The 72,089-nt window shown below is 37.0% G+C and overlaps 1 protein-coding gene across 2 annotated transcripts; it reads left to right on the top strand.

Annotated features, from left to right (window-relative positions):
• The first annotated feature begins 17,306 nt into the window (after window positions 1-17,306).
• Window positions 17,307-58,430, top strand: LOC139117172 (lysosomal-associated transmembrane protein 5-like). 2 transcript variants are annotated; one of them, XM_070680061.1, is made up of 8 exons: window positions 17,307-17,450; window positions 39,604-39,667; window positions 42,378-42,463; window positions 43,817-43,909; window positions 48,833-48,892; window positions 52,119-52,196; window positions 55,756-57,080; window positions 57,432-58,430. In XM_070680061.1, exons 2-7 carry the CDS (start codon window positions 39,637-39,639, stop codon window positions 55,867-55,869), a joined length of 462 nt encoding a protein of 153 aa, XP_070536162.1. In that variant the 5' UTR covers window positions 17,307-17,450; window positions 39,604-39,636; the 3' UTR covers window positions 55,870-57,080; window positions 57,432-58,430. The 2 variants fall into 2 exon arrangements, with proteins under 2 accessions (XP_070536162.1, XP_070536161.1); XM_070680060.1 differs by lacking the exon at window positions 17,307-17,450 and adding an exon at window positions 24,030-24,182.
• The last annotated feature ends 13,659 nt before the right edge of the window (window positions 58,431-72,089 follow it).

Here is a 72,089-nt window from a genome sequence, read left to right as displayed (position 1 = left end):
CTCTGGAAATTTTCAACTCTTTAAAAATTGAAAACAATATTTTCTCCTACTGATATCGATAGGCAAACAATTATTCATGTCGTGTTAACAACTCCCCTCGGCGACTTTGCCAAAAATTCGCGAGTTTCTTTAAAATCTGGAAAGTCCATTTCATTCCTAAAATTTCTACCCATCCTGTTAAGATGGCTGCATAAAGAAACTGTTCTTTCGCTGCGTCGCTGTTTCGTTGTAAATTGTATCCTGGATTCAACATGTAATTCAATAATTATTGCACGAATCTGGACTCTCAAATTGTTTACAGAACCTGTTTTGTATACCTATTGTTGGGGCTCATTTTGATGCTCAGGGAGTAGGTAAAATTTTCACCGAAGACCAGAATAGACATGTAATATCACGAACACCAGACCTGTAGGATTTAGATTACAAGATTCAAATTCCGGTTAATGCGATTTTTCTCAAATGCGACTTGAGTCACAAGAAATCTTATCACACATGTAGGTCCAATGGTGTTTCGTTCGTAGGGTCATATCGTTGTTCCGTAATCAACTACGCCATCGTCTGCCAGATTTAGCCCCCCGATAAACTTTGTTAAATGGGACGCTGCAATTTATGAGAAATCGAGAAAACACAGACTTCTAAGATCTATTAAACAGTGATAAAGCAGCAATTCTAGTACCTCTATCGAGCACTTATCTCTGTCAATCTGAATAAATGTTGTCAAAACAACAAAGGTATGACATTCCCTTAATATCACTCAATAATTCATGAAAGTTATTAGGAATACATGGAACTCAACCAATCACGTACCTTCACTGTTAATACTGGAAATCCATTGGGACAGTTGAAAACATCTATCGAAATTAAAGAGCTTGAACATTTCAAGGTCCTTTTAAGTCTTAATGTATTTTATGAGATTTACAAGATATGTGTTCGTTGGAAGGGTCGGTTGCGGCAAAACCTTTATTTTGAACATGTGCAGAGGGAAATTAAAGATACGCCATTTAATGTAAATTTAAGTCGACAAGTCGACTGCACACTCGTCTTCTTGTGGTTTTGCCATTGACGTAAGACAGTGAACGATAAGAACACAGCATTGCGAAAAGAAACCTGTAAAACGCCTCTGAACAAAGCGATGACTTTAATTTATTGATTTTATATTCTACTTCAATTTTCGAACCCTCTAAGGCTTTTAATTTCTTGAAAAGGCTGTGTATGTATGCCTTCAAGGATTCTGTGGTGAACTTAACATGGACGATGTATCTGTAAGTTATGGTAAATTTATGTACAGCGGAATGAATCTCCGTTCTTCGTCCAAATTTTTCAAGTACCATGAGTAGTTACTGTAGATTGACTTTGAACAGAATCACAAGTGTCGCAATTCTAGTAGTGTTCGCCGAGGGGTTTGCTGGGGCTCTGGTTCAGCTCGTAATAGGAGTTTGTTGCCGCCGCAACAAGGGCTGGTACAGAGCTGAAGGGAAAACATGGCGTGCACATGGCCTATACTTGAAAACTACTGCTGCGTGAAAGAGTTGTTACAGCTTCATTTTCACCACCACTGTGACTGATGATTTTTGACACATTCTCTGAAGCTACAAACACCAGTCCCGTCACTTCTATGTGACGGGTTCCCTGTGTAAATTGAAGTTGGTGATGGCTTTTATGTGCAAACGGGGCTCTTGCCGTGCTATCTCTTCAGCTCTCTGCTATCCTCAGATCATCCATATTTACACACAACTGAGATACGCATTGTATTCCAAAGACAAATTATTTCCTGATGAAAAAAAATTCTTGTAGTTACTGTCGGTGCTTTTTGTTACCACTCGAAGGTATCGCGAAATCACCAATTATATCATATGATATCAGTATATTGATTGCGCAAATACTGCAATCTGTTTGATCGAGACGTGCACGGTTTGAACAGAGATGAGCTCTCAGCCAGAAAAAATATCATTTTTTCGACGTTTCACGCCAGAATTTCATTTAATATTATTATAATAGCAATAAACCAGCTCAGCACAGGGTATACAACTCGAGTTTGACCAGTTCACTCCATATATGGTCTCGCTATAGCATGAGTCGGATTGGAGTTTCAGTAGAAGGACACCGCTGTCTGAAGATTCTTGCGGTGAGTAAGTGACTCCCTCTAGAGCAGTTCTAATACTTCGTAGCCTTTCATCCGTAGTTTGAACCTTGGAAGGTTTGTTTCCTCCAAATCAGCCTCAAGAAAGACACCGTGAGCGTGACCGTGTGCTTCTCTTACTTAACGACTTTTACTGATGGATTTGCAGTGAAATTTACTCCGTTGATTTGAATGCATTGCCTTTCTCCAGCCTCAGCTATCTGCCAGCACTACATTTTCCGTGCAATTATGTCGGAACGTGGCATCCAAAACAGATCGCAGTATGAGTATAACGCGATTGTGGTCAGTACCTACTATAGTAGTTTGCTTGCATATGCCCAACGTCACAAATTAAGGCCACAGTGACTCGTTCTCGTGATAGTCGCCTAGAGGGATAAAACTACCTCCCAGAGGGGTTAACATTGATGAGTAAACTACAAATTCTGTCGACATGTACCCAATTTAAATTCATGGTCCCCACCTTTACCGTTTGTTGATGCCCGCGGTTATATTATCAGATAAAAAGAACTATCACGACTGTAACGGACCAGTAAAGATTTCAATTAAGATTGCAACTACATGTACGTAGGAAAGGTGAACTAAAAGGAATGGATTTCATTATCACGAGATCCACATCTTAATAGTCACTATGTATGTATGTATGTATGTATGTATGTATGTATGTATGTATGTATGTATGTATGTATGTATGTATGTATGTATGTATCTATCTATCTCTATGTATCTATCTATCTATCTATCTATCTATCTATCTATCTATCTATCTATCTATCTATCTATCTATCTATCTATCTATCTATCTATCTATCTATCTATCTATCTATCTATCTATCGATGTGTGTCATATGTTTCGTCTAAATTATTTCTATGTTATTTCCGTAGATCTATGTTTGCCAGTCTTTCTCTGTCTGTCTGTCTGTCTGTCTGTCTGTCTGTCTGTCTGTCTGTCTGTCGCTCTCTCTCATATAATAGTACACTGAAACTCATGTTTCTTTTCAACAGTACACTCGCAATGTGCGCTAGGTAATCAGCGCATATGAGTTTTCATGATTCTGAGATAATCAAGAGACGAGATAATTTCTAAATTTCTGTCGGCGTATACGTACTTTGGAACCGCTTGGGACACTTCGTGAGGTTTTCTGTTAAAAATTTCAATTAGCCGTACCTGTTGATGAATGTTCCAATATTTTTATCTCAATAAATATTTCTTGTTGTACTCCGAAAAACATGTCGAAAATTTAGTTTTTCACTCTGTCAACAATGTCAACCTGCGTGACTGTGTGTTCTATCAATCGTTGTTGTTGAGAACTGAACTTTACACCGGACTACAAATGTGCACATATTGTGCTTACAAGGGTCATGTACGGCGCGCCAAATGTTTCAAAAATATTTATCGTCATAGAGTAAAAATAAACTGTCAAATTTTCTTTCTAAAAACAAGTCTTAAACGTGTATGAATAATAAAGAAAAAAGTTCTTTCGTCCATATCATTGCATTTTATTAATGTACCTTTTCATAAAAATAGCATTCATTTGAAAATACGTGTCATTAAATATTTGAATGTGCCTGTACAGATAAAGATGACGTGCAACCGTCTTTCTTGATTGAAATAAAAATTCGATGGAATTACGGAAGAAAATAAACGAGGAAAGTACTATTGCAAAAAAAGGGCAGAATGTTATGTAATGCTTAATTGTAAAATATTCTTTAAACCGTAATGAGAAGATAAACTTTTCAAAAATTTGGAAATACCACACTCCCATACTTATTGACGTACACATACACGTGTATTTGATATAAAGGTGCAATGAATGCTGATTATAAGGGAAAAAAGAAAAAAAATCAAGCACACACAAAAAATATTGAAATGATTAAAAACAAAACCACAAATAGTACTTGCACTACTACCAAAAAACAAAACGAACCACCATCAGGTCTGACTAAAAAAAGAAAGAGAATCACAATTGAAAAGTCGACCGAGATCGCGCCGGCGTTGAGGCTGTAAAGAAACCAAAACGAGGTCAGCTTGGAAAAAAACCCAAAGCGAGGTTACAAAAAAAAAAAAAAAAAAAAAAAAGAGGTTACCAAAAAAAAAAAAAAAACTCAGTAGAAAAAAAGAGGTCCGTTCGAGAAAAGAAAACAGAGTGGGACACCCCACAGAAAAAGCCCAACATGAAAATTGAATAATTGTCAACGTCATGATTGTTACAGTTTAATGCCAGAGGGTTTGGGATCATCACACTCGGATGTTGGACATGATATTTGGGGTATTTCAGCGATAACTCTCAGCTTCTAGTCTTCAATATCATCTCATGGACGTCCAAGTTACCGACACGTCCCATTCTATATTAAACAGTTACCAGTTTTGGTTAAAAGTGGACAAAACACTCGTGGTGGTTCGTCGGCTGCCAGCGGTCCCCTCGCTCCAATGTACACTCGAGGTGGTAAGCCAGCGGCCGGCGGTCCCGTCGCTAGTACAGTAGGCCTACAGGCCGGCAACCACGATCCCCTCACTGTAAAGTGTAGGGCCGCCTCTCCAGACCATAGACAGTCTGTGCCCAAACCCCAACAAAACGATGGCTTGCCGCTAGCCCACGGGTACGTGTGGTTCGATACACAGCGGCCGCCTTGTGGGTATGCATAGTAAAATTGCATACCACGCAGCACGCTGCGGCCTAGTTCTGCATGGCAGGACTGTGTGTTACCGGCGTGACACGGCCTCCCGTATAACGCCGATAACACGTACACAGCCCTGCCATGCAAAGCTAGCAGCGGCCGCTATGTATCGAACCACACACGTATCCGTGGGTTTAGCCTCTAAACGGAGTGTGGCAAAGGCAAAAATACTCGGGCTGAAACACTCCGTTTAAATTCGAGGCAACGTTTTCACTAGTACCTGTAGAACGCAAACGCGCCCGACTTGACAAACACTGATCAAGCAGCCGCTATTTCTCTGTATACTGTAGCTCAACACAACCAGCAAAGGGAGTGGTAGGGCTACGGAACCGCAGCAAGGCCGGGCTGTGAGTTACCGGATACAGCCAGCCGTATAACACCGGCGTTATGCCAGGCCGTATAACGCCGGTAACTCACAGCCCTGCCCTGCCACCAAGAGCTATGTATAGGCTACTGAACAAATATCGTACTCCATATATTGGACTGTGAGGATATAAAGATTTCTGCAATGGGGATCGACATGTCGTGTATGTGCCTGTCTAGCCCTGCGAGTATAGTGAGAGTGTCTGGCGTTGCGAAGGCCGGACACTCTCGCCATACTCGTAGTCTTAAGGTAAGGCTTGTACAGTTGCGTCGCTTGTCTTGTCGAACACGGAAAGCGATGGACGTTCTCTCAACACGCGGCAGATTTCTTCAAAACTATTCATTTTATCATGATTTGGGTGATCTTTGAGGATAGACGAGGAATTAGCAAACAACGAGGTGGTTTATTATCATGGTATTTGAACCCGATATATCGAACCATACCTATAAAACTATGTAGAAATCATGTAGGCCAAACGGCGATGACAGTGCGGCTTGTATAACCCTATTTGTAACAATCAACCCTATTTGTAACAAAATTTAATTTTAAAAAAAATTCAAAAAAACTTTGCCGTATATGTTGAAATATTAATAAAATATGCATGTTTGTATGTTTGAGGGCAATTTTCTTTTTTTTTTCCTTGTCAAAACTCATTTTTCCGAAACTGCTTTTGTTACAAATTGGGTTGATTGTTACAAATAGGGGTGACATGTGTCAACCCTATTTGTAACAATCAACCCTATTTGTAACAAAACCTAAATTTCAAAGAAACTTGGCCGTATTTGATGAAATCTTGATGAAATATACATATTAGTATGTTCGGGGGCAATTTTCTTTGTTTTCCTTGTTGAAACTCATTTTTCCGAAAATGCTCGTGAGATTAAATTTCGTTGTGCAGGTTCCTAGGGATAAGAGCCCTACTCGTAAGATATAATCAAGTCGTGCAGATACATGCCAAAGGTTTGTTTTGGGGCAATTTTCACCATTTTCGGTCAAAAATGTTAAAAATCTTGTTTTCTGACCGAAATCATACTAAACCTATATTGGGTTAACTTTTGTTACAAATTGGGTTGATTGTTACAAATAGGGTTGACGTGTCAACCCTATTTGTAACAATCAACCCTATTTGTAACAAAATTTAACCAACTTGAAAGTAATTTTAATTTTCAAAAAAACTTGGCCGTATTTGATGAAATCTTGATGACATATACATATTAGTATGTTTGGGGGCAAATTTTATTTTTTCCTTGTCGAAACTCATTTTCCCCGAAAATGCTCGTTAGATTAACTTTCGTTGTGCAGGTTGCCTAGTATAAGAGGCCTACTCGTAAGATATAATCGAGTTGTGCAGATAGCTTTGTTTTGGGGCAATTGTCCCCAATTTCAGTCGAAAATGTTAAAAATCTTGTTTTCTGACCGAAATCATACTAAACCTATATGGGGTTAACTTTTGTTACAAATTGGTTGATTGTTACAAATAGGGTTGATGTGTCAACCGTATTTGTAACAATCAACCCTATTCGTAACAAAATTTAACCAACTTGAAAGTAGTTTTAATTTTCAAAAAAACTTGGCCGTATTTGATGAAATCTTGATGACATATACATATTAGTATGTTTGGGGGCAAATTTTATTTTTTCCTTGTCGAAACTCTCATTTTTCCCGAAAATGCTCGTTAGATTAACTTTCGTTGTGCAGGTTGCCTAGTATAAGAGGCCTACTCGTAAGATATAATCGAGTTGTGCAGATAGGTTTGTTTGGGGCAATTTTCCCCAATTTCGGTCGAAAATGTTAAAAATCTTGTTTTCTGACCGAAATCATACTAAACCTATATGGGGTTAACTTTTGTTACAAATTGGGTTGATTGTTACAAATAGGGTTGACGTGTCAACCCTATTTGTAACAATAACCCTATTTGTAACAAAATTTAACCAACTTGAAAGTAATTTTAATTTTCAAAAAATGGCCGTATTTGATGAAATCTTGATGACATATACATATTAGTATGTTTGGGGCAAATTTTATTTTTTCCTTGTCGAAACTCATTTTCCCCGAAAATGCTCGTTAGATTAACTTTCGTTGTGCAGGTTGCCTAGTATAAGAGGCCTACTCGTAAGATATAATCGAGTTGTGCAGATAGCTTTGTTTTGGGGCAATTTTCCCCAATTTCGGTCGAAAATGTTAAAAATCTTGTTTTCTGACCGAAATCATACTAAACCTATATGGGGTTAACTTTTGTTACAAATTGGATTGATTGTTACAAATAGGGTTGACGTGTCAACCCTATTTGTAACAATCAACCCTATTTGTAACAAATTTAACCAACTTGAAAGTAGTTTTAATTTTCAAAAAAACTTGGCCGTATTTGATGAAATCATACTAAACCTATATGGGGTTAACTTTTGTTACAAATTGGGTTGATTGTTACAAATAGGGTTGACGTGTCAACCCTATTTGTAACAATCAACCCTATTTGTAACAAAATTTAACCAACTTGAAAGTAGTTTTAATTTTCTACAAAACTTGGCCGTATTTGATGAAATCTTGATGAAATATGCGTATTTAGGTCTATATTTTGGGGAAATATGTTGTTTTTCCAAAAAATATGTTTTTTTAAATTGCGAGGTGGTTTGTTTTGAAATTTGGTATACAGGTTTCTGGAGATAATTCCTTCAAGATGTATTGAATTGTGCTGATCTATGCACGACTCTTTTTTGGCAATTTCGCCATTTTTGCTAAAAAAAAACAGGTCAAAAATCTTCTTAGAATCTACTCGTCCGATTGCTTTGACATTTTGTATGAAGGTTCCTTGTGGTGACGTTTTACCTAATTTTCAGATAATTCATCACAGATACGGCCTTGGCATTTGTTTGGATTCATTTGAACCCTCAATGCCGCTGCTTTAATTTATACACTTGTTTTTATTGTAGGCTCTTGTTGGTTGTTTTGGCAAAAGGGTTTTTAATCCTTCCCACTTTTCAAGTTCTTCCAAATATTTTGACGGGCTTTCTTTTTTATCCTTTGTTTGATATGTGTTGAGCCCAAATGTTGTTGTGAAGATCAAGTCATTTTATGTTGTGAATGTTGGTTTGTTTGTTTTTTCTATTTACGTTTTTGAGTATGGTTTCTGTTTGGTTTATGTTGCCGTGCATTCTCTGTCTATTAATTTGCTTGTGAAGAATTCTACTTTTTTCTTGAAATCGATTGGGTATTGCATGTAGGCGAGTATCTAAGAATTTCGCCTTTGATGGGTCCCTTAAAAGTTGTTTTTGGGTGATCCTCTGAGCAGGCATTGGAACGTTCCGGTTGGTTTTGCATTTGTTTTAATATCAAGAATGATTTCTTAGTTTTGCTTTGAGCCCTGAAATATTTCAACGTCGGAAAATGTTGTTTTTTTAGGTATTTCTCAACTGTAAATTTAAATGTTGAATGCATTTCCTTTATTCTAGGGCTCCAGTCAGTTTGTTTTCGTGTTTCGATAAAGATGCAAATGTCATCTCTAAATCCTTTTCAAAAGTGAATCACATTCTGGTTTTCGGAGATGATTTCCAATTCCAGTCTATGAAATGCGATAAGATTTTATTCCAATGATATTTTAAAAAGTACTAAACTGAATTTGATGAAACCTTGTATTTCGAGTGGACAGGGCGTAACTTAGACCTGATTTCTTTTACAGTGTGTGACATGGTTAATTACGGGTAATTTGCATAGTTTATGATTTTATGAATCTGGTTATATTTTCAGAATGTCTGCATCAAAGTCGCTTGAGATATTGCACGTATTATGGTCAAAGTAATTTTTCTCGTACATTTCATGTAGTAGATTTTTGATACCCTGATTGTGTCTTGCGTGTCATCTTTTAGAGTTTAGTGTACTATTAGGTGTTTCGAAATTGTCTTTTAAGTTGTATGTATGTATTCAGTCAGTTAAGAAGTTTTTTAAATGCTCTAGGTCTGTGTCAAATGAACCGTTCAGTACGATCCTTAAATGGGTTAAATTTGCGACGGAGTTAGCAGCGAGACGTGTGCTTAAATACAATTATTATTATTATTTTTATTATTAGTGTTGTTGTTGTTGTTGTTGTTGTTGTTGTTGTCATCAAGTCTACCACCATGGCATATTTCGTATCATAAACCTCAAGAGTTAGACTATCATCAACGATGTTATTATCTGCATCGGCCGCACCACTTCTTAGATTCGGAGATTTTCGTTCTGAATACTCTTCAGAATCAAGTTTTCATCTCTACTTTTTATGTTCATAGAGATCACGATAACATTCAATAAAATTATGATTACTCAGATCGAGAAGTATCTGTCCCTCGAATTCTAAAACAATGCACTTGATTATATTTTTTGTGATATTCTGAACTACTCGGTTATTTGGGTGACCGATACTATAAGGTAAAACACCAGATCAAAGTATCTGGAACATAAACGACTCCACTCTCTATCTATGGACACCGTATGTGTAGTGTCTCACCTATCCGTGCCTGGCTTGGATTATGAGTATCTACATGATGGGTCCTTTCTGCCTTAATTCCATATGGTTTTCGGCTGCTGAAGCTTGATAAAATTATCGATTTTACGGCATTGCCATTGCTGTACGGCATTATTATTGAGTAATACAGAGAAAAATACGACTGAAGGAGGAAAAATTTCGAACTCCAGGGCGACGTGATTGAAGGTTTTTAAAATTTAAAGTTTGATGATGATTTAAGTTACCGTGAAGCATCCTTTACAGAGGCCGACCAAAGTCTCGGTGGCCTGCAGATGGATAGGATAGGCAAAAGAAAAAAGTTGTCCTGTTCCGATAACCCGACCTACCCTATTTTTTTGCCTGCGACCCTAAACTTTTTAGCGCAACGTAAACACGGAAGTAACAAAAGACAGAAACCCCCGTAAAATCACGTGTTCGTCACCTGATATTTGATTTTTGCTTGGGACGTCGACGTCTTTTATGTATTTAGTCCTTTAATATGTATGATATGGGGTAGATACGCTTTTTCTGGAAATGTTGTGGTAAGTATTAGATCGCCCTGAACCCCTGAAAAGTGCATATTTAAAAAAAATATTGGGAAAAAAACCCAGCCGACCTACCTGCCCTATTTTGAAACCATGTTATTGGAAGAGCAATTTTTTTTGGTTTTAAGTGTTACAAATAGCGTTAACTTTTGATACAAATAGGGTTAGTATGACTTCTGTCAGAAAAGAAGATTTGTTTTGCATTTTTGACCAAAATTAGTGACTGATGCCCCCCCACCAAATTTTGGCATGTATCTGAAAAACATGATTACCTCTTAGATGGAGGCCTTTATCCCTAAAAACCTGCACGCCGAAATTTTATCTAATGAGTAGTTTAAGAAAAAATGAGTTTCGACAAGAAAAAAATAAAGAAAATTGCCCCCCGGATATACCATTATGTATATTTCATCAAGGTTTCATCAAATACGGCCAAGTTTTTTTGAAAATTAGGTTTTGTTACAAATTGGTTAAACTTTGTTACAAATAGGGTTGATTGTTACAAATAGGGTTGATTGTTACAAATAGGGTTGACACGTCAACCCTATTTGTAACAATCAACCCAATTTGTAACAAAATTTAACCCAATATAGGTTTAGTATGATTTGGTAGGAAAACAAGATTTTTAACATTTTTGACCGAAATTGGTGAAAATTGCCCGAAACAAACTTTTGGCATGTATCTGCACGACTTGATTATATCTTACGAGAAGGGCTCTTATCCCTAGGAACCTGCACAACGAAATTTTATCTCACGAGCATTTTCGGAAAAATGAGTTTCAACAAGGAAAACAAAGAAAATTGCCTCCGAACATACTAATATGTATATTTCATCAAGATTTCATCAAATACGGCGGGGTTTTTTTTGAAAATTAGGTTTTGTTAAAAGTTGGTTAAATTTTGTTACAAATAGGGTTGATTGTTACAAATAGGGTTGACACGTCAACCCTATTTGTAACAATCAACCCAATTAGTAACAAAAGTTAACCCCATATAGGTTAGTATGATTTCGGTCAGAAAACAAGATTTTTAACATTTTGACCGAAAATGGTGAAAATTGCCCTGAAACAAACCTTTGGCATGTACCTGCACAACTCGATTATATCTTACGAGTAGGCCTCTTATACTAGGCAACCTGCACAACGAAAGTTAATCTGACGAGCATTTTCGGAAAAAATGAGTTTCGACAAGGAAAAAATAAAATTTGCCCCCAAACATACTAATATGTATATGTCATCAAGATTTCATCAAATACGGCCAAGTTTTTTGTAAAATTAAAACTACTTTCAAGTTGGTTAAATTTTGTTACAAATAGGGTTGATTGTTACAAATAGGGTTGACACGTCAACCCTATTTGTAACAATCAACCCAATTTGTAACAAAAGTTAACACCCATATAGGTTTAGTATGATTTCGGTTAGAAAACAAGATTCTTAACATTTTCGACCGAAATTGGGGAAAATTGCCCAAAACAAACCTATCTGCACAACTCGATTATATCTTACGAGTAGGCCTCTTATACTAGGCAACCTGCACAACGAAAGTTAATCTAACGAGCATTTTCGGGGAAAATGAGTTTCGACAAGGAAAAAAATAGAATTTGCCCCCAAACATACTAATATGTATATGTCATCAAGATTTCATCAAATACGGCCAATTTTTTTTGAAAATTAAAATTACTTTCAAATTGGTTAAATTTTGTTACAAATAGGGTTGATTGTTACAAATAGGGTTGACACGTCAACCCTATTTGTAACAATCAACCCAATTTGTAACAAAAGTTAACCCCATATAGGTTTAGTATGATTTCGGTCAGAAAACAAGATTCTTAACGTTTTCGACCGAAATTGGGGAAAATTGCCCCAAACAACCTATCTGCACAACTCGATTAATAAGTACGAGTAGACCTCTTATACTAGGCAACCTGCACAACGAAAGTTAATCTAACGAGCATTTTCGGGGAAAATGAGTTTCGACAAGGAAAAAAATAAAATTCGCCCCCAAACATACTAATATGTATATGTCATCAAGATTTCATCAAATATGGCCAAGTTTTTTTGAAAATTAAAATTACTTTCAAGTTGGTTAAATTTTGTTACAAATAGGGTTGATTGTTACAAATAGGGTTGACACGTCAACCCTATTTGTAACAATCAACCCAATTTGTAACAAAAGTTAACCCCATATAGGTTTAGTATGATTTTGGTCAGAAAACAAGATTTTTAACATTTTTGACCGAAAATGGTGAAAATTGCCCAAAAACAAACCTTTGGCATGTATCTGCACGACTTGATTATATCTTACGATAGGGCTCTTATCCCTAGGAACCTGCACAACGAAATTTTATCTCACGAGCATTTTCGGAAAAATGAGTTTCAACAAGGAAAACAAAGAAAATTGCCCCCGAACATACTAATATTTATATTTCATCAAGATTTCATCAAATACGGCCAAGTTTCTTTGAAATTTAGGTTTTGTTACAAATAGGGTTGATTGTTACAAATAGGGTTGACACATGTCACCCCTATTTGTAACAATCAACCCAATTTGTAACAAAAGCAGTTTCGGAAAAATGAGTTTTGACAAGGAAAAAAAAAGAAAATTGCCCTCAAACATACAAATATGCATATTTTATTAATATTTCAACATATACGGCAAAGTTTTTTTGAAAATTAAATTTTGTTACAAATAGGGTTGATTGTTACAAATAGGGGTAATACACGGCTCGGTGGAAGGCCTGCAGTGGGCTCCCTGCCATACTGCGCCTACGGCATCGATATGTTCGCAGTGTTGCTATGAAGGGTCATGGGTTGTACGTCTCGCTCGTGATCTGACCTGTGGACTGCACTGCCTGAAATTGGCTCAGTTAACTTGACTCTCTGGAACTATTCACTGTTAACTTGGACGTTCTTTAGGTGATATTGCCCACTTCATTTCATCAAGTATGGTTTCAAGTAGAGCAGGGCCCAGCCAAACAGAGCTAGGTTTCAAGATGTCACGTTATCACTGAAATGCTCGATTAATATTTCGTCAAACATTGGAGTATGTGGTGATCGGATTCCCCGCTGTTGGGGATTCATCGATCGAAGGAAACGTGAACCATGAGTTTTTTGAATAAAATAATTGTAATTTCGGGCTTGTTTTTTTTCTGTGGCGAGTGCTTTTTTTTTCTTTTTTTTTTTTTTTTTTTTTTTTTTTTTTTTTTTTTTTTTTTTTTTTTGCTGTGGCGAGTCCTCATTTATTTTTTTCTTTCCACAGGCCTACGCGTTTTTTTTTGTATCTCTGTTCATGGCATTTTTTTATTTTTTTCGTTTTTATTTTATTTTATTTTATTTTTTTGTAGATGAGATCCACTTTTGTCTAGAGCCATCACTGCCGAATTTTTCTCTGAGTTTCTCTCTTTACAGTCAAAGCGGCTGGTGATTCATATTATATTTTTGATTATCTATAATACGTTTATTATGAGACGTAGTGCTTTTTAATTTTCTGAAGTACATAAATAATTTTATGTGTGCATGGCTTTTTTTGTCTGATTCTTTTACAATTATTTTCTGTATGTGGTTCACGTTTTTAGTTTTGTACTATTTTTTCCGAGTGGTAGTAGTGATTTTTAGTGATTTTCTTGTGAATTTTTGGACGTATCACTGTATAACATATTTTTCTTTTTTCATTTTGTAAAATCAGCACTCATCATTGCACCTTTTTCGCGAACTATTATACGTGTATGTATGTCGATAAGTATGGATGTATGACTTTTTCAAATCGTTGAAAATTGTTTATTTCCTAATTACGCTAAAAAGATTTTTTCTCAAGTTAAAATGAAGTATTAAATGGCATTTCTGTCTTTTATTTTTTAATTATACTTTTCTTACTTATTTCCTTCCTAATGAGACCGAATTTTTATTTCAATTGAGAAAAACAGTTTATTTTTGCTCTGAATCGATAAATATTTTTGAAACATTTGGCGCGCCGTAGTAATGATGCTGAACGTTTCGACTTAAAGACAAGAAGAAAATGAAATTTGTATAACAAAAATAATGAAAATATTTCATAAGTTACAACAGTTACTGTATCTTTTCGTTTTGTAGATACACTTATCAAAATATAGTCATACAATCATGTAGAGGAAAACCTATTTCGCCCATAGATATACTTTTAACACGATCGGAAGTAAATTTGGATGACTGGATTGCCATAATTTCTCAAGAATTTGAGAAATTTGTTAAATGTTACACCATATTTGTGAACCATCTTTAAAATTGTGTCCACAATTTGCGGTGTTGCGCAAATGTTGCAATATTGTTCAATACATATTTAGCAATATTTATATTTGAATGAAAATGTGTGAACTTGCCTATTTTTTACCTTCTCGTGTCTATTTATAGACAGAGAAGGTATTAGAGTTGAAAACCAGTATGCTGGTGTCAACTACTTCCGTCTGTCAATACTTCCGTCTGTCAAGATCCGTTGACGTTATGCCATTGTGATGGGTCATATCATAAACTGGTGGGGGTGTTCATGGTTCAGGTTGAGGTGTAGGAGAACGATTTTGAGCTGTGACAAAAATCAAAAGGGACTTAGCGGCATAGCCACAGTGTTACATGTAAGCCTTTCTCCAAGGTTCTTAGTTGACTACGATCTATTACAGACTACTGAGCTGACGTTAGGGGTACTCACTTTGTGTTTGCTCACCCTGTGTGCGCTAGTGTTTGGTACTGAGTTGCGTGGATATGCCCTCATGGCCTCACGTGATATGGGCCTGTTGCATAATCTGCAGATGATCATATGCCTCTGAGTCTGAAAACGGTCATTGTGTAAGCCTGTCGGCATTTTCCTTGCATTTTTTCTCATTTAATTTTGCAAAATATCGGCGAGTACCTAATATTTCAAGAAACCTCTTTCTTCCCAATCGTTTTCTTGAGTTTCAGAGTCATATGAACGAAAATGAGTGAAAGTTTTAGACAGGAAAATCGGACGTCGGCCATGTTCAATGTTTACAGTACAATCAGAAGTTTATGTGGAGGAAATAACTAACAAACACTATTCATGATGCCCGCCCTCTAGAGGCAGACCTTCCTATATGAAGTACAACATTTGATGCTTGTGGAAAGCTTGACCACACAAAGGAGCATTTTAACTTTTAGAAAATGACAAATTGAATAAGAAGCTATTCTGAAAATGTCAAATACTGAGAAAAAATGCGCAAATATTCAAAATAAACAGGTTAACTGACTGGTCAGCTATAAAAAACAATGAAAATGTTTATGATCAAAAGTTTTTGAGATGCGCACATTTTAACAAATACAGAAATTATTAACATTATAAATATAAGATCAAACTATTTTTTCAGGGATGGGACAGGTTGGAAATGAGGGGTGAGAGACAAAGGCACTCCTATTGCTGCATGTGGATGCAGCCACACCATTTCATTTACAGCATACTTATTCACTGTGTTGTGTTCAAGTTCCATATTGTACTGACTGTCATACAAGGATAACATAAGCAAATCAAATCAAATTAGAAAAGGATCAATGCTGTTGTGTGGATTTTGCTGAACACGGCTGATTTTAATATTTCGCCCTACATATTTGGTATCCAGCAAAGGCATATTTTGATGTAAAGTCAAAATTAACACTACATTGCTGACAATATATGTTACCGTTTCTGCATGAACTTTTCTTTTTTAAATTATAGAAAGTACTTCGAACAGATTAACAATTATCGTGATGTCAACCCATGATTTTATATCATAAAGACTGTAATTCTGCCAATTTTTTTTGTTTTTCAGTCATTTTATAAATTTTGCACTGCACAAGATGATTGAACAAATTGCAATGTTTGAATTTGTAAACTCAAAGAATAAAAATCCTTTGGTCACAGATTAAATTATTTTTTGAAAAGAAATTTACTCTTAAACACTTTTAGCATATATTCTTTACACGGTCATGTATTTCAAGGAAAATATGCCTATTAAAAAAAGTAATTTCTTCACTTTCAATTTCTTTTGAATACTATGACAATTATCAGCCATGGGGTTTTACAAACACAAGACCAGATAAGCGTTTTCATCATTTCCACAGGACTCTTTGGAATATCCCTTAAAACAGTTAAAAGTGACTTAAAATGATCACTTGGTATACATTTAATTTACAGATGCCAGGTTGTGTATTTCACATGCACTCAGGTCAGTAGGGAAGTGCGTCATCACTATTTTGGACTGTTAATTCTTATTTCTGAATTATTTAACCTTTTTTCCACACTGAACTATCTTTAGGCAGTTTATACTGTAGCTTAGAATTTTTTTTGATTGATGTATTTAATCATCTTTTGGGTTCTTTGGGTCCATATCTCACCTCATGCCCCTACATCATCAACTATTTACCAATAACTCCATGCCAACAACCAATTACCTGACCTGGCCACACATTAGAGAAGGTACAGCGTCATTGACGGTATTTTTTTTGTTACTAAAATACTTGTTCTGACCTCGATTTGTTACGTTGCCCCAACCAAAATGAATTTTTTGATCGATTAACAGTTTAGTCAGGGTCACTTCAAAAGTGCCCTGATTTATTGTTTATTAAGCCCCAATTGACGAAAAAAGTCAAGGACATTTAAAAAGTTCCCTGACTCAAAAGTCGTCAATTAAAGATATTTTATGCATTTTGTCTCTTTTCTTTATGGTATTTCACAAAAATAATATTTAAGGGATATACAATAATGGATGTATTTTTGTTGTTTTTTCGATGAAAACAATATTTTAATTGTTTACAGTATTGTATCATTTTGCAAAATTTAAGCTGTAACAATTTTGATTTCATTCAAATTTCGTTTTAATTACTCTCATCTAATTATCCCAATTTAGTTCCAATCGTGTTTTTATTATTAAAGCTAAAAATGATGTTCGGACAATGCGTGTAACATATCTAATTTATCAAGGGCTGTTCGTTTATTCGAAGTGAGAAATGTGTAATTATGTTTCACGCATGTATGCCGCGACAATGTATTTCCGTTGAGCTGAATCAGCATGAGTAATTGATGCTAATCTTACAGTTGTTGCGTCACCGTTACGATCAACCAAGCACGACTTTTACTGAAAAATACTACATTTACACAGCAATACGCCGCGCCACAATACTTACGTCTAGTTTGTTCAATGGGAAGTGGAACAGCAGTCACCGAAACAATGGCGTTACCATAGCTGTGAGCGAAATGGTTCAAAGTTTACGAAGATGACGAAAAGGATGACTAGGTAGGCAGTAAATGATCTGTTAATGTTTATGAATTTGTTAGAGTTTCTCTCTAATGCCCCGTGCATGCTACCGCTTTAATGACACCGAGGTATCCGATTAAAATCCTCGGTGGAGCGTGCTGTTGACCGAATCAGTGAGCTCCGTCTTTCAGGAAATGCATGCGCATGATAAGCCGTATTTTTCGGGGACCTTTTTTCTTAATTTAGAAAGTGTGCATTTTGAGTAAGAATTTTGCCCAAATCGCCGGTAGGGGAGAAGGAATATTCAAGAAATACGCATGCGCAAACTGTTCACGTTGCAGATGCAATCTGTGCATCGAGCACAGGTGTACTCATACCCCTCGGGCTGTACTGTGGAATTCGAAGTGAACTTGACTAAGATAATAAGGAAGCAGCAATCATCTCTTCCTGACAGTGAATCTCAACCGCAATGGAAAAGGAACACATGAAGGAAGATGATTGCTCTTCAGGACCAATTTGATCCTTCGCACGGCTCACGTTTCCCATGCATTGCTTCAGGCAACGCAACCGAGCAGACACACGCCATGATTAACGGCATATCAAGTACCTCCCAACATCTGATCGTTCTTTCGCTAGTCTTGGAACACCAATACGAGTATTCATCACCAAACACAGGGGTATATTTTATATAAGCGGATGACATTAGCGTTATATTTAATTGATAGCACTCTTACTTGGATCATAATATCTTTTCACTGTTGTCCTTCTACAACTATACTCATTACAATCTTTTCTCTATATACATGTCTCAAATAGCAACACGGTCTACTTAGATTTGATGACTTTAATAAATCACATTTGTAAATATCACTGTTTGTGAAAACAGAGATTCAAAAAACACTCGGGAAAGGTAAAAACATAAAGAAAATAATGCCATCGACGAAGGATGCTTGGTTCTGTCACAGACAGACTTGTAACGGGTATTGTTTAAGGCGTGAAGCGGTTACGTAACCCATCCATGTTCTCGCCTTTCTTTTCCGAAGAGTGCCGACCATGCATCCTTCGGTAATTTTCGGATTTTCGCCAATTGTTAAGCGAAAGTATGTTCGGCAAAGTTTGTGTTGTTGTTGTCGTGTGGTGCTGAGCTGAATTGACGTGCTGGCGAAAAGGGGAGTGTTTTGAGCTTCAGGAAAGTGGGTTTTACCGTTTTAAAAATTCCTCTCGTATTTTATGAATATATAATGAGTGTGTTTGAACCAAATTTGAAAGTCTTTTATCGAACTGTCTGGTTTTACTCAATGGTTTACGGTCAGTCATACCGTCTTTTACACGTGCGTTAAGGAAGGACATGTTTATGAAACTGTTGGCGTGTTATGTTTTGATTGGCGTGAAGCAGTGTTTGTGGCCTGAGAGCTCACAAAGTAAGTATGGTTGCTACGCGACTGGCAGTACGATGCCATCTCGTCGTACTTTTCGCATAATCTCGTGCAATTATCAACCACAAACAAAGCCCCCAAAAAGTTTAACACCTTTGAAGCTCAATTTAATATGAAAAGCCAATAGTCTACCGAGACGACCATGAAACAAAAGGCATGCCGCGTTACAAGTCTGTGTATATTTGTCTGTGGTTCTGTACTGTCTCTACTTGTGCGTTTGAAGTATGTACGCCACAACAAAGTAATTCATATTAACCGTGTACCCTCTGGCAGACACATTGCTTCTACTCGATGGAATGTCTTTCGGCTGTAAATCTTCATGCACATCTTAAGTATAATTGATTAAAGGGACCTGCACTATCACTTTTCCTGATATTTGCCTGGCAAAGAAGATGGTTGGTGTGCCTGACAAAAATTGTTGAACTGGAAGGTGGCAAGGTCTCTGTTCCCCTTTTCGGTTGTTAGATTGAAAAAGTAATTTTTAGCGTATGCTTGAATGCAAATTTAAGATTCCAAATGTAGTTATGCCCAATATACCGAGAAATAGGGTGGGAGTACACTTGGACAATCAATTTTAATCATTTTCAGAACTTGTATAAACCACAAAATATATCATAGTGCACCAAAACACTGAAATATTACCATGAAACTGCGCGATTGTCATACCATTGGACCCCTTAACTTTCTCGTTGCGTAAACGCCATGGTTCAAGAAATGAAATTTGTCTTCGGGCGTTGCTGTCGTCCATATCAAAGTGGTGTGTCGACCATTAGGAACAGAAGTTATTCACGTCTTCAGAGAGGAGTGTCGACCGACAGTATCACCATTGATTTCTTTGTGGCAGAGAGTCGCAGTACGCAACCTTTCCGTCGGCAAACTTCCATTTTCTAGCTCGTTTCTGTTGACTGTAATTGTACACGCTGGATAACTGGATAGCTTTCATTTGAAAAAAAAAATTAAATAGAAAGCAAGTTCAATCTCCTACATGTTCTCACAGTCATTACCCGAGTTTCGTGATAGTTGGTTGGTGTCTATTTTCAACTTGAATGTAAGCACCTTCAATCAAAGCTTGAACACCATTACAATTTCTTTCATGTTAAAATGCTTGTAAACGGCTTCGCATGCTTTCTCCCAGACTGGAAAGTATGAAGAAGAAAAATCGTGACCAAAAAACGACGTAGGTTGCTCAGCGTCACTCCTGTCCTATTATACACCTATTATTATATATATTATATGTATAATAGGACGGGAGTGACGCTGAGCGACCTACGTCGTTTTTTGGTCACGATTACAGTTTTTTTTTTACAATTATCTACAACATCGACAAACAACAGCAAGGAATGACACGTTGTTTTTTAATATTTTTATTATCGTCATCATCATCACCATCAACAACAACAATAACAACAACAACAACAATAACAACAATAACAACAGCAAGATTACTCAGTTCCCTGTGGTAAGATTGTGACTATCTGTCTTAGTTTAATATCTCTAAACAGCTAATTGGATTGAAATGCATTCACATACATAATGTATTTTCCCAATAGATAGAACGGACAATCTTCTGTGCCTATGGCCTGTATTATAGTCTTGGAAGGTGAAATTGTTTTCCACAGAAGTTGCCTCGGGGAGCAGCATTGCAGACCAATTTCAAGGGATCTGATTTGTAGTCAATGTAGAGTCAATGTATTATCATATCATATGCCTGCCAATTTGTTTTCATTTAGGCCGCTATTACTTTGATAGGCTGCTCTATGCAAGTCGGTGCGAGGTCAAACATTGCACCTTCGACCTTTTACACTATCTGATTAAAATCCGATGTCTTTTTTTACGCTATCGTATTACGGCCTTTTTCCTGCGGTCCTTCCCTCACTACATCGGATTTTAATCAGACTGCCTTTTACAATGGAATACCTGGTTATTTATGTTTTTAGACGATCATGCTGCGTTCTCTTTTAACGTCGGTTGAAGAATGACAACCTTCTTCACGTGAACGAGCAATGCAGGCTGTCACCCCTCGGGAAATAACAGGTCCCAACGCCTTGTGGGTGAGAATTTCAATTCAGTGAGTGGATTATATCTTTTGTTTAATGATGGTATTTCTACTTCCTGGTTTTGCTGTATATGACATATTCATTTGGCCATCCCTAGTTTCTATGGCTCCTCTGCACAAGCAAAGAAGCCCATTGATTTATTGTTGCATTGCTACACAATAATGACTCATACCATGCAACCAGACTGCAGACTGGGATGCGTTTAGATGACCACTCCTTTCCTCCAAAACGTTTTATTTCGAATTTGTGTGTATTCTGTAGAAATTAGTCAAAAGAGTGCACTTAATTGATTATTTGAAAAAAATATAAGAGGAGACGAACAAAATATTATGGCAAGAAGGAGTGAAGAAATAAAACTATCAAACGTGATAACAAGAATCAAAGAGCATTTGGAAAAGGTTAGCATCTTAATTTCAAGAGACACTTTCAAATACAGTAATCTATTCCACAATCACAAAATGTATTACCGTTGTCAAAAATTTGCCCCTGGCAAAATGCGCAGCACCCTCAGACAGCAGGTCTGACTGGTGACCTATCATATATCACCATTCTCATCGGAAATTTTTAATTGCTTTTCGGACAACAAGAAATCGCAAAAGGGCAGGCTCATAAAAAAATGCATGGGTGTAGGAAATTAGAGTCTAAGTCCATTCCTAACTACTGTACGAGTCGTAAAATAGATCATCCGATTTCCAATGTTATCAAGCCAGGTTCCGACCATAGCTTCGTACGTCCGCTGATTCATCCCAGATACGACCGTAAGGAAGTGACTATACTAACTGCCAGAGGCGGGATATGTATTAAATCACGAAGAGGTGAGAATGCCGAATTATAACTTCTCATCTCGAAAATGGTGAATTTTGCCTCTTCTTCTTCCATTAAAATAAGTGATTCTCATAATAGATGATTCGAGATATCATTGCACTTTTGATTTTGTCAGTGTTTTATTATTGTTGTTGTCATTTTGTTTGTTGTTACTAGGACCGGTGATTTACTTGCCTTGTATGATAACGATTGCTGGAATTGATTTGATGTCATATTGTGGTGATTGCGATGGTGGTGGAACACTTTGGTAAGCATATGATGTGTGGCGAATGTTGTACGGATAATAGCTGTGGCAGTACTAGGGAAAAGGATAAAGACATAAAATAAATGCTCTCAAATTGTAGGTGGAAATTGTACAAGTCAACGTTAGTGTTTATTTGTAACAGAAAGCAAATAGCCGTTAAATCGTCAAGAGATCATTTGTTCCAGTATTCGCTAATAGTATTTTTTTCTTTTTTTTTAATTGCAAATATTTATTTCTCGCATCTCAGGAAGATTACATACAAGACATCAGATAAAAAATCACAGCACAGTATATTGATATGTTACTACAAGTAGACTCATTTATAAAAGTTATTTGAGGATTTTTTCCAGTGTACGAAATATTTTGAGCTATTATTTAGCTTGTGCACTTGGTACATAAATTGAAGTGTATATACCTAAAGAAGATGTCATAATTCGATCTAGATCTAGGACTGTTTATGGTCCCAAGAAGCAAATACAGAATATTTTGCGACAGAAATGATTAAGTTTACAAATCTATGAAGAGAAAGTTGTACAATGGTTTGTATCCAAGTATAATTGTTTGTAAATCAATCTGAAGGTTAATATCAAGTTTGCTGAGTAGGTCAGAAAAAACGATGCCAGAAATTTCCTACACGTTGACATTCTAAAAACAGGTGTTCATAGGATTCAGGCAAGTTCGCTAATAGTAGTGACAAAAATTTCAATCTGCTGTTTGCTCTAGTTTAGAGTATTACACATGTCATGCTTAGGTGTCCGGTGTCTAAATCGCTGAGAGATACCATGGGGAATCGCATTGCTTTCAGTAACTGTAGCAGACACCAAGTTGTCAGTCAAACCCACCATTTCAGATCTTTATTACAAATAAGAGCGGCTCTCGGCCCGTACTCACATTATAATAAAGGGTTGTACAGAATGTTGGAGAAAGTCTCGTCCAGGTCTAGTCCGAGCTCTGTTTTTGAATCTAAGATAAAATTATAACAATGCTCATAAAATCTTACATTTATTTTGCACTTGATCTAGCTATATGAGATGTGTTAATCCCACATGATGTACGTTCATTCCATGTGGTATCTCATGTACTTTTCACGTGAAGGACGCCATGAGATGTCGGTAAAAGGTCAAATATCTTCAATCAAATATATAACACATGTACAATGGGTGACAAACATCATCATATAACATTATGGATGTCACATTATATAGGATTTGCAACTTTCGCCAACTTTTGGCCTGACATCAATGCCCAAAATATTGTGATCCAGCTCTGTGCAATAGATGAAATTTAATGACCTCCCTCTCTAACTCTTGCATGAATAGTAATGGCTTTCAGAAAATCCTTCCATTGGTTCCGCCCATTCACTGAAAAGCTAGAACAGGTAAGCATAACCCCCAAGACAACGATCGCTCACAGAGAATGACGTGCATGTTTTACCAGTTGGTTGGAGTGTTGTAGTATATCGACAAAGACATGTATCTACTGACGTGGCGCTGTCTATCTCAAACTATTACCAACAGAATGAAAATAGTTACGGCAAAATAATGCCGTAAAAACATACATTGTAGAGTGACATGGGGCTAGAGGCTCTTAGAGAGTAATGAGGCTGCAAGAGTGAATTCAAATAATTAGATACAGAGAGACGAACGTGCTACAGTCGGTTTCGGCATAGTGCCTGCTATAGAAAATAATGCTTAATTTAGTCTGTTTGACATGTTTGAGGCAACTCCGGGAAGGCTTTTCACAAACTCAACGAAACTTTGTCATTTAATGCTTATTACGTTATTTTTATCTCGGCTCATAATCTCTGTGCCACAAATTAAAGGACGTTCGACCATTACAAATTGCAAAGCTTTTTATGCAGACAGATGAGCAGGTCTTACACTTTTAAGTCTTCACATTTACGAAGAGACGACCGATAGATGGAACAGCCACTTAGAATGGACAGGTCTGTTTCAATTGAGCGCAACAGTTGGTGCGAGCTGCAGAGGGGAGATACATATAACCGAGAAGGGCAGCTCTTCGAGACGCGGCGTTGTACAGTATATCTTTCAGTTGAGTTCAACATTGTCTTGGGATAAGCTTTATCACGCTTGCCAAACGACTTAAGATCGCTCGCGAGGGAACGATAGAAAAAATGGGTCTGCTATCGACATGCTGTTGTTGCTGCAACGTCAGAACCGGTAGTTTGGCGATCGCAGTTTATACACTGGTAAGTTGTGCTTTCGTAAAAACATGTAAGGTAGTGTATTTAACAGTCATTGATTCTCTCTTTTCACCATTAACATTTGAATCAATCAGATATTTTTGCTTCATTTCAAGCTGATAACCTCATCAAAAAATGCAGAAAGTAGATTAAATTGAAAATAAAATAAAACAGGCCTGGCTAGCATTAAATATTATTAGTTTGAGAGTCTTCATTTCAGTTAAAAGTGAGTTAGATATACGATGTGCTTCTTTGCTGAAATTGACTACATTGAGTTTTAGATATTATAAATATTCAACATTTTGCCTTGGCTCTTATTTTGAGAACGCTGAGTCAAATGAGACTGTTAAACTCTATAGAGCCACGAAGGACTATTATATCCGTTCTCCGTTTGGTTTATTCTGTTTATTCCTTACCACGCATCGGATGGATTTTTTCAAAGTAGTATGCCGCTGGAGGCGCTGCGGGCTAAGTGGTGATACTAAATTGCACTTACTTTGAAAAGAAAGCGAAAGAGCTGTATATTCAAAGCAGGAGAGTCATGCGATTTTTGTAATTTTCATAATACATTGCCCACTAGACCAACTTTGTTAGTTGGACGTGGCATGGGTATGTATACAAACAGGCAAACAGAAATGGATCAAATTGACGAAAATATGATTGTGGAAATGACACAGGGCATCACTTTTACATTTCATGGCGAGTTGATTAATTGTATACTTCATTAACCTCTCGAAAAGATTTGAAAGAAATTCTGTAATAAACATAAAAACTTTATCGCTATCACTCGTTTGTCTTCAACGTTGCGCCCGTAACTGTAACCAAGGACGGCAAAAAGCTGCTTTAAAGTTTTTAAATATAAAAGTTATTCACGTTATTAGTAAGAAGTTTATAGATCAACTTTTCTTCTCGGGTGTTCTGACAGATGAATAGCTATGTCTCTTCAAAAAGATAAAGTTTTCAACGTTATTTCAATTGTACCGTATACATATATTACCATCAGTAAAAGCGACAAAGTCGCTCTTGTGTGACTTTTTTGTGATATTAAGAAAAAATGGAACAATTGCATAAAGTCACTCACCGTCAGAATTGCACATGACCGCAGCAGTGTTAAAAATACCAATTTTTGCTATTCTAACTTGCTTTCATATGACAAATAAACATTGCTACAATATACAGGAGAGCTGCTATCCTTGCCTATATGACAGGCACCGCATTGTACATGAGGATCAATTATAAGAATGTGTGTTCAGCCGTGCGCAGTAACACTCGTGCACTGAACTTCAATTTTTGACACACGCCGTAAAATGTTTCACTGAATGTTAAATCTCATCTGGCTGTATTCAGAATTGAGGTGCACAATTGACCAGTGTTTCAACATGTTCAAAGGAGTCCAACAGCAACAACGTTCATGGAAAAAGCTCAAAAGAGAGCGACTTTGTCCCTTCAAGGTAGAATGCTCCTCACGGACAGAGATACGGACTCACAAAATTTTAAATCATTCTTTTGGCCTACCACTCGTGGGGGCCCATTTTGAAACGTATGGAATAACTAAAGTTTTCACCGGCGTAATTTTGTGAAAATCAGGAATTTTCTTTCCCCCTTCCCCCATAGAGATAACACAGGGATAGCAGCCATTTGAATCTCAAATATCGGTAAATATAGTATATAATTTGTTTCTATAGTAACAAAATTTGCACGTTGACCCCGATTTTTAAATTCTTAATTTTGAAAGAGAATGGTTGAAAGTTTACTTGAGGAAAGTTTGAGAAAATTTATTTGCATTTAATTTTATGAGACGCGAAATAACTTAATAATATGACCAAGGCCTCAAAATGTCGGATACTTCAAAATCGTATAGCCTATTAGCCTATATAACTTATTCTTACTTTTCCTTTCTGATACCATCAGGATATACATCTCCTCTAACCATTCCATCACATACAGCTCTATACACTTTACAAAAGCTACCCTTTTCCTGTCCAGGAATTAATATGCCGTAAACTATTTCAACCTGGACACACAATGAACTTTTGTCTCAATGATATGTTTGAAGCGAGAGCAGCAATTTACTCAGAAGTCAGCAAAGCAACACAGTATCGAGTATTACGCCCACGCAGTCGAGTAAGGCAAATTGTCAGGACTGTTACGTTGTCCGCCGCAGCAGTAACAGGAACATTGAATGCGTCGTGTAAAAATACGGGAATCGCAAGGAATATTTTTGACATTTGGTCTTAATTCTTTTTAGCAACTACTTTCTACGCTAATATTTTACATTCTTAGTTTCAAAATTCAACAAATTCAAGTCTGTATGTGCTTCACTGGGATTATTTCACTGCCTTTGTAAAGAAACGCACCAAAACAGAAAACCTAGACGAAAAGATGAGTGGTAGACGATGTATGCGTCAGTAATGTGCGCTGGCGCCGAAAGAGTTGGAAGTCCAGCACTGCATATGCTACCCGTGAAATCATCATGATGAGTATTTAATTAATCCAAATAATCTCCGAAGATTACTGAAATCAAAACTATCGACGCTTGCTTTTTATTCATTATCTATAACGGTAGAGTACTTTGTTTTTTTTTGAAAATCCGTGGAGAGCAAAACTCTTCATCATGTTTTGTCATACCACAGTCCCTCTATGTGGATAGAGGGACTGTGGTCATACTTAACGCCGCAAAATTTGAGGTGCATCTTGTTTCAAGAGAATAGAATATAACGTCTGCATAATAGTACGGAGAAAGAAACCACAACAATTTGCCACTAGTATTTCTTAGAACGCCCATGCACCTCGGCGTTATGAAATATGACGAGATGTGCGTTTCCCCAACAATTTTAACAGCCCTTGCAGGATTTGCTCTCCTAGGGGATTTTTCGAAATAGCGCATAATTTGCATGTCTTCAGTTCTTTATTAATTCCCGATAAGGGCGTCCAGGACTAAGTATACATTAAGAGCAAACAAACCATATAGTCAGTCATCCCAGCGGCGAAGGTATTTTCATAGAGCATTGAATCAACAAATGAAAGGGGTCTGGTTATAAACTTCATGTTTTGAACGATTACGTTTAATAACAGACCGACAATAAGAAGTCATCTGTCCAATCAGATTTGAGCTTTCATTGCATTGGCATACTGGCACTGAAATTAATCTGATATGAAGTTATTTATTTATTTGTTTTTTGTTTGTTTGCTTGGATTTGTTATGACAACTATCGTCAAATGATTTTTTATCCTATTAAGTTACCGCAGGAAGCTCATTTTCCGACATCAAAGATTAAAATTTATGAATTGATCATGATTTTACGTCGTTCGAGAGATTATGCTGATTTCTCGTCCCATTGTGAAAATTTCTGGTCGAATAACAGTGAAATTAAATGCCAATTTAAAATAATTCTACGTTACTGTCTGACACAGATGACTGAATGGTACTCCAAATGAATTCTCTTCGTGTTACTAATGGTGATATTTTTTAATTTACTCTTTGCCAGATCGCAATCGCGCAGTTCAAATGTATGCTTCTCAATATCGGCGCCAACATTATTTGCATAGATGACTTGAAATATCATTTTCGTAGGATCACAAATATTAATGGACAATATTACAATTGCTGAATGAAAATATTGTCTTTTCATTTTCTCATGAGAACTTTTTTGTGAAATTCCTTGGCACACTATCATGGCCACTTGTGTAAAGCATCGGGTCCTGTTTATCCGAATGAGAATTCAATATAGTTAAACAATTATGGACGTAGGAAGGAGGGCGACTATATCTCTCTTGGTATGAGCAGAATACCCGGATTCTCCACCACTAATCATTCCGCGGTTCCGTAGCAGGATACGTACCGAAGATAGACTAAGTTTAAGAAGTACATGGGATGAATGAGGATGTTTCCTGATCAAGTGAGTTTGTTACCGAGTATGCTTACCTGTTTACATGTAACTGTGTATATTTACTAGTAAACTAGGGGAATTTGACAAGTTGAGAACTATTACTTCGGAAATGTCTCGCCAATTGCATTAGATTGTCGAGTCTCAAATCCAAGATGTTATGAAAACCCTGCTACAATGTTTTATAATTTCGATGCATTGATAGGTCTAGTCACTGTTTCATGTTAAGCTCTATAGGGTGACATTTCGAAGTCAGGTTATCTTTCGGTGTTTTATCGTCTGCAAGAAAATCAGTCAGTTTCTTTAGTAGTTGATTAAGATTTGACAGCAACCTCCTAATTAAAAAGTATTACATTTCAAACAAGATTATATAAGGATTATGATCGTAATTATGATGATGATGATGATGATGATGATGATGATGATCATCATCATCATCATCATCATCATCATCATCATTTCAATCACCAAAACCTCATCACTGCTACCACCGTGGTGGCCATCGACGAAATTATCCTTGGTGTCGTCAAATGTTGTTGTCAACGCATCCTATTAAAATCATTTTATATACAACGTTATATACTTAATTCAATTTACTTTACACATTGAAGTCGTGTCATCCTGAATATGAAGTTAAAAAGTGTAGAAGTTAAAAAGTGTACCGAAATTATCAGCAAGATATAGGCGAGTTGACATCAAGTTGTCTGTTGTGATGGAAAGGACGTCGCATTTCCAATTGCTCACAAATTGTTATCTCATGATTTGGAGCCGAGATTCAGTTTGTTTAGCCTATTCTTGGACTGATACAAATTTATAAATTTGACTTGCCACAATAGCAATCCTCGTACACTGTACTTCCGTCATTCTCTCTATTCATTCTGTCATCAATATTCAGGAGGTGGCTTCTTGCAGGATGCGACTGTTTACCTATAACTTCAAAACCACCTGATCTCGTGTAGGATAAAAGGTGTCCGCTTGTCGGATCGAGACTGTCCCTACATCGAATAAAAATCGATATGAGTTTGATCAAAGTATAAAGTGACTCTGCTTCACCATCCCCATCACTATTGCAACTGGTAATATCCGTCAAAAACATGAGTGATAGATCCTCAGGACTCGCAGACACACTGACGTGAGATGTAATGATACGCGCGTCATGATATGACGTCACAGGTGCCTTTGCTAAGGGGTTATTATCTATCGATAAGATAAAACAATAAAGCTTTGGCGGGGTTTTCATATTTAGATGCATCAGCATAAGTACATTTTCTTTAAAAACAAATTAGTTTATGATATGTTGTTATTGTTACTTGTTAACTCTACGGAAGACCAATTTTTGGCTTTGTAGCTTATTAGGCTTTGGTTAGGCAACACTTGACAAATGAGAACATTACATAAGAAGGAGCGTACGTTCTTTGAACTTTGACCTTTGTACAACTAGCCAGCGAGCGCCCAGAACATGACGTCTTTGTGGCATTTAAAAATAAATCCAAGCAGAACAACAGCTGGGAGATTTGAGCATTACACCACCTCTGCTGAGCACTGGACATTCAAAAAGGACGAAGACACATAAAAATCACGGAAATATAAATTTTCCAATCTTTACCACCCATCTCTGATCAGACTCCGGATAGATAGTGCACATCCAAAATGAAAGTTTTTAAAACCTTTTTACTTTGATAGAGAAAGCTAAACATAATACTCTTTAGTGTCCAAGATCAGGAGTTACCATGCGAATGCCAGCATATAAACAAATTACTGGTATCCTAAGAAACAATATAGTGAGAACCATGCTTTATGATGTCTTAAAATCTATGCAAACAAACTGCCGGCCTGTGAAAAATTAGAATATCATGAAAATACAGAGCATTTTCCCACCTGTGCATCGTGCATTAAAGGAACAAAGTCGGCCATTTTTCATGAATTTTGTTCGATACGAGATACTACTTATAGTGTTTGACATGTTGAAAGGTACTGAATAAATGGGTGACCATGCGTATATTCAAGCCCGGTTTTAGACACGGTACATGAAACCATCGAGAAAATGAACTAATGGTCATGACCATTAATTCATTTTCGCTACATGGTTTCACTTAATTTGTCTAAAACCGAGGTCGAATATATGCATGGCCTGTGGTAATGGGGTTTTATGATCAAGGTTGCTAAGTCTGACTTCGTAAAGAAGCAACAAAAATCGTGTATTTGCAATGAACTCACTAGGTTTATTGCTGCACAGACGGTGCGAGGGAAAGAACTGAACAAGAATCGAAATGAAGCAAACTAAATGTGCCTTCACATAGACTTTCAACGAACGCGATGGAAAACCAAAGGAGAAACACTTTGGCGGGAAATTCTAGTCCACTGTGATTGGTAGAAAGTCATTGAAGTGTCTGATTGGCTGAATGAATCGCATCCAGGATACATGGTCATTACTATATAAAGTTCAAATAAACTGTTATTTGTCTTCGACATGGCCACCCATTTATTCAGTACCTTTCAACATATCAAACAATATAAGTAGTATCTTGCATCAAACAAAATTAATGAAAAATGGCCGACTTTGTCCCTTTAAGCAAAGACAGTGGTATATTTACTAGTCTATTTTTTCATCTTGATCGGTTCTGATAGTATTGTATTTCCACCAAGGCACTGATTTTGAAGACAAACATTTCAATATTTCCTTATTTAGGGTGACTGAACTGACCATCTTTTCACCAAAAAAAAATCAATTCCGTAAAAATCCTCAAAAAGTGTGCCTATCCGTCCAAGTACCACAAGTTCTTCACCGTCGATGGTTTCATGAATAAACACATGAGTGGCAGCCCTTTGTAAAATCAAAATTGCGTTGAAAAACCATGCTCATCAACATGCATGGAATAGAAATCGATGTTTTCCTAATCAGAAGAATGGAGTGTTCTGGATACTGCCCAGATGATCAAGTACGAAACCTAACCTACAGCGATTCAATTTGACGAAGAGGTGATCAGCTCACGCCATCTGAGTTCAAATTTGCCTGAGTTTCAGAGAGTAGAGTGTATACGGCGAAGCATCACTATAAACGACAATCAGACCAGATGGCCTTCGGCACGGCACACTAAGTCAAAGGGTAACAAAGATACATCGATATACAAAGGAACGCATTCTTCATTGGAATCATCGAGTAGGATTCGCATTATCCATGTAGTGTATTGAGGCCTTGAACAAGCTGATTACTGAAATTAGACACGGCGTTGATGCATGTCTTGCTCAAGGGTCTTGTCCGTTCTGAATTTGCATATCGATAGCGACAAAGTTCGCGTGACTAGGATAACAAAATACATACGTTTTAGTACCACTTATGGAGGCGACGCCAAGCTATAAAATATTATAATATCAATTCTACACAGACAATAGTAACAATACCTGACATTTTTCACTAATTTGATACAAAGTCATATCCAGTGATCAGAATTAATCAGTAACCCAACCTGTCCGTCTGTCTGTCTGTCTGTCTCCCTCCTCCCTCTCTCTTAGATGAGAGTCGGAAAAGTTATATGGAAATTAGATCTTATACTTCGAGCTACTAATAACCACCCAAAGGCTCCGGATCCATTAATGTCGACCCGCAAAGGCTGGTCAATCTACGAGGGAGAGGCGAAAGTGATATTTCTAGTTTTATCCAGCGTTTAACTTAAGCAGATTAAGTAAACATTACGGAGGAAGGTTGGGGTCATTGTTGCCAATGGGGTAGTTGAGTTCTGGCCATTCAACTGCGAGATTAAGTTTACGGCAATCCACGGATGTATGGATACTGGGTATAAAGATGGTATAACTCTTTGTTTTAAGGACATCCTACTGTTTCAGCCTCAAGTACAAAATTATGCGAAAAGTGCACATACAGTCAAACACGAGGGAGTGTGTCCTCCTTTGCACTTTTCGTTAGTGACCATAACCATGGATGTACCATGCGATTGATCATGCTAGTTAGAAATATTTTACTTTTTCGGGTAAAGCATTCAGTATTTGTCGCCCCCACGAAAGAGTACGCAAAATGCAGTGTTTCCTGCACATACACTTCGTGATCATACAAGAAACAAGCACACACGATGGCCAAAATTTTGTTGTTGTAATCTTTATTTTCTCTGTCACATGATTAGTTTTTGAAAATGGCGGGGAATCTGAAATGATATTAAGATGTTTGAATTTACATGCCATTTTCGACACTTATGGCAGTGTTATACTGTTTCAATCTTTAATGGGTCTTATTCAAAGAAAATTCTTTGACATCTGAGGATATTTTGAGATCGGTTTATCACGCATTCGCAGCTTTAAGGGCTTTAAGGCATGACGTCTTCATTGATCAGACAAAGAATATTCGAATGGTCTCTCAGATGATGACTGGGTATAATGCATTCTTCGCTGCCCGAGCTTATGGCCATCAAGTTTTTAAAGCCAACTACATGATGTCCGATGACGGGTCAAAACAGGACAACGATTTTGCTTCGTATAAGTTCTGTTTTAGCATAACCGATTGTTCAATCATGAGATATTTTACGTTCGAATGCTCCCTTCTACAGCTTGCTATTTCAATTCACATCGTTCTTTTCAATAATTCACACACCCCTGGGAGGAAACGGGATGCTTCGGGTGACGTCTACCAGTCTGCTTCGGTAATGTTTTGGTTTTCCCTTTTTAATGGTCGATGATTACTTTGATCAAAGCTACTTACGAGCAGTGGCACGGCTGACAGCAGGCTACTTCATTAGCCAAGAAGCCCTAAAGCGTGTAAGGAAATACCAAGAGAGCCTTTTCCGTATTAGCAAAGTAATTTACCTTATCAATAATTGCGAGCCCGTCGATAAAACTTCACCGTTTGTTGACAGTCGTATCTGACTTCTAGGGTACGAGAAAAACATTTATAGAGGTAATTGAAAATCTTTAAAAACATCATTTTACAAAGAAATGGATACTAGGCGAAATGTAGACACATAGTTATAAATAAAATATAATGCGTCGCAGATATCTTCTTGATGTTTCGGGCGTTGCGCAGAAGAAAGGGTGGATTAAAATAAAACTCAAAACCACACTCCGACATCGTACATGTAAACGGCCCTACTTACAATTTGCAGCGAATTGAATATCGCGTTTATTTAGTAAATTTATAGGAACTGTGTAAGCAGTAATATCATAAACTGGAATGAATTAGTATTGTATTGTTTTATAGCCAACAATATATTCTATCCCATAGCAGATTCTATTTTTGGGCTGTAAAGACCCAATCTTTTCAATTCGTGATCCCTCGGCAAGGTTCGGGAAATTTTTTTGTCTGTGTCACTCGGAGGGGTTTTAAGCGGGGAATATAATGGGGGAATTTAACTCATTTGCTAGCGCTAACTCGCTTGGCTAAGACTGAGCTGAGAGGTACCTATACAGAATCGCGCTGACATCCGAATAGATCGACACGAACACTGGGAATCTACGTTGCAAATTGAAATGTGTAAATATCATAAAATATACAAACTTGAGGACTTACGCAAATCTCTAAGACCTGGAGGAGAGGAGTTGTCTTGTTTTGCGTGGTCTTCAGGTAGTCCAGGGATCCCCTCCAACGTCGATTCTCCCTTTCTCTTTCTCTTTCTCTCGATCTTTTTTTATCCTTATTCACACCTATTGTTTCTACCCGCACGTTTGCGTCAGTCATGTTATGAATACTTAATTGGTCAGGCCTGTGGCGCCAGCGTCGTTTATCATCAGCATGGTGACTCGTAAGTATGTGTAAGTTAAGAATTTGGCTTGAATTTTGATATACCCACAGCCCCTATATCCAACGTCAGATTGATATCATAACATCTGTATACGAATACTTCGAAATACAGGAAAAGCAAGAGAGGTTTCCACGATTTTCGGGTACGTCTTTACATAACTCTTGAGCATTGAAAAGAATTGGTTCAATATATTAAGACTATGGTTTGCCTTAAATTCAATGATTACTAATACCCAACAGTGTATGCCAATCAAGACATCCCAGCATTTTGCGATGCAATGATTCATTTGCAAACTTTGTCAACGTTTAATTAAATTCCATATCACATTCCTATCACGTACATGTACATTATACGAACCATTTCAAAATTGGGTTTACCATATTCTACGTACAATGTTTCTATTTGGAATTTGTGTGACCGACAACAATCATGCGTAAAAACGGGTGATTGATGGTTATAGAGATTTTCATTAATTCTCCAGTTTAACAAACTGCCTTCTTTGGAATTTAATATTTGGGTTGAGATGCGTGACTGCCTTTAACATGATATGAAAAACACACATGAAAACTGGCAGATACTGCTTACTGGAAAGTTTTGTGAAATACATTATTTACTGTTTGATTTCAAAGAATTATCTTGTAGCGCTGACGTAGGAAGGTAAAAAATTATGCTGTGCATGTTTTATTTGTTCTTTTCTTATTTTTTGACATTTTGTTTTTGAAATCTTGTCGGACTCGATACTGCGTAGGATGAAGCTATCCGTTCACGTTTTGTAGAGATATGTCAAATACTGCTGACATGAGTAATTATCGTCACGGGACCAAAAACCCATCTTTGTTGTCAGACAATAATAAATTCTTTGCTGCTCATCCTAGGTCTTTCACAAAAATGATGCGGCGACGTGATGTCTGTCTAATTATTTTGTTGGTTTTTTGTTTTGTTATTTTTAGGATCATAAGATCCAGGCCCAAACATGGAAAACAACATATAATTCAGCAGAAATATTTTACATGCAATGGTATTGCTGACATCCAGCATTATGACAGTGATCACTTAACTCTTCAGAACTGCTAATTATGTTATTGTGATTCTACAGATACTAAATGTTACGTTTTCTGCCGTGTGTAACAAACTGTCCATTTTACATTTGAACATTTAAAAAGGTAGATGCGGCAAGCCTCGATCGACGCGCGCGAGAATTAGAAACTAAACCTTTCCGTATTTTTGCCGCAATTAAAATTCATCTTTGTGTCGAATGGTACAAAGAGGCAAGCGCGTTCTACCGATTCTACAATACTTCACCTGACGCACGACTTGCCACTACCTTGCTGATTTCAATATTATAAATAATTACTTCATTTACAGTGTTAGGAAGATCGTGACATTATCAAAGTTTTATGCGGATAGGTGATGCCGACGATATAACACCTATAAAACGTCGAGAGCGCATAGAAATGGATACGCTGTTTAGCACGGAAAAGTTTTCATCCAGTGAATTAATCAAGCTTAGACCTTTAGCATTCCGAGACAGTGAACCTGTGGATTATGTGAGCGTATTTGCATAGAGCTTACGATTATATAATGCTCGACCGGCGTGAAAAACGATCAACTGGAAATTGAATTTGATTCCAACAGAAACTGTCGGGATGTTGCAAGGCAAATCTCGATTACTTATCACACGGCCGAATGGGAACGGTCAAGGAATAAGTATTAATGGCGTAACATATCTAAAGACGATTTGAAAGAGTATCTTCGTAAACATGATGTTACGTATTTCAAGTCGTCTTACTTGTGAAAGAGAAAAAGCACCAGTATATATATTTTTTATCTCTTACTGTAAGCCATACATGAATAGATGATCAATGGTAAAAATCAGGTAAACTACTCATATTGTTGTTTTTTTTGTTGTTGTTTGTTTGTCTTTCAATAATAAAAAAAATCTTGATGTAGCTCTGACATTCTAAGGTTAAAGGAATCTTAACTTGTCACGGCTCCGTTAGAACAGTCAATAAATTTCAGTCAATTAACGATGAAGTTACATGATTTTGAAAAAGCTCAGCTATTTGTGCCCTTGTTTGCCGGTTGTGTGACCTCAATACATTTAACTCTCATTTTAATTAATGAACTAGCGCCACTTACTCTAATGAAATAATATTTTATTCATGTTAGCCATGACACTGACGAACACCTTTTCTCTACACTTGAAGTGCAGGTCATTGGATTCTGTAATTGCGTAGGATTTTCTATTGTTTAAAATCCAAAAGCTCGGCACATTAAAATTAAACAAATTGGAAGGATTATCTTTCCATGTAAGAAGATTAATGATGTTATAAGAAAAAATAGATAAAAAAGTTCTAATGGAACATGGACAGCCATGCTCAGATATATTTATACCTCAAGAGTTATATAGACATAAAAGATGATACGAGAATGGTAAAATCTTGGGATGCGAGGTTAGGACGATATCAGATAAATGAAGCCTACATGTACAGGCAAGATATGCATTTTGTTAATAAAGCATGAGACCAAACGGAAATGGTGGGTTTGAAAGATTGGGATGTTGATGAAAAATATTAATAGCTTTGTATTCGAAGATAATTTTCAATTATTGTCGAATCTATGACAAAAATAAAGTAAAGATTGTCATCAAAACCTATCATTATACACGTTTGTGCAGGTATATAGAAAATTAAAGCTCAAGGACTGTATGAGACTCCTCGATAATTTGATTAAAAAGTCGTATCCATGGCTACATGCGAGCTCTGCCGTCACAGGTGCGGGAAAAGATCGTAAGTGGATACACGGAACCTCGGGGCTTTTGCGACGAGAAAGTAAGTAGAGTGAATTAAGACAGGTGTCTTGCAGTTCTTTTCAAGAGTATAATCCAGTTACTGCGAGGATAAACGTTGCTTGAAAAAGTGACATTGGTTTTGAGTACAATACATCGCGTCGTCTGCTGAAGGCTATTGCTGGCGTGCATCCTTGTAACAAAATTAGATGAGATATAACGACGACTTTGGATTAGCTCTGAAGAATCAGAGACGTCTAGTATATGTCGCTGACCGTCCGGCCGTGTAATCCTTTCAAAGATATGTGAATATTACGGTTATTGGGACAGTTGTGATTACGAGGTCATTGTTCTCCGATGACCGTCGAGTCAGAATCTTCCAGAAGAGTAGTGTCTGTACAATAGTTTGATTTTAAGACAGTAATTTACATATTAATTAGAACTTTCCGTTTCGAACTTTATGCCATTGTTAAGGTTGCGTATTTATGGTTATGCATTTGTAGAAATTCCTATAAAAGAGTGTGTGAGATATAAATGGGACTTGGCAGGGTGAGTGGGTAAGATTAATGGTTTTTCAACTTGGGTATGAAGTTAGCATTTAGCCAGGTGAACATTCTGACTTTCCTGCTAAAGTGTAACTTTGGACTTTCGCCTCTGTGATCTTACACTGGAGTCAACCGTATGGTATAGCTTTAAAGGATGTACAATGTTGTATTCTCAGAACTATAGGCTTACATTGTTTTCTTGTAAGTTCCTCTTTAAACGTTTAGTTTTAGTCGTAGCAGCGTCAATAATATATGAAAACGTCTGTCCAGGATGAGTTGGATTGTCCCAGAAAAGGAGGCCTGATCATATTGGCCCAGTTTCCAAAAGATCCCAGCTACAGTTTATGGTAAAGAGAGAAGTACGTTATAAGTCAAAATATTTATTAATCGAATAAACAAATATGAGTCTGATTTAAAATCTTATTTGCCAGAGTCTGCAATTGATCTAACACAATAGAGTAAGAAGCTTAAGCTAGATTAGAAGTGAAATTAGGAATTTTATAATAAAGAAAATCAGTAAAAATCAGAAAAAGGCAGGCAAAATTAGAAGAATAAAGGTTAAATTTGAAATATGAAAGAAGCACGCACTGGACCAGATTATTCTGTGACGAGTTCCATTACAAACAGATTGATGTCACAATTAGGAAAAAGATTTTGGCAAATATTTCCCACATTTTGAGAGAAAAGTTTGGTTTATGCTGAGATTTCTAATTTTTGACAGAGTTTTTGATGCAGCAAAAACTTCAAATGCCCTGTTTGTTATATTTCTTTGCTATCGCAGCCATTCTCATGTTTAAAGGGACAAAGTCGGCCATTTTTCATGAATTTATTTGATGCGAGACACTAATTATATTGTTTGACATGTCGAAAATTACTGAATTAATGGGTAACCATGTATATAATCGACCCAGGTTTTAGCCACGATAAGCGAAACCATCGCGAAAATGAATTAATGGTCATGACCATTAATTCATTAATTCATTTTCGCGATGGATTTTCGAATACATTCATGGTCACCCATTCATTCAGTATGTTTCGATATGTCAAGCAATGTAAGTAGTATCTCGCATCAAACAAAATTCATGAACAATGGTCGACTTTGTCCCTTTAAGTGGAGACCTTCACCAAATATCTTGGTCGATAGAATTGAATTTAATTAAATTAAACTAAATTAAGTTTAAGGGTGATAAGATCGGGTTGAAGAATTATTAAAAAACTTGCAAAATACAGTTTTCAATAAAAATGATGAGAAGAGGTAGGTACTCTAAACATTTAAAGAAAATATAATATTTACAGCACGTACCTAATCCATTATGTTGACTGAATATTATATTTTCCAACTATGGTAACTGTAACGTGTATAGATAAAACACATAAATGAGAACATTACAATCAACACCTTTGAATAAAATACCATTTTTAAATAAACATGATGTGAATATTTTAGTGCTGTAAACATTAAATTGCATTCAAATGTAGTAGTTGTAATATTGAAATATTTTCTAAATCTGTGAAAAGGTTATTAATTACAAATTACACCTGATATGAAAGTAACATTTGGGACAATTATAGTATTATTTTCGTTTCTGTAACATACCATTTTAATTGATGCTTATAATTTCAAGTAACTTTGAATGTTTATGTTTCGGAAATTCGTAATTCGGTTAGGGCTTTAGTTAGGACCCAGGGCAGAATTAAGAGCAGCGACTGTAGTATTTGGAAAACACTCCATTTTCCATAACTGCAATGTTTCACAAGTATAATATGTCATTTCTTCACGCATGTCAGTTTATTTTTGTAATAATATGGTTAGTGAATTCAATGGGATTTTTATTCATACCAAACACATTGTCATTATTATCGTGGTTGTACATATTATATTTGTATAAAGGAGGCATTGTATGAGACCAAATCTAGTATTGGAACAGAGGTGGCCTCATATAACTATCAAATAAATATTTTAACAATCAATAACTTCTGAATGCCCCGCGGGATCGGTGCACAGGTTTAAAACAAACTGCCTTTTACTTTGTACATAATCGACTTGAAACATGTTTCAAAGTTCCCGGGGTAGGGGTTCCCCTTTGCTGGCCTCTTGCTGGCACATTGATTAAGAAGTCACAGCGATATACTGTGATGATATTGCTTCTTAAGGCTTTCCCTAGCCGTTCACATTTCACACACCCTTAATATTTGAGCAGTTATTATAAAAATATTAATAAAATTGAATCAAACCATGTATACTTTATTTTTTCTGAATGTAATCAAGAATCTGGACAACTGTAACAACCAACAGAAACAACCACAAAAACCACGTGTGCACAAAAGTGGCGACAGGAGCAGCAGCAGCAACAACAACAACAGCAGCACAATAAAAAACAAAAACAGTAAACAACAACAACAACAACAACAACAATAATAATAATAATAATAATAATAATAATATTTATAAATTCTTTTCAGATTTTGTCATGCTTGGAATTGACTCTAAATGTTATGCTGATCGTGTTCGGATTTTATACGCCGGGTAAGTAAATCCTAATAAAAAACTTGCACTTCTGAATTTTACATTATTTTCTAGAGATAGCAGAAAGTATCCTCTTTGGATTGTAATCAACTGAATAGGCATGGCTATTGCTATCATTATAAAGGTATAAAATTATACTCAGCCATACTTTAGCAGGGAAATTATCGGTTGGCGCCAAATCTATTCCGTCTGGTGTAATACTGCACTATGCAGAAGGGATCTTGCGCGATCAGTCTGGAAATCATAATGATCAGAGTAGTGCTTCGGTATCAATTTCTACCGAGCAGCGGCATGTATACGGATTCAGAAAATTTCCGAAGGGCATACAGATATTGCATTATGAATTATCTATAAATAAACGTATGCAAATTTGATGACAACCGAACGGGACTTCTGTCCACGTTTAATTTTCAATTTCCGATAAATATAATGAAAAGTGAGTAAAAAATCTTTATACACACGAATACATTATCTCATTTGTGCATGACATGTACATTTTGGCTGTCACGAACATATGTACGGGACCGTTCTTCCGACGTATTAAGGGGACAGCTCTAGATGCTTTCATTCGGTAATTCCTTTGAGATGAAGTTTTTGACTCTTAATCCTTCGCTTCGAAGCAAATATGATTGTGAGAAGAAAAGATTTACAAGTACAATGTCAAAGAGGATTTAAAGATGTATGGTCTCCAGTTGAATCATGAACACGTGACAGGCCATCTTGCCTGTAGGTCTTACTATGAAGCCTTGCCCCCAAGGCAATTTTGTGGCTAATCATCCACGACACATAAATACATCAATTACCTTGTAATATCACACAGGGTTCAACAGTGCCATGTTAGAATATTACAAAATCAAAATATGCGACAAAATTATTGCCGGAAAGATCTCAAGGTATTTAAATATCGAAAGGACAAGCTTTGAGATAAATCCAATCTTATGACAATACATGGAGATATTATATAAAAGGTCTTAAAGGGTACCCATGCATAAATACGAACACACCGTAACTAATTTATCATAACAAGCATGCGAAATACAGTATTTTGTAACAGTATCTATGTCAACGTGTGTCAACGAACCTATGTGGGAAAAATCGCAGATGGTCATATTCGCAAAAAAAACCCGTCATGACATAAAAATAAATTGTTATGTAACATCTGCCTTGTCATGCCTTTTCGGAGGCAGAAAATGTACGTTTACTGTTTGTATCGTTGAACAGGCAGCGATTAAAAATGATAATGTCTAAAAGTTTGTCAGATATATCTTTTGAGCTTTTCCCATTTCTTGCCGGAGCTGCGGTGCGCAATTCGTATATTGATATCATAAGTATGACAATTTCGCCGTTAAGATGTAGACAAACAAAATGAAATATCTATTCTTGGCTGACACACAAGATAGCGATTTTTACTTGTATGTTTGTGTGTGTGTTTGTGTTTGTGTTTGTGTGTCTGTGTGTCTGCGTCTGTGTTTGTGTGTGCGTTTGACTTTAAATGAGCACGAAAAGCAATTATCTAGATGCAGAATGTAAGACATTAGTACCCCTTTTATGCACAGATAGAAGACAGAACAAGCTATAAGCGAGGCGCAAGGAGGAAAAGAAAGGACAGCGTATATGAGACAGCTTACAAATGATTAATCCAAAGTGTTTCTTAGTGGCAACGATGATTATTAATCCAAAGTGTTTCTTAATAGCAACGATGATTAGTTGATTATTCATTATTAAAGTTTGCTGTGTTAACGAGTACAGTATAATATGCATAATAGGTATGAAACAATAAAATGCAGTGGGGTTTAATAAAGCAATTATAAACGAGACGGGTAAAAATCATATTCATCTTTTATTCAATACTCTCACTATGAAATCTTGTGGCCCTGAGTGATATCCATTAGAACTTGTTCGAGTTGGTGTCCATTACGGTCATCGAATCTCTTTTTGATAAAAAAATGAGATCACATGTCTCAAAGATTATCGTTATCCTTTAGCGAAGCTTATCGATTGATCACTCTGGCGTTTGCACATTCGATGCACACAGGGTGACAAAGGAAATATACTTCGCTCTCTTGAAAAGAACAGTCTCCATCTCTGGTGCTTTTGTTGTGATTATTTAGGTTTATAAGAGAAATGGTTATTTTGTCGCTGCAATCATCAGTATGGTTTTGTGGACGATCTCATCTCTACGGCAATAATACATGCAATGTAACATAAAATAATTTATTGACATATTTCGGTCTTTCTGAAGGAAATTATTTCAGAAACCGATGAAAAATGCCTCACATTCACTGAAGTTATGTCTTCAGCCGTATATAAAATAGTTGTTTTAGGATCGCGATCGGTACCTAGTCAATTTGAGAAAAAAATCCCCCACATGAACTTCTATTTGACTCTTGACATACAGTTTATCCATGCATAATTAGTAACAAGTATGTATGTATGTATGTATGTATGTATGTATGTATGTATGTATGTATGTATGTATGTATGTATGTATGTATGTATGTATGTATACTATTACTGTTTCTTAAATACTCAGACCGAGATCATGGCTTGATTGGCATGATCTAATTATACTTTAATCTGTTTCTTTCTCATCATCTAAATATTGATGAACACCGTGTCAACTCAGAGATATTTTAAATGGACGCGTTTGAACACGAAAGAATGCCTCAATTATTGTTGAAATGTTTACTTGTTTCGCTTTTGTTTATAGTTGGATTTGTCTGCCTTGTTGTGTTTGTGGTCACATTCGGAGTTCTCTTCGTCACCTCTGTCCTGCTGATAATTGGCATCGTAAAGGTGGGTATATGGTAACCCTCAGTTTTTTTCTTTTTATTACCAGTGCGATTTATTTCTATTCTAATAGAGCAAAGGAGTGTGTCAGGAGGCTGACGGAGTTTCGGTGACTGCTTTCTTCCTGAGGTATACGTTTCTTTCATGAATGTCATCGATACGATTGCTGAATGATATGCTTCAGTTGTACAAAATATTAATCGGAAAACTTGAAGCTTTAAAAAGGCACTCCCACTTGGTAACATTTTTAAAACACATTTTTTAATGCCAACGGTCGATATTTGACATGGCGACTGCGTGCGGATCGCGAGATATCGATAAAAACATGTCCTCAAAAAAGTTAAAGTTTGAATTCCGGTGGCCCACCTGAATTCAGCTTCCGAACATAGAACGTTCGGCACTGGGGCCATTGTCAACTAAGCTATGGAGTACGAGTCTACGCTGACGCTGCTGTGTGCCACAGCAGTACCACTCGCGTCGGTGAGCGGTCATGTCCCGTGGGAGAAAGCCGAGTCCTACTGACTGGGCAAAAAAAACCCCGAAAAACAAAGTTACTTTGCTGATTCCACCGGAATTCGCATAGGTGACTAGTACAGATAGGTGCGGTTGATACATAGTATGCATAGTGGCCGCTGCGTGGTATGCGCGCATACCACGCGGCGGCCACTATGTATCGAACCACGCGCAACTGTGTGGCAGACGACAAAATGTAGTCATCAGAGGCAACTTATATTTTACACGTAAAAACTGATATCTATGTGGTATTGTTTAAAATTTAATACAACTGATTGAGAATTATGAAAACGACAAAAACTAAGGAGAAGTTTTAAAAAAGAATTATCAGAGGTTAGGGCATTGATAATGATGTATATGAAGTCATCGCAGTGGGAGGTAAATTTAATTGCATCAATCGAACGTTTTTGGACTCCTTAAAATATCGTCAATCAGCACAAGAACACACTTTCGGGGGATTTCGGGTCATAACCAGAAACGATCGTAAAACTTCGGGATGTGAAAAATACGCTCGGGAAATGACATGTTTTTATCGATATCTCGCGATCCGCGCGGAGTCGCCACGTCAAATATCGACCGTTGGCATTAAAAATATGTGTTTTAAAAATGTTACCAAGTGGGAGTGCCTCTTTAAGGACCACTGAGCTTGGATATCACTCACTCAAAAAACTTACATTCAATTTAATCGATCGTCTGGCTTCGTCGTTTCCGCTTTTTTTCGTTGTTTTTCTTTCGCTTATCCTCAATCAGTTTTGTGAGGTATCGTTCATCTTTCAGAAATAGCCACACATATACATACGTACGTTTTATGGAGTTCACTGATAAAGCCATGGCGTTTTGTTGTAGGATATCGTGATCTTGTACTTGCCTTGGATGTTCAGCGTTGTTCTGGCCGTCTTATCTATCCTAGTTGTCGTTATTGCCTTACTAGAGTCTATGGTAAGTGATTAATAGGTGCCATATATGATAGATAGATAGATAGATAGATAGATAGATAGATAGATAGATAGATAGATTGATTGATTGATATTAGATAGATATAAATTAGATATTTCTGTGTTTTCGTATGACTCAAACTTGCTCTTCGTATACTGTACTCCCAATCAGCTTCTCATCTAAAGTTTAGAAATATTGCCCAACATCATGAATTGACGGACAGACGGTCATGGACCTTAAATGATGGCGGATACAGGCCTAAAACAATGGCTGCCTGTACATTTTCGTATATATTCAGATTCAGAAGACATCCTTATTGAGTAGTTTAAGTTACACATTTGTTAGGTTAATGGCACAATATTACCAATCTGATGACAATCTGATGACAATCATTTGCTGTCGTCTAGGAGTTTTGGACAAAAAGAGGAACATAAAGAAGAGACAGGCACGCCTATAACGGTCATATTGTTGCATCAAAACTATAAGACTATCTTTCCTTTTTCAAAGATCAACAAAACCATTTGAGTTCACCGAATCATCTTCTTGTAATTACTAAGCATTTAGAGTGGACAATTTATAAAACTCATACGAATTACGACATTTTATGCTGATCTTTAAAGGAAAAAATGAAATCGGATGACAAAAGGCATTCGACATCTGATGGAAGACAAGATTGTTCAGGAATGATCTCCATTTGCTATGAAGTCTGAGCAAATCATCAATCAACAAGATTGGAACTAATTTAGGATAATTCGATGGTGAAATAATGCCGATTTAATGTACAAATTTTATCTCATCTGCTTTTCTTTACATTACACAATTGCTTTTGTTAGTAATTTGCAATATTGCAACATTCAGCTATACGGCACCTAACACTTTTGAGAAGTTTGTAAAATATGAATATCCAATTATCCCAAGTTAGTTCCAATCGTGTTAATCATAGTTTATATTCAGAAAGATGAGTGATTGTGTCGCTGATATTAAGTGCCGTTTATATGGAGAACTATAATTGTGTTTCTCTGTAAGGCTTAGACGTCTACAAAGAGATGAAAGCCTTTTGGATGGAGTTTCTTCTTTAACCTCCAGTCTGCTTTGTTAGCTATTCACATTTTTGTTCTCATTAACATATCATATCACCTTAAAGCGCAGTGGTCGTCGCGCTGCGCGTGCGCGATTTTTTTGTTGATAAACATGCATTTTTGTAAACATAAGTCTGCTCAACTTCAATCTGAGTGAGTTGGGAGCGGTCCCCCACTTTGTTAACGCCTTTGGAAGACTCAACATCATGCAATAGTAAAATATTAAGATCGGAAACGAACTTCAGTGGTGTATTTCTATTTATAAACTCATGTAAGGCTACGAACATTGAGACACTACACTCGGCACATTATGTCGCTGCGTTTACTGCACGCAGTCACAGTGAACAAATGGGTTTGATCGCGCTTTCACGCTGGTTGTACACAATGCTATGTTCAGTACAGTAAAAATACATCACCAAAATGATCAACATTATATATATATATATACATATATATATATATATATATATATATATATATATATATATATATATATATATATATATATATATATATATATATATATATATATATATATATATATTCCAATGTTCGTTATCGGCGCAATAATAATTGGTATGGCGGTACATAAAAAGCATACAGTAGACATTTCATTGTTTGGGCATTCTCCCCTTATTGGTAGTACACAGCCACAGCAAGAGTACCCTTTTTTCTTGCCATGACCATTACATTCCATTTCAATCATTACCCAATCTTAAACATTATGATGTGCATGGTCACATGTATAAAGCCCGTCACATATTCACCAGTGACTTATAGTATGGTAGCCATGCTACCAAAATTGGCAAAGATTAGTATGGTCACTATGCAGTGTTATACCATTTCTATCCCTTCATATCCCCATGATCGGAGTACATAACAGCCGATTTTAATTAACCATGACATGGTAATTTCATCCCAAGTCAGAGTTATGGCAAAAATTCTGTTACCTTTCTAGATTACATACTCTTCAAACGGTATGCTTGTTTATTCAAGGCATTGTCTAATTAAGCAATAAAGCACATCCAGCGATGGTATACCACGAGATTTTGACCAGTTCACGACATATATGCACGAGTGATAGCGAGTGCATATATGAAGTGAAATGGTCAAAATCGAGTGGTATACCGTTGCTGGGTGTGATTTATTGCTATTATATCATAACAGTATAATAAAATTCTGGCGTGGAATGTTATAAACAGAGTTTTGCTCAAGCTGAGAGCTCCTGCGTATGCCAGCCGTGGTATATCGCCAATATACAACGGTTCTTTTCGCGTCTTGACCAATCAGATCGCTGTATTTGCCCCATCAGTATACTGGTTTATGATATAATAGTCGATAAGAAATTTAAAAAGGTCAGTTGTCTAAATGGTGCTATAAATAAACGCATGCCATTCACAAGAATAAAGGGTCGACAGATATACATGGGAGAATAAATGGAAAAATGAAACAATTTAGTATATTTCACACTCACCTAATATGCTATGAGTTGTCATGTGACGGGATAGCATATTTTTACTTGAAAACAATCTTAGGATCAAGATATGATTTTCCTTGAGTTAACGATCTCTTCTGAGCAACCTATCAGCATCAACAATAATTAGCAATAGCTGCCATAGCAGAAAGAAAACGTTTGTTGGATGCTCCTGGTTTAGTGATTAGTGACTACTCAGCAATGGGAAACCGTCAATGCAAATTGCTTGTCATCTTTAAAAGCAGAAAATAAGCTCTAACTCTAAAACCTTTTAATATTTTGTAATGTGCAAAAGGGGAACGAAATGCCGATGGTGGGGTTTGATCAAATGTCGTACATGTCAATCATGACTCATCAGAGCATATCTTTCAAATGACGAGATTTACAGGAAATGAAAGTAGAATTAGGACAATATCTTGTGTCTCAAAAATTAAAAAATGTAAAGTGCTGCAACTGCTCTTAGTGTATGGCTCAGTCTTCCTTAGAGGCTATGTCTGCAGGGTCGACCATTGACCTACGCTTGCATGTTTAAATCTGAAGACGACTACAAAGAGGAAGTTACGCGATCCGTTGGATTAGCATGCCAACCTCTACCCAAAGACGACCAACAAGTTACCCCCTTAACAAACTATATGTATCCAATAAGTTACTTGTTCGATTGCCCTCCCGAAACCAAATACAACCGCATTGCAATAGGAGGATCTAGATAGCAGGGATGGCGTCTGTATGACGGCATTTTCTGACCGGAGAATGTAGTGCGTCAGCCGTCGACATTAGGGACGAGTATCCTGCTATAGGGTACGCCTGAACGTATTTGAAAGAGCGAAACATTAATTTCATTCATGTGATAAGCATCTAATCTATTCCTTCATGTTTAGAAATTAGCCTTTTGTGGACTCGGTGAGCAAATAATTCGAAAATCCCAGCTGATTGGTGAAGATTGTTAAGATTTTTCTGTAAAGCCAGTGATTAGACGTGTTCGCATGGAACTCCAATTTAATCGATGTGAAGTCGTATGACTGAACAATTTCAGTCAAATCAAGGAGATATTGTGCGAGTTTCTGCGAATAGGAAGCCACATTTAGTATAGGGATACTTGAAGATGCATTCGTTCTTCAAAGACGCCAGGGGTAAAACTTTCAACTCGACAACGGAATAATCGGCTACAACCAAACCTTTCACACACCTGTACATAATCTATACAGGATAATGCTTGAGCTTTTGGCATCTGGGTTGGTCCAGTAAATATATGCAGGAAGCAATAAATCTATTCAAGTTGAACAGCGTCGTCTATTCTGGTAGACATATTGAACGTGACCAAAACTGACAAACCGAAAACAACACGATCTGTGCTGTTTGTTCGCGCCGAACGTTCGTTAATGAGCTCAAAGTTAACTTTAATTCAACGGCACTATGTGGATATAACGATAAGGCTACATAAAAAAGTTGTCGACTTTCTCTACTTTATTGTGATACACCTAAACAGAGGTTTAGGAGTTCGTAAACCACTCACCCTGGTAATATACAGTTTCCTCCCAGGGTAGAATAAGAGTTGAGATCACTGTCAATTAACATAGTGTAGCTTGTTTTGCATTTCAAAATTGGCTCCAATGGTGGCAGAAGAAGAGATAAATTATTAATGTTTGACTTTGTTGATACTTAGGGCCATTTACACACTACGAAAAGCTGGCTAACCTTGTCTATAGCTGCGAACACATGCTGCACTTTATTGTTAAGCTGCATGGGCTCAGTGTGGACTCTATCGATATCCTAACGCGAAATGTTTCAAACAAACTTTCTAATTTCCGTCTACTTGAACAATCGGTATTATGTGATCGTGAAAGGAATATGTTTGCGTCATATTGGAACGACACAACCTTAAATTTTTAGTAAGATGAGATTGCAGGAAACAAAATTAATCAGATTGTATTGGACGTGAATAGGACCTCCATTATCAGATTACCTTGGAGTTACTGATTGTCAGCACTATAAATCTCAATATCGGATTGATAAGTCAGGAATACGGGATTTATAATGGGAACACTGAAACCATTCCAGGCAGAATTTCATAACATTTATTACATTTAGAATTATCGAAGTATATGTATTATTGCTTTGTCTGTTCATTCAAGTTCTTTTAAAAACTATTTCACCGTATATTAGATCTGCCCTTGAAAAGATTTGAATCTCACGAGAAGTTGCTATCTCACGGGAATGTGTCTAGAATATATTGTATGATTTTACTCAATGTTGACATTTAACGAAATCAGTTTAATTTATCGGAATGGAGCAACAAATTATGTATTACAACGCTTTGAAATAGCTTACTTTTTAAGGAAATGTTAACTAATTTATTTTTCCTTTTTCTAACAGGGATTTTCGATTTTCACTATTGTATATCTCGTAGTGTGGATTGTAACCGGCTGTATAAATGTAAGTATTCACAATAAGCCGTCGTAACAAAGCATCAAGGAATAAATGGCTGGTAATTTTGTCGGTCTTAATTACACAGTGGGAGGTCACGTGAGATCCATTTCATCATCAGAGCTCCTTTCGAAATTCGACTTAAAATAAACCGATAAGGTATAATTGCGTGAGATGATATTTATTGTTTCCTACATATGTGACTGGCAGTTTTTCGCGAAGAAACAATTAGAATTGCAACTCAACTACCATGTCAATAATTAATAAAAATGAGTAAGGATATGTCAAAACAACAAGTTAAAACATATACATTTCACGCACCTCTTTTTACCGAGAAATTATAAAAAGCTATACTGCATTTTGTTTTTTTTTGTGATTTATCAGAATAAAACCCCTTTCAACGATCTTGTTGTAAAATATTCATACGTCTTGGCATGAAATTACTTTAGCTACAAAAGATGATGAACGCCCCAGACCAAAACTTTGCATTTATTCTCAATATCTAGTAACCAAGCCGTATACAAATGAAAGTAATACACATAATTTGAATACGATGCGTATTAAACTTCGCCTCCATAGTTGAACATCATTGCAATGCATAACAGTCTTGGAATATTTTGGATATTTACAAATTCATGTAGCTATATAATGATCCTGTTATAAGTTCAAAGTGACCGTTGACACAGTCTCATATACTGGTATCGTACTTTCTCTGGTTTGATCATATCATTTGTGTACGACGTAGGAAAATATTTTTTTCGTAGTCATATGACATTTTCGCATGCCATTATTTCGTTCTTTACAAAGATGATCTACTCATAATATCTGATTTGAACCTCACTTTTTTATGATGGCTTTGGTATCTTTAGGGTATATTGTATTCTGAATTGAGTAAAATCCCCATTACTGAAAATCTTATAACAGTATCGTATATTGAATTCTTAAGACTTAAAGTTATCAACTGTCCGTACTTCCGCAACTCATCGAAGCGAAATACGGCCGGTGTCTACGTAGACATTCTATTCGTCCGAAACATATTTTATCGGTTCGAGATTTTATTCAGGATGTTATGTCATTTATACGGATTATACAAAATAATCAAGATTATCAAGATCATAGTAAATGGCAAATTTAATTATACTGTTGATAGGATTAGAGAAGAAATTTCCAAACAGCCTAGCTTGATTGGCATTTATTATTTCATGCTTCAAAATCTCAACATTTGAGAGAGACTGTCAAATATTCAGACTCAATGGCGCCTCGTACATTTTACCGCAGAACAGAAGGCATGATATGTCTGCTGCATATTCTAGAAGACACACAAGTATGGTGTGTGAGACTGGTTTGTAACGTTCGTTAAGCTTTTTCCTGGATTTCTTGGCAAAGCACCAGAGGCGGCGACCTAACTGACATAATATTTTGTGACATTTTATCGAATCTGTTAATGCTCCTGACAATTTTTATGACATCGAATGTCAATTCTCTTTGGCGTTTGAACCTCTTTAAAAACAGTAACAAGATGAAGAAACAGCTATTCCAGAGAGCATTTTTGAACTCTCAGTTGTCTCAATTTACGTATCAACAATATTCATACAGCTATACGGGGTCTGGACAGCGTGAGTCATACCTAATTAACAGTGTTCCATTGATGTCTCGAATATTTAAAGTCGAAATGTTGTCCCGCAGTGTCTGGAACCTTAAAAGTTGTCGGTTTGAAAAAGAGCGCCGCCGATTAGCTAATTACCCCCGAGAATTTGTGTGCCAAATGGACACAATTGTAAATATGTTTGAACCGACAGGCGTAATTCATAACTCGCTGAGTCGTCATTTATCCTACGTCAACGTTTATGAGATATGTTTCCTATGCATAATACTAAAGACGATAGTTTTTTTCAACCAATTGACTTGTTGATTTATCGTAGGGTATGTGAATAGATCTCAGGGTTAGATCTCAAGATATTAAGGGAAAATAGGCAGCTGTGTTTACGCTATTATGTATGCATATGTCTGCAGTTCATACATTGAAAGTCGAAGTTTAGACTTATTGAAATATCAAGAACTCCGCCATACATGTACAAGAACCGAAGTTGAGATTTACGAGAATCTCTCGGCTGAAGGATCTTCAATGTAATCACTATGATTTCTTTGGTTTGCGGATTTTTACATCAGTCAACTCAGTCAATACCATTACCATCTATGATTAAGTTTTTGCAGCCTATTTTTATGGATATTTTAAATCTAATGATAATAATCTCAAAATTTGATGGAGAATATCTGGATAGATAATTGCATCATCTTCACTTGGTAGCCAACGTCGTGAAAAGCGGAGTTACCAGAATTGAGTTTACTAACAGCTCTGGAAAGAGGAAGACAGAACTGCCACATAGTATGCCTAACTCTTGCAAGTTAATCAGTTGGGAGTTACAATCTGATCCTCAACACAAATCATAGTGTTTCAAGTTTCCATGGGACAAGTGCTTTAAAAGTGGTCACTTGACGTGCCAACTTTCATGATAACGAGACGAATATGCAAACCAAGCGTTTTCGTTACGTTTCTATTCATTGTAGAGATCAAGTCATTACTGTGGCACTCTTCTTCTGTCTCATCAATATTCAAAACTACTCTACAAAAATCAAGAGCATAGATCGGTTTATTGTCTTTTTCCATTTTCTTTTCTCTTGTTTTAATGTTAATGATAACACTGCATAAAACCCTATAATACTTACTGTATTCACATGGATTATTGCCTGTATTTTGCTGAAGAGTGCATATACAGATGAATACAGTCAAGAATCCATTTTTTGTATTCAGCAAGCCTGTATTCATGTGAATTCGTGTGAATTCACGTGTATTACACTATAATACAGGCAACTAATTAATGTGAATTTATCTGAATTATTGGGTTTTCATGCTAATGATAAGAGATCGTGATATTTATAGAAAATGACAGTGGAACAGTAGCAAAAGCAGTATTAGTAATGTTAATAAACGAAACCAGAATGCTGTAGAGAAAGAACGAAAAATCGCAGTAAAATGGATTCTATCAGCGGCTAACGAGTGATGAAAATGTCATTTGAAACAAGGATCACACACAATCTACTGGGTATGAGAAGGAGAATGCAATAAAGTCGATGATTAAGAAAGGGCAAATGTAAAATTATTCAGTCCTAAAAGTCAGATTATTCTTTTTAATGATAAATGTCTGCTAATATTGGATTAATTTCCATGATATAGGTTTATGGTCTGCTTATCGTGCTATCCCAATATCAAGAACTAAAGGCCGGAAGAGGAACAGCATTATACTATAAAAGGGTAAGCAGTAGAAGCCCTCCTAATAAGACTATGAGCAAATAAAACAAAGGAAGAATGTTGAAATATTAACCTAGATGGGAAATTCAGTCAAAGAAGCTTTGATTCTTACTGAGCCGTGTACTTATTTATCGCCTGCTTCTTTACCATACACATTTATTTCCGTTACTTTATAATTGGTCGGTACAGATACACGGAGTGAAATGCATACCATGTATAGGTCTGCTCACCTCCCTTTTAACCTTTATTGTTTGAACGGTGACTTCATCTTTGACAACCAGTGGTGAAACGAACAATTTAAAATATGGCATTAATGATGATTGAGCTTATCGTGTTAAAAAAGGTCCAAAACTGCCGTCTCTGTACTTTTGGATGGTTACTGCTTCTAAATTTCAACTCGCTACTGATAGTCATATTCTCGGGTGAGTATTTAACAATTCGAAGCATATCTTTTGAGATATAAAACAACGTAAAATCGTTGCTACATATTTAAATTCAATGCAAGCCAGGGGCTTGTAATAAGAAGTAGATATAAAAACAAATCGATGTCTAAGTTAATAAGTGAGAATAAGCAAAGGATAATATATCCTTGAAGTGCTTAGCAATCCCTGAAGTGTTTGGCAAAAATTGTATATTTTTTGTATGAGAGGCTCAACATGCTGTTTCAAATACCTTTGATTTGCACATTGTAAACATCACTTTTTAGTAATTTATTGGCCGATACAACCTATTTTTTATTTCTTACTTTATTTTTCAGCCGCTACATGATACCATCAACATAAACCATCATAACTAAAAAATGTACCCAGCCAAGAGCCTTGGGCACGACATTTGTGCTTTAGATTAGCTTCAGATGGTATATTGCGCGGATCTAGGCATCTAATATATGTGCAGGATAGCAATTTTGCGACCAAACAAGTTCACACGATTTACAAAACTTCACATGTTCGTTGTGATGTATTACATATGAAGCCATTGCAATGAAAAGATCAACTGCCTGCAATCGGGGTGCGGATGGGGTCTCTGACTGTAATTCTTAGCACAGAGTAACATAGACAGAGTGGCAACACTTGCATGCCTTTTGTTCCATGGTCGTCTCGGTAGACTATTGGCTTTTCATATTAAAATGTGCTTCAAAGGTGTTAAACTTTTTGGAGGCTTTGTTTGTGGTTGATAATTACACGAGATTATGCGAAACATACGACGAGATGGCATCGTACTGCCAGTCGCGTGGTAACCATAGTTACTTTGTGAGCTCTCAGGCCAGAAACACTGCTTCACGCCAATCAAAACATAACACGCCAACAGTTTCATAAACATGTCCTTTCTTGACGCACGTGTAAAAGACGGTATGACTGACCGTAAACCATTGAGTAAAACCAGACAGTATTGATAATAGACTTTCAAATTTGGTTCAAACACACTCATTATATATTCATAAAAATATGAGAGGAATTTTTAAAACGGTAAAACCCACTTTCCTGAAGCTCAAAACACTCCCGTTTTTGCCAGCACATCAATTCCGATCAGCACCACACGACAACAACAACACAAACTTTGTCGAACATACTTTCGCTTAACAATTGGTGAAAATCCGAAAATTATCGAAGGGTGCATGGTCGGCACTCTTCGGAAAAGAGAGCCAAGAGCTTCGTGAGGCGAGGCAAACATTGATTGCTTACGTAACCGCTTCACGCCTTAAACAATAGCTGTTGCCACTCTGTCTATGATGTTACTCTGTGTTCTTAGTGACACCTTTTTTCTGCAGCTGGCTAATGTCAGCAAATGTCCTGTCTGGGTATTTCCCTGGTACGTTTTGAATACATGCGCGTATTACATACATGTAAATTCAAACACACATACCTGCCTACCTACCTACCTACCTATACCTACAGACAGACAGACAGACAGACATACATACATACATGCATACATACATACGTACCTACCTACCTACCTACCTACCTACCTACCTACCTACCTACCTACCTACCTACCTACCTACATACATACATACATACATACATACATACATACATACATACATACATACATACATACATACATACATACATACATACATACATACAGACAGACAGACAGACAGACAGACAGACATACATACATACATACATACATACATACATACATACATACATACATACATACATACATACATACATACATACATACATACATACATACATACATACATACATACATACATACATACATACACTAGATGTCTGTGGCATATTCCGACGATAGTAACTAAGCTACAATAATAATAAGATTGCATACCCATGTCCGTTGATTTTTCGCATTATATTGCTTTTCAAATGGATCAAAAATGGTACCTCGTACTCTTCTGTACGCCTTATCGCTGATAAAACATATTTTCGTGTATAGAATGTCAACATTTTATGTAATCGATATCATCTGACAACGCACTGACATTTGGTAAAGTGCGTTGAAGGAAACATATCGTGAACCATGTTTTAACCCTTTTAAGGATACGATGTACGTTAGATGACGAGTGCTGGCAATTAGGAGGGCAACCCGTTGTTATTCTGTCTAACGGAAAGGAATATGTAAATATGGGTCGGTCGACTTATGAATAATAATGAAAGAAATCATCAAACGTTCCATTTTGAGATCCAAATGAATAATACACATTTTAGTATCCGTAAAGTAAACAGTAAAATACCAAAGACAGTACTTTTAGGCTGGACAACCACGCCTTTTATAATCAAAGCAAATTACAGAAGCACGCGTGGTAGGCCAAAAAATATAATTGTAAACATTTTAGAGTCTGAATATCTATCACCGAGGCGCATTCTACCTTGATTGTATTTCCTTGTTAACGACAGATTACAAATTGTGGATATATTGCTGAATTAACAGAAAGATTACTGATTCATGGCATTCAAGAATATGAGAGACCACAATGCGTCTAATGAGCTGTACTAGTAAGCACAAAAAAGGCAATCGCGAAATAAGGTTCTTTCAGAAGAGTCAAATGTCGCGTAATAGCGCATTTCACGACGACTGAGGGGATTATTGAGTTAAATAATTATGAAATTGTATATATAAATTCAATAAAGCATTTACAGAGTTCACGTCTTACCTATACATCTCGACTTCCTCATCTCGAGAAGCGTCTTACAGATTTCCTCGAGCAAAATATGATTTCTCTGGTCCGATTCAAGACAGATTTCGTTTTCCTTGGTGATGAGCAGAAAAAGACAACACGGAATATGAGCCGGACTTGCCATCATCTGTTGCTCGTTAATGTTCCGGGATTTTAATATCATCGTGATTTTATTTAAGTTTGTCAATTGATGGAAGCTTTGACGGAAAACTTGCTCATCACTTGTGTACATGTATATACCTTATGTAGTTTTGCGTTTGTATTGGTATTTTTCGCGGCATACGTTTTGTCTGTTTCGTTATGAAAATACGTACACGAGCGTGTTTCGGTAAAGGGTCCGATATTTTAGTTGTGTGCACTCTATCCTATGAAGGCATAATATTTGTTAACACTTCAATTTTTCAAACACAGGCCACAAACGATTCGAATGCACAGAGTAAACAGCGGGGACTTACAGAGCAGGCAGAAGGATCACAACCGGGTTACCCAGAAAAACCAAAGTCGACAACCAATACTCGAGTATAGGGAGATTGCATTTGAATTACCCTATGGAACAACGCCTGTGTGAAGCCGTATTACTGGTGGAAGTGAATAAAAGTCAACAGTTTCATAACTATAAGATATTGCATTTTCAAAACAATTTCGTCTGCGATAGCCCGTTGAGATAGTTCGAAGAAAGAAATTCTCTAGGAGTTTCTTTTTGATTATGTCACGATACAAATTTGAACAATTTTCTTTAAAACATGCTCGACAATACCATACAATAATTTCAGAGTTAAAGAAAGATGAACGGCAGCAATCAGAATAAAAGTAAACATTGTTAAATACATTGGCTATGGCATTTGACCAAGCTTGATCATAGACCTTTTTGGCTGTGTATCGGCTTACTGGTTTGATTCGTTTTGGCATTTTGCAAACAATACTATTCCTGATTCAAACACCTGATAAAAACACCTAATAAAAATTTTAGTGATACTTTTTCAGTCCAAAATGTACGTTCTGTTGTAGTACTAACGACCCGAGAAACTTATAATGTTATCCGGTATGTTCTAATATTCGTCAAAGTGAAACAAAATATTTTGCATATCTTCGGTCATGGACTATCAGGATTTTAGGAAGAATCATTTCCGATTGTTTATTAGTAATGTTATCAGAGTTCTTTGTTTATAGTTGGACGGAAGCTTTATAATTTGTCAGTTGATTGGTATTTGTTAAAGGGACAAAGTCGCCCATTTTTCATGAATTTTGTTTGATACGAGATACTACTTATATTGTTTACCATGTTGAAAGATGCTGAATGAATGGGTGAGCATGCATATATTCGACCCCGGTTTTAGACAAATTAAATGGAACCAGCGCGAAAATGAATTAATCGTCATGACCATTAATTCATTTTCGCAATGGTTTCTTGTATTGTGTCTGAAACCGGGGTCGAATATATGCATGGTCACCCATTCATTCAGTATCTTTCAACATGTCAAACAATATAAGTAGTATCTCGTATCAAACAAAATTCATGAAAAATGGGTGACTTTGTCCCTTTAACGCGCACGAAATGTAACGGCGGATATTTTTGCTGCCAGAGTGGTAATTAAGTATCGAGCATTTCCGAACTTTAAATGTTCTCTAAATATGGTTGAAATGAAAACAGTCCGAAGACAGAAAATATGTGCTTAAACCTATTGCAACATAATGGCCTCTTTGGTGAAGAATGGGGACGACGAAGCAAATCAACGGTTAGTAAAGCATCTCATAAATGTTCGCTATTCATTACATGATTTCTCTCACCTTCTGGAATGATTCAACAATGTGTGTGCTGTCTCAGTGTCCAGAACGCAGAGTTGGATGTGGTACCTCTGTGTAGTACTGCCAGATATGAATGAGCAAGAAAAGAGTAACAACCAAGAGGAAGTGGCCAGGATCTTACAATGTCCTCGAAAATACTTGCTTATTTTCTTGTTGGTTATTTATGGGGAACTTGACGGTGTCTGTTAGAGTGGACAAGATTGCGTCGTTACAGTATGTTGTATGGTATGATGTTATTCTGCAACCAAAATTATCAACTTTTTCTTTTCTTTTATCTCCAGCTAAGTACAACCAAGGGAGGCCGATATTACCACGACAATACTACATCCTCTCGGAAAGGTAGAGCGAAGTGGTAGCGTGCACACTGTATGTTTATTTTTTAAGCTCTGGATAAGTACTGAAAAGATGACCGAAAGGGACAAAACCAAATCCTGAAGACATGATTTCCATGAGTTATTACTCACTAAAGTGAAGAAAACCTCATCAAACCTAATATGAAATGATATCACGATGACTATCAGAGGATAGTGCTGTCACTGGAGAAAGGTGAAAATTAAATGCTTCACAAACACACAAAGATATTTGTGCAAAAGGAAAGAGAATTAAACACTATAATTTTTTACTTTCAGAAAGGCAACAACAAAAAGAAGGCGAGTAGAGTATGCTTGAATTGAATTATGAATGAAAAATCCACTAGTTTTGCCAAAATCAAACAAAGGGGAATCAATCACACTTACTATCATGCAAAAATAACATGGAGAATTTTATCTTGCGAAAACACTTATTAGTCTGAATTCTTGTGACATTTGTACACAGCACACAAACTTTTGATAGATAGATCTCTAGGAAGTGTGTTGTTTTATTTGTCTTTCGCATGCCAGTGTTTATGACGATGACATGATACAAAGTAAATGTAATATTCATGGATACATATAAAGATATTGGACAGTGTGTATTCTTTTGTTTCCTCGATGACGGATCTATACAAGTTTGACGTTATCCGTAAATCTAAATTAACCGTAAATGTACCCAGCTCATTTTTATTGCATTCTGCAGTAGTTACCAATGCATGTTACGTTTATCTGCATCAATAATCAATGCTGTTGGATATTTAAAGATTTTGTGTAGAAATTCAGATACAGTAAGTTATCCCTGAAAGGTCCAAGAACGCGTATTGTCATTTAAATTAGGATATTAGACAACTTTGGAAACGATTATGTAATTTGCATGATTTTTTGCAAGTCTGAAGATCTGATTTAGACAAATTAAAAGTATAGTGCAATAATATGTGTTGTTGTCAGTCCGGAGTTTTTTGCCACGTAATAGACCGTGCATGATTAATATATTCATAGATGCGGTGAATACATGATCAACTTTCTTCCAGGTACACAGGACACTAACACACCACTAGCAACGGTGTCATATATCAACGAATGTTTAGAATCAGCCATTTATTTCCTTTCATGTTCTCCGTATCATATAGCTGTCACCATGCAAACAGCTGTCACCGCGTGTCCATTTTCATGAATATTGATACATGCCTATGGAAAAGAGCAAGGGTTGTACCGAGGGTATTACCATTAATCCGTTTGCTAGACATGGTAACTACACATACACTTAAATAACCCATAGGACCCGTCCTATTGGACATTAGCCGAGTGTTGATACCCTATATCACCAGATTTGTGTCACTCTTCAGATAAATACTCTATTGACAACAGAAGAAGACTGCCCAAGGTGTATGAAAGCCCATAAGGGACATTTTTGCGAGGAAAAAATATTTACTATCTCGTGCGCACGAGATACTAGGCACGAGATAATTTTTTTCTCACAAAACATGTCCTTATGGGCTTTCATACGAAGGCGATGAAGTAACTTTGATTGGTTTTTATCGGAGCGTGGGGGTTCAAAAATCAGCCGAGGACTGATCGCAAAGAATCATGGGTTAATTACTTCTAGATAACACTCCAATGCAAGGAAACAAGGTGGTACTGGACATATTTGGTAACTCAGCTGTTTGATTACTGTCGCCGATCGACTTGCACTTTGAAGCGTGACCTACTTTACCTGCTACGGCTGCCATACATGTGCGAATTACAAACTGAATATACTGTCATCATATCTCTTCCGCCATATTTCACCTATAGAACCTGAATCTTATCCGCTGGACAAAATGCGTTTTGCGTGACCCGGTTTAGCGATTTGCTTCATTCAACCGCAAGAGTTCGCACACAGAAACCGATGAGTACGACACTACCATACCGAGTTTTTACATGACAGTGTATGTATTTTTGGAACCCGTGGTATGAAGTACCCTGGGGTACCGATTCCATTGTCACAGAGAGTGTGTGCCTAACTCTCTGGTTGTCTATCAGTCTGTCTGCCTTTGTCTGACGGATGGCCTCTTTGGTACAATGGACTGACGTTCTTCTTTCCCTTTTCATCAAGACACGTCTACGCCCCGTTTGAAAACGTCTAAGACTTTAAGTACGTCGTAAAAATTGACTGTTTCCATTCTCGAGATAAGCTACTTCTTCGACGAAAATAACACCTTATCTCTCGGCGTATCTGAAGCGTCTTTATGAAGTGGTGAAACGCTAGAGTTGCAGTACTTGATAAAATGCGATGGTGATAACAGTAAAGGTATTTGACGATACATTATATCTGACAGCTAACTAACAACGAGGTCAAAGTAATTAGGCAGTTTTTCCATGCTGTCACCTGCCAATTAAACAGCTAAAGTCAATCTTGCTTTATCAAGAGTCAGTGACGACCACACCATACCTGCATGAGTTTGTCATTGAACCATCCCAATGCTAAATGTTATCAATAGGGGAAAAAGAAATTTGACGTTAGATAGATGACACTCTTCTCCATGAAATACTCGGACTTTGCAACTTTATACGGAGCACAACCTAATTGGTCCAAACGCCCTAGGTGATACATGCAGGTATCAATTTTAATATGCAACATCTGTTCACATCCATACTTAGCCTTCAGTCTTGAGGGGCTCTTAATAACAGAAGTTCAGATATCTTAAGAACGAGGCAGAACATAAAGCTGAGAATGTTTTCTAGAAAACGCTGCTCCAACTCTCAATCGCATGATAATATTACATGAATGCTTTCCGTCTTTCAGTACATAACATTGAACGTTTAACTCTAACTCTCTGATTAAATGAAAGGTCCTTAAATATCAGGGTCTGCTTTCCGCGCAAGGTCCAGTTACTATTTAATCTTCGGGTTTGTAGGGGGAGAGGTAATTTAAAAGTGAATTATTGCACGTTGCCAAGACAGTAACTTTTCTTTAATATATTTGAAACCAGTATGATTCTGCCGGAATACCCGAAGTTTAAAAGTCTAGAAGACCTTCATAAATGAATTGTGCAACAGTAACGAAAATCAACACAGCCAATAAGGTGCAGCTTATCAAGTATATTTTACAATGTCACAGTGCTATATTATCAAAAAATGGACTCCATATTCCATTTTTTCTCATTCTATAAAATAGTGCTAACTCCAATCTCAGAAACAAATTTGAATGCTGTTCACTGCCTCAAAATGATGGTTACGTAAGTGTGAAGCTGATAGACAGACTGGTAAAGACATATAAGACATATAAGAAAGTGAATACCTATGAGAGTGATTGTATTGTGATGTACATTGTATCTACATATGCATGCATGTATTTGTAAGGATGGATGGCTGGCTGGCTGGATGGCTGGATGGATGGATGGCTGGCTGGATGGATGGATGGATGGATGGATGGCTGCATGGATGGATGGATTGAAGCGTGTGTGTGTGTGTGTGTGAATGCAGGAAGATCATTTGTTCAATACTACGGAAAGAAGTGAACTCCAGTGGCATAGTTGTGTGGAAACAAAAATCTAGTTAGCTTTGCATTTTGAATAGGATTTCAAAATCTCAATAACAATCATGTTGCCTTTTATTAATACACAATGATTAGTTTCTATTGTCTCCATTCCTGACGCAGCCTACAGATGCATCAAGTTTGATCTATGATCTTCATGCCCTCTACTGTGTGCATTTTCTCCACTACCACCTCATGCAATGATCTGACACTTGTCTCTGACTACGTAGTCCTGTCTTGTAAAAATGTCATTTGAAAAGACACAACGCTAGCTCGTAAGAGGATTCATCCCGTCTCTACTGAATTTAGGATACAGTAAAAAAAGGTAACTGGCTTGTCATATCGTTGTAGCGATTGGCGATCTAACACTGAGACTCTCGATTTCTTCAAAGTTTCAAGGAAATACATTATAAGTGCCTTTTACAACTTAGGTAGTTTTTTTTCAATGGGTTGAAAGGTTCGCTCTTCGGCATGGGCAATATACCTCCTGAAGGTTTTGCATTCCCTCCCTGAAGCCTGTGTTAGAGATTCATTAATGATGGCTCAAGATTCGATGATTTGATAGACGTATACTATAACTTACAACTACCGATAAAATAAATCTAAGACTTTGTTTGAAAAATGTGCTGTATACATGTGTCATTTACTGGTCTGTTTCCCGTGATGCAAAGGACAAACGTCGACTTCGAGATATTGCAAATGGCATTTCGATAAAGTCACTGAGAGGAAATAAAAAGAAGCTGATTTTAACTTCAAATTCAAAATCGCCACTGTATTTGAATAGTACGCAGAGCATGGCCTGTATATTTCACAGATGCGAATACAATATGAAGGACATGGTTCATTAGCCAGAGGAAGTTACAAAATGGCCACATTCTGAGCAAAAACGTCAGCTGTGAAAAGTATATACACATGCCCTGAAAGAGTACAGTTTCTAAGACCAATGTGCCTGTCTATGCACAAGGGCTTTCCAAATGCGTGTCTACCTGGAAGCCTTCAGAGCTATATAGTATTTACTGCAGACAATTTCGAATTCAAACTGAAAAATGAAAGTCAAAACACACCTGGTGAACGACGATGACGAGATACGCTAATACTCTGACGTTCTCGAGTAGATAAAATATGACATAGAATAGATAAAAGATGACAAAGACTTGAATCTAAGAAGTCATTGAAAATGAAAGCAGATTTAAGGCAACAAGAGAGACAAATTTACAGTGAAAGCTTTGGTCTTTGCTAGACTTGACTAGTACATGGAGTATTGATTCTACAAATTATGCTCTGCTACACTGTATCAAAAGCTACTGTGCTCTACTTCAAAGGTAAACATGTGCTTTCGAATATATTCTTATACCTTGAGATGGACAGCTATAAGGCATAACATTGTAGCTTGCACGCTTTCATGGATATTTCGTAAACCTGACAGAAAACACGAAATTATAGAAATTACAGCCGCGAACACTTTCCTTTTCTGTCGATGCCTGTGGTGCAGTTTTTACGAAAGGAAGCTCGCCAAATAGGCAAATGGATGAGGTATAGTGACGTCGAAGTAGGAATATACAAGGCAATATTATGCAAAGACTTAAGTTTACAACTGGGCCAACGTGATAGGGAACTCTTACCATCACAATTAAACAATACTCTACGATAATTTGATATGCTGCAGCGAAGTTTATTTCCATTCAAACAACAAATACAAAAATTGAAGACGGTTCTTTATTGAGTGACATATGCTTGATGTGCCTACATTTAATAATTAACGCATTGAAGTACAAAATTTTTAAAAGGAGGTCATTGCGAAGGCAAACCAACATAAGCTGACGTTATACTTCATGACGTCACTTTGTCCCTTCTGTTGACCCGTTTTCTAATCTATACGAAGTACATTTGACATACACGTGATATATCCCCCACATGCCTTCACCGGCAACTATGATTGCCCACTCAGCTCAATCCCAAATACGTACCGCAAACCGTATACTATAGGCCGGGAAGAATGGGACCACTGTATGGAAAATCATTCGTTCACATACATAGACGATGAAAGGCGAACGAGTAGTCCCAGGAGACAACAGCTGTATTCTATTTAATGTCACGAATAAAAGAAACTTGAATGAAATAAAGACAAACTGCATGAAAAATCTTCACTACATATGACAATGCAAATTATGGGTCACAGAAAGTATGGTACCTCCTGCTTTCAAAAATGAGTCAGAGCATCGGGAAATGTCAGCTTAGGATTGCAAGGTGGCGAGTTCAAAACTATTTCCTCGAGACGCATACCGCTTTTATGGGAATTCACTTGAAGGGAAAATGGCATTTTTAACAATCAGGACTGTCTGTCTCCAACTGAATACAACGAGGCATGATAATTATATGGAGTGATGTTATGTCTTCCCGGTGATATTGAAACACATTTTACCCAATTCTCGTGTATACCCATATACGGCAGAGGTTATTTCCATTACAACAAGAAGATGACGGCTTTTTCATTGCAATAGACGATGTAATGCGATGCTGACGATACGGACACAGATGTTTCGCTTGAAAAATTAACGAAAATAAGCGAATGCTATCACTCAGGCCCCTTGTCTGGCAGCGCACTGCTCGAGTCAAGGTAGGGAGAAATAGGCCGCTCACAAATATTAGCACATCAAATCAAAGCTGAAAAAAATCCAATCCACTTTATTTCAACCTTTCGGCTTTCAGACACCAAGGCTACCTTAGCAATTGATATGTTTATATCATAGATGCCTTTCAGCTGGAATACTTTCGAAGCTACTTCAAATTGCGCTGAAGTTAACATGAAATTTAGCTGATGGTTCCTTCGCCAACCCCAGTGCCAATTTTAAATTTCAACTGTGAAAGTTCCTGTTCGAAGTACGCTAGCGGCCTTGGCAACTACAACCGGTAATATCCCAGAGTCAAACCGTACGGTTATAAGTCTACAATGCATTGATCGAATGCAGCAAGTCTCTCAGATTTAGTTCCATGCTAAGGGACTGGACAGAAATTACAGGGGGGGACGGCTGGTGTTTTTCGAATCACCGCGGCATGAAAAGTGGAACCCTTCAAAAGTTCTTGCAAAAAAGTTAGTGACCCTCCTCCTTATCCGTGCATGAAAATAGGTGACCCTCCCCTGTTACTCAATACTCCCCTAACAAACCCGCAATGTGTTCATATCCCCCCCTTCTGACTTGCCATACTTTTGAAGTCCCCCCTCCCAAAAGGAAGGCAAAGTGTGGCCGATATAATGCTTTTGTCTAAAAAATATCAAATCATATGTGTGCGATAATTCATGTACTTTGCTTGAAGTGGCAGGTAAATGTGCATGCGTATACAAAAAATGTAATTTTTAGATTTCATCAATAATGTTGATTCACTATACATGGCAGTCTATGAGAAAGCTATACACGTGTATTTTCTAATATAAAACTAGCAATATCTGTTCATCTAGACGTTTAATAACAGATATAAATGTATTTGATTAGCGTGGGCTGTTTACAAGTGCACATGTGAACAAGAAATTTGATTTTGGAATTTCGCTGAAAATGTTGATCCACTACACATGGGAGTCTATGACAAAACTGTAAATAATTTTTTCCCGGTTAAAAACATGCACTATTTGTGCATGTATAGACCCTAAATAATTGACATAATTGTATGCTTGTATGCTTATGTATGCTTGATTACTTTAAATACTTAATTACTTAAGTAATTAATCTTAAGTGATCTTAAGTAATTTTAAAGTAATTACTTTATTAAAAGAGGGTGGTTACATGTAAATTTGTTTAAAAGACAATTTGATTTTGGAATTTCGCCTAAAGTGTTGATCCACTATACATTGTAGTCTATGAGGAAACGATGAATAATTTTTTTAAAATACAAAACTCGGTAAATCTGTGTAATCATGAGTTCTTGATTATTGATATTAATTTACTTGATTAGACTAGGGTAGTTACAAGTCCATGTGTATGAAAGAAATATGATTTTGGAATGTCACCGAAATCTTGATTCACTATACATTGTACGCTTTGAGGAAACTACAAATAACACATAAGTTATCTGCTCCCAAATTGTTATTCAAACTTTAAGGTTGTTTGACCTTAGGCTTCCAGTTGCACTATTCTAAATAGTTTGTGTTCTTTCAGAGTCCTCAAAAAATAAAAATGTACATACAGCGACATGAACGTTTGACAACCGACCTATACCCAATGCATCGTCAACTGGAGAATGATATCAAATAAGTGATCTCCCAAATTGTTATTGAAAGGCTAAAGTTGATTATAGGGGACAGTTATGCACAACAGAGGAGCTGGGTAAGTAGAAATCATGACAACCTAAATCTTTTGCCTCAATGTTGCTACTTGGATCATCAATAAATTGCTTAATATACCCTAAAGCATGCGCCCCAAGGGCGCGTCGGAAATGGAAATGGCAGAAAATGAATGTGCCAGGAGGTATTTTTTCGTTTTTCAGTATTCCATATTCTTCAAGACGTGCACATGCAAGTTCAGCTTTGATGCATGAAAAAAGGTGACCCTCCCCATAGGATTACACAAAATTCAAAAAATGCTTGCGCGAAAAATGGCGACCAACCCCCCAAAAAACACCGACCCACCCATTGTAATTTTTGTCCAGTCCCTAAATGCTGTTTGATGGTGTATTAAACAATCACTATCTGCGTACACTTGTGTGACTCACAACTTCCCGAGTTTTAATGTCGGCATAAATTACATTATATCTCACAGTGTCACTAATTTCCAGTGAACGATATCGAACTGCACAAAGGGCGTATGTCTGTTTGATCTTAGATACTAATATATGTATAAATCATGTATGGAAACAAACCTCATGACAGCACAAGTATAAAAGTAATGATCGCATTCCTTTTGGAAATGTTCACGATCTTACTGGACGATATCTTTTGAGATATAAAGAGCAACAATATTTAACAGTCCATTCAAGTCTCAGTGTATGTTATGGCTAATCAATGCAAATATCCGTTTTCGCTGATAAATGCAACATTCACCCTGTGTTTTGAAATTATGCAGAATGAGACTCATCGTTGAATATTCATTTCAACCCCGGGGGTACATATGATATTGTCGTGTGACGGGGTGCCGCCCGAGTTGAAAAACATCTACCCACGTATATTCCCATAATTTGACCCATTGTTAGGGATTTTCTTGACAAATTTGGGGAATTTCCACCTTTAATCTGTTGCATGTGAAGGTTTTCCTAAAAAATGAGACATTTGCTTCGTTGTCGCCCCATGTTAACTTAAAGGGTTTTTCGAATGAAAATCGACCCATGTTTCGGGATTTTTCGTAAAAAAAGTGCCCCATTCGGGCGGCACATACCAATACACCTTTTCTATGGGAGTGCCCCCCCCCCCCGATTTCAGTAGTCATGTCCGAATGTCAACTTACATTCTTGCTGTTTTGCTACAAATGCAAGAGAGTGAACGATCACAACACACAAATATCGTATTCAAATCCTGCTCTAAGAAATTTTCCGAAACATCGATGTTGAAATAATAAAGCTACAGCCTTTACAGACTTTACATTCCACTATAAATTTTTTGACCCCTCTGAGACTTTTAAATTCTAAAAAGTACTCAGTGCCTTTCGGTACTCTCTAATGAAATTGTTATGGACAATGTACCTGCGACTGTTGGCAAACTGATAGTACGAAGCTATGATTCGATTTGTCGAGTACTATTGTGTTATTTCGGCTTAATTAGGATCGGAGATCCACAGCAGCAAGTAATCATGGATAGGTTTGATACTGTGTAACAAGGTACGGCATAAAATGAATGCTCCTGAAAGCAAGAGATAGGTATCACAGTGTGAAAATTCTCACGGCGACTCGGTGATTCGCTCCAGAGCCGTTCTATCATTTCTTGCCCACCAATTTGAAGTCCAGTCTATCCGTTTATCACCTTGATTCTTCAGCACTATATTCTTCAGCAATGACACCGTGAGCCTCTGTAGTTCAGACACAATCTTCGTCACTCTTCTCAACGCATTTGAATCGACTTGTCACTATATTAATTTGGAAGTATGATTTACTCCAGCAGGACGAACAGAACAGCTAGTACGTTTACGTACGTTCGCAATAACAAGTATCAAAGCTGGGCATGCGAAACACATCATGGTATGCGTACGACACGATGACAGTCATCAGTACCTACTCTGTATGCGTATGCAAGACGTCACTAACCCCACTATCTCTCCCGTGATCGTCGACAAGAGAGCCATTACTACCTCCCAGGGGAGAAGGTGATTGATGAATTACATACACTGCCAACTTTCACTGTATTTGAAATTCATGCCCTTTTACCATTTGTTAGTGCCTACGGCTCTACTGCTTCCTCATCACTGTTTGTCTGTCTCTCTGTCTCTCTGTCATGCACTTTGTCGGCCGGGTTATCCCCCTGTATACATGTACCCTCCCTTCTCCACCTGCTGTCTCAGAGCGTATGCTATAACTTATTGTCATAAGGAGCTGTAGCCTTTACCAATATGTACTGCAACATAATGTTCTTAATCAAAAGTTCACTGGCATACATGTTTGATATTCAGCATGTAGGGCATACCGCAGGTTTCATGAACTTGACGTGTACGAGATTTTAAGATAATAATAGAAAGAGACAAGGCATATCAGTGAATAAGAAAATCCCCGGACAAAGTAATGAAGTTGCCGCATATCGTATATCAATGATTGTTAAATTAAATAATGTCACTCGCTTCAGTCTGGGGATTATATCGATATCGATGTGTATGAAAGTTTCTTTTCGAAATGCAACTTACGCTAGTCGAATTACGATAAAGGATGATAATGAGAAATGGGGACTCCACGATTTTCTTACATCAATGAGTGCTTAACATACTCCGATTGACGTCATCATGTAAGCTATGGAATACCTTTACTAGAAATTATTTTTATAAACATGTAGAATAAGAAATAGGGCGAGGTCTCTTCTTATCCGTCGGCGTGATTCGGAGCCTCCTTGGAAGCGATATTGAGGGCTTTTCCTTTCACGTTTTGTCATCAAACTACACAGTAGTACCATCATGTATGTAGGGGATAAATGACTGCATCACACCTTATCCCGTTGTTCAAGGCCAAATTTAGCGTAAGATATTTTAGAGTTACGCCTGATTTTGCGGAAAACTGCTAGTGTGTTGTATGTACATATATACACGGGTATATTTCACGTATGCCGGACAACCTACTCCTTTTCAACTGCGTTCATAATGGTTGTTTACACATTCTACTGATTGGAGGTCCAGGATAATTGTTGTGTCGAGACTGAGACTAGCTCCCTGTATCATGATCGGTTAGTTGAAATCGTGACTTTAAAGCCATCACAGAATGAACTCGACATGAAATTGAAAAAAAATTGACATTGTTACGGAACTCGTGTTGTGCATGTGACCAAGGCATCAGCGATTAAAAAATCTTAAGAAAACAGAAAGAAAGGTTACTATTAGATGTGTCATCGCGTCCTTTTGAAGTTTTTACACAACGCATTCGTAAACAACTTGAAATTAACATCGTTATACAGCACAGTTACCATATCGTCAGTATTTAAAGATCTCAACAATACACACAGTATAGAATAAGCAATGGAAAGGCGTGTTAGTTTGTTAATGGAGTTAGTTGATTACTACAACGCAGTTTCTTCTGGTCTTGTTAAGTTTGCGAGAAATGTTTTCACTGCCGTTGATACTGAATGATATAGTGAACACATCTCATTTTCAGGCAAGATAATAGGTGAAATGGTATCTATGGACATCGTGTAGATTTTCCCGTGCATATCCCTTCCACTGAATCGACGTCGGAAAGTAATACCCCCTTTAGTGATGTGATCACGACCTCTGTGAAAAGATACGCCGCAGTAATGACACCGAGGTTTCCGATTAAATCCTCGCTGGAGCATGCTGTTCACCGAATCAGTGAACGCCTCTTCCAGGAAATACAGTCGCATGAAAAGCCGTGTTTCTCGGGGACCATTTTTTTCTCTAATTTCGAGAGTGCGTATTTGAACAAGTATTTTGCCTAAATCGCTGACGGGGGATGGTATGCTCTAGAAATGCGTACGCATGGAATATTAAAGTTTCAGGACTGGTGCAATCGATGGGTCACATACGTCAGATGTAACTGTGTTCGGCTGTACTCTGAAATTCGAAACGAACCTGACCGAAATAATGACACAGAAGCAAACGTTAACCAGTGTTATACACATGAGAAGCACAGCCGGCAAAGCACGAAGCAGAAAAAATATTGCCTGACAGAATCCTTTTAATCTTTCGCACACGGCAAGCCGCAATCTAGACAATCTCCTCCAGGCGACTCAATCAAACAAAGGCCCACTATGATTAGCGGCGTATCAAGTACCTTCTAACATCCTGCCGTCTTTATATTAGTCTTGAAGAACTTACATCACAAGTACATTGTATAAAGGGGTATATTTACTCGTCACAGCTTGGAATATGAAATTTAGGATTGCATTTTACTAGGTTAAAGGGCACGTAAAATAGGTTTACGCATGCTGCCAATGCATCTGTCTCTTCAAACCCTTTAAAAGATTTTTAGTTGACAGGGTGTCCGCCTTTAAAATTTGTTTTGACTCATTCTTAATAAAATGTGAGACATTTTATAACACAGCTGACTATTAAAATAATTTTTTAAATCACTGTTAAAGTGCACAAGTCATAATACTAGAAAATAATGCCATAGAGGAGAGAACACTGTAATCTGTACGCTTTTAAGTTTAGCCACATGAAGTATTACGCAGAAAACTCTTTCCACTCTATGGCGTGTCCTTCGGCTGTAACAGTCTTCATACACGTCCACCCTCTTAATGGATTAAAGGGGCCTGCGGTGTCTTGTAGCATCATTCTAGTAATTTTAGTTCCGTCGACAAATGAAGTCATGTTCCTTTTTCTCAGAAAAAACGTACTGAAATAAAAAGTTTGCAAAGCCCAAGTTCCACTTCGCCGGTAGATAGAACGACTTTGTGTTAGTGACTGCAAGTAAGCTTTCTGAACGTGGTCGACCTCTAAACTGTGAAACATAGCATTGTGTAGCATACCATTTATGCACCCTACTGCTTCTATCTCAACACTGTCAAATCATGTACTATAGTTGCCCCTCTAACTTGCTCAGTATAGTTGAGTTCTACTCAACAATGCGGATGCGATAGGAGCAACAGCATAATTACGAACATGAGGGGTGAAACAATATTTGCAACTAGCAATGCACTTACTCCCGTAACTTGTTGTATTCATTGTGTATGACAATCGTCGGAAGCACTACCAACAAAATATTAACCAACCATTCTGAGAGTACAACAAACACTGACGCCAATATAAAAAAACCTTCTAAAATGACCTTTAGTTATTAAAGCACAAAAATACACATGTTGTCCGCTTGCAGTATTTTCTGTCTACATTGTCACTGTACACGACTTATACGATTGTCTAGTTTCCAAGGTGAAAGGTCAGTGAGTAATAAGCAAATAGCGCAGTTACTCCAACCAAGCGAAAAGACTTCAAGTCTAACAGAGGTACATATAAATCATTCGGTTTTTCGTCTTCCATGTTGTTGATTTTGAATTCCTTTTGTATCTTCTGTAAAGTTATCAGATCAAAAAAAGGTACTCTAAAATATTCTGGCGATCGTCTGAGAAGATATAAGTGGAGTTAATAAAAATAAAGATCTTACATGCCTTCAAAGGCTGAAACATGTCACTGAGAGGAAAGAATCAACGAGCGAACGGAAACGCCTATCAGGACCTGGAGTTCAAGGAACATGTCTTAACATTTTATTGCCGGTCCGTAATGCAAGACATAATACCTCAGTCAACAAGTCGCCGCTGGCAATATGCGCAATTATGCCTCCTATTCTGATTGGCTGATAATGGCAACCCACTTTATATCCCCAGTCATTTATGAGATCACTGATTGAACAGCTACTAAGTGGAAAAGGAGTAGTACATGAATGAATGCATGATGGCAGGAGTCATCGTACATTCTCTCTTCTTGTCGTAAACAGGATTCTCCAATGTCATATACACCAAAAGGTCAATATGTCCGCTTTTGTCAAAGTACATATACTTTAAACGTATCGATTAATTTGTTCGAAGGCTGTTAGGGACTGAACTGGATCTACGTAACACCCCTGGACCTACATATTACATGTTCTCTCCAGCCACAGAGGTTGTAAAAGAGACCTGTAAGTGATCGAACAGTGACGTCTTCATGTCTGTGACATCGTTGGTTAAAGAAGGGTCATCGATCATGTCGTGAATCGTGTGAGAAATAGTGTCAAAGATCGAGGATATGAACACATTTACTTTTCGTCCGCGGGACATACGGTTTTGGTGTATGTTGGTCCGCCTATCCGTCCATACGTTCACAATCTTTTCTAATATCTGTTTCTTTAACACAAGGACATGGCCCACGTGTCATATACATGCATGTTGATTTGTTTCGCGCTATGATCAAATGTAGTCATACTAACAAAAAGAAACAAACAAATAAGCAAACAAACAATCAAAAAACAGATCAACATGTCAACTAAAACGATAGAGTTCATCATTTGTGAGATTTCGCCCATGGCCAGTTCTTTTAAGGTTACTAAATACAAAAAAGACACTTTCAGATTTATATTTTTTATTCGCTAGAAGAACTCCTTATCCCCAATAAAGTATATATTTTCTTGAAGAAAAGGTAAAGGAAATCCGACCGCGCACAGTACACAGTCATTATTTGCAAGGTAGTCACGTGACAAGCGTTTTTGCTGAACCTTTCAAAAAATCTTTTTTCCTCGTTTTAGCGAACACGCTGCAAGATTTCCGGTTGAAATTCGTGCATTGACAAGCCTTAGCAATATCCTTCAAATCCGTGTCTGGGATTTTCTTTATATGCCTTTGTGTTTTTTGTTATGGACTATTGAAGGTTTTAGACTGAGGTGCTTTTCAAGGAATAGTAACTGTCACGCCATATAAACTGAATTGAGACTCGGAGAAAAACAATCGCAGACATGGATTTGAAGGA

This window comes from Ptychodera flava, chromosome 18 (assembly GCF_041260155.1).
Source record: "Ptychodera flava strain L36383 chromosome 18, AS_Pfla_20210202, whole genome shotgun sequence".
NCBI classification, from domain to species: domain Eukaryota; kingdom Metazoa; phylum Hemichordata; class Enteropneusta; family Ptychoderidae; genus Ptychodera; species Ptychodera flava.
The sequence above is the reverse complement of the archived record's forward strand: the minus strand, read 5'-3'. Positions and strand labels throughout refer to the sequence as shown.

Excerpts from the sequence above, each read along its gene's own strand:
- LOC139117172 (XM_070680060.1), top strand. The coding sequence starts at position 24,108 with ATGGGTCTGCTATCGACATGCTGTTGTTGCTGCAACGTCAGAACCGGT. Across the intron at positions 39,668-42,377 it reads GTTCGGATTTTATACGCCGG|TTGGATTTGTCTGCCTTGTT; the intron begins GTAAGTAAATCC and ends TTTTGTTTATAG. Across the intron at positions 43,910-48,832 it reads TTGCCTTACTAGAGTCTATG|GGATTTTCGATTTTCACTAT; the intron begins GTAAGTGATTAA and ends TTTTTCTAACAG.